This window comes from Cheilinus undulatus, linkage group 4, assembly GCF_018320785.1.
Source record: "Cheilinus undulatus linkage group 4, ASM1832078v1, whole genome shotgun sequence".
NCBI lineage: Eukaryota > Metazoa > Chordata > Actinopteri > Labriformes > Labridae > Cheilinus > Cheilinus undulatus.
The window spans coordinates 16,661,132-16,733,220 of NC_054868.1; the positions used below are offsets into that span (position 1 = coordinate 16,661,132).

At 39.5% G+C, this 72,089-nt stretch overlaps 2 protein-coding genes across 2 annotated transcripts; one reads left to right on the top strand and one right to left on the bottom strand.

Annotated features, from left to right (window-relative positions):
- Positions 1 to 1,239: 1,239 nt before the first annotated feature.
- Positions 1,240 to 12,121, bottom strand: sec23b (SEC23 homolog B, coat complex II component). Its single transcript, XM_041786093.1, has 19 exons — positions 11,965 to 12,121; positions 9,850 to 10,077; positions 9,337 to 9,394; positions 9,111 to 9,197; positions 8,265 to 8,501; positions 8,093 to 8,175; positions 7,808 to 7,952; positions 6,362 to 6,520; positions 6,097 to 6,212; positions 5,412 to 5,535; positions 5,205 to 5,285; positions 5,008 to 5,097; positions 4,682 to 4,788; positions 4,169 to 4,322; positions 3,897 to 3,974; positions 3,566 to 3,727; positions 3,354 to 3,440; positions 2,972 to 3,193; positions 1,240 to 2,263 (listed from the first exon to the last, which is right to left on the bottom strand). Exons 2-19 carry the CDS (start codon positions 10,068 to 10,070, stop codon positions 2,174 to 2,176), a joined length of 2,301 nt encoding a protein of 766 aa, XP_041642027.1. The 5' UTR covers positions 10,071 to 10,077; positions 11,965 to 12,121; the 3' UTR covers positions 1,240 to 2,173.
- A 1,592-nt stretch (positions 12,122 to 13,713) lies between these two features.
- Positions 13,714 to 54,735, top strand: ccdc85al (coiled-coil domain containing 85A, like). The gene is made up of 4 exons (XM_041785866.1): positions 13,714 to 14,351; positions 15,611 to 16,691; positions 51,032 to 51,089; positions 53,911 to 54,735. The coding sequence occupies exons 1-4, from the start codon at positions 14,106 to 14,108 to the stop codon at positions 53,927 to 53,929; spliced, it is 1,404 nt and encodes a 467-aa protein (XP_041641800.1). The 5' UTR covers positions 13,714 to 14,105; the 3' UTR covers positions 53,930 to 54,735.
- Positions 54,736 to 72,089: the final 17,354 nt, after the last annotated feature.

Below are 72,089 nucleotides of genomic sequence, written 5' to 3' on the forward strand. Positions count from 1 at the left end.
CAAATAACAGATGTAAAATTTTAAATCATTTATATAGGCATCTTACTGCTGTAGTGTTTCATGTATAGTTATATAATCATGCAATGACATATTTTACATAGAATTCTTACATAAGTTATCTGGAATAGAGGCTTGAATGGATTTCTCTTGCTGCTGGAAGAACTGATCCGTTGGGATTTGATGAGTGATAATAAGATGACACATTTCCTTCCAGCTTTTCCCTAAGCTTGGAAATTACATGGCTGCAAGCATCATTAATGGTCAGTGGGGAAAAAACGTAGGCAGAGAGAAAGGTTAATGTTCTTTTGTTCCTTTGAACTTCTGTGATCATGCACAGCTGCAGCCTTTGTATGCGTGATGACGGAAGCATATAGAAACACAGATTAACATGAATGCATGATTACTTTCTCTTTACGAGATCAGCTCATACCCATGTACAGTATGGCTTCAAATGACACGCAGCTGGGCTGCTCTATAATGACAATTGCATGGAATGAAAATGGAGCATTTTACACTCCGCAGGACAAGCTATATCAGAAAAGATTAAGGGTTATGTGTTGCATCTCTCATTTGGACTTGAATACCTTTCGAGCATATGTGGCTTCAGAGTGAAACATTCCAGCTTCTAAGCTGTTGATAGACACAGACTTCATTTGTATTTCAGTGGGAACTTCCGCTTAAAGCTGCTAAGAGTAGAATTTGCCTCCAAACAGATAGCCCCTAAGGATTAGTCCGCATAATCTGCCGTTCACTGATCCTCGAAATCATACTGTCTGGGTGCTCTGAAATCAGCTTACAGTAGTTCAGACAGTAGATGGTGTGAGAGTGGTTTTATGATTGGGATTGCATGATGTGCAGGCTTTATGTACAGCTGCAATGAATGAGAAAAAGACAATTGTTTAGGGAGTGTCACTTTCAATCTGTACTGAGGATATGTCAGCTAATGTTGCAGCATGTTACACCAACTTTACTTGCATGCCATAGTTCCAGAGCATGGATGTAAGCATTAGGCCCTCCTCCTGCTGACCTTAACCAACAGATGCCTTCTGTGTGAACTGAGCAGCTGTGCAACCTCCAAGACCTCAATGCAAAATCCAGAGGTCTCACAAGTCCAACCCATGATTTCATCTGCTTAGCTCACTTCTGTTTCACTTGCGAAAAATTGACTTGTTTTGCATGAAGATGAAAAATGGGATGTGCATATTGTTGTAAGGAAAGATAACACAAAGCCCATTTCTGTTGACAGGCCTTTATATGGATAGAATCAAGATCCAGACAAGATCCAAAAAAACCCAACTGTCCTGTAAATACAGCATTACAGTATATTAAAGTTTGATTACAAAGATACTTGGGCAGTTGTCGGGAGCAAATTACCAGATGGTGAATGAGACAAGATGAGAGGACTAAACCATTGGGAGTGACCTATAAAGTCCAAATAGGAAATAAATCAAAACGTTCGTCATTGAAAACAGAGTCACTTGAGTTGATGGGATTGACTCCCATTCATCAGAACATTAATCCTTAGTATGTAGAAGGAATTTTCTTGGAAAACACTTCAAGTTTAATCCACATTTATCTCAATAAATTCCTGTCAAATGAATTCTGATTACAGAGCAATTGGTGTGAGGCTCAACTGGCCCTGTGAACATTTGGTAACCCCACATTACAGATACCATCTTAATTTATTGGTGCGAATGTTCTAGACATGTCAGTTCAAGCTATAGACAAAGCAAACACATATAAGCGGCATATTTAACAGCATTCTCAAAAAAAGACTGACATACTTCTAGACAAACAAATGAACGTACACAAAAAATTAAATTAATTTTCTAATCATTCTTCATGTCAGAGGCTATATCAAATATAAAAGAGCTTTAGTTAATCTGAAATTGCTTACATAAGGACAGTTTGGCTGTGGAGCATTTTCCATAAATAAGTTATTGAAAAGGACTACAAATGTCATTTGTTTTCTTGTTAGGAATGCACAGTTTTCTCTTTTCATTTAGCAGTATGGAATATGTCACATAAAACTCCAGGAAGGGAAAAGTAGAATCAAACAAGCAAATACAATAGAATCTCTGGGTTTAGCTCCTTTACAATGACAAGGAAATGTTAATGGATCCCAGTATAGGGATGGGAATGTCAAATCACTCCTCCCTTTATGGTAGACCATTTATGCAGAGCTGGAAACAGCCAGTTTCTTCAAGTGGTCCATGAAGACCTGCAGGCTGACGTCATCAGTGAGGATGGGTGCTCCTGTCTCCTACAAAAGGCAAGATGACACAAACAGTGGTTAAGTCTTGTACTCTCTTTATGTACGGATCATTTGATGACGTAACCTGATCACATGATCCCTTCAATAAAGCAAACGCTTCCCTCGATAATCTTGTTCTTTGATAGCCATAGATGTATGCACAGTGTTTATACAATGCAGGTTAGGGTTCATTTCCTTCTTGACAAGGGAAAAAGGAGATTAATGGCATTTTAAGCTTCCAATCTTTTTCACTTTGAACTAGGGTTAGCTAATCCTAGACCTGGTAGCCCTGATAGTTTGACTTTGTATCTTCAGGGTTGCCAGCACAGATGTTTTTTTTCCCCACCAGAATATAGACAGTCTATGTGTTTGGAATTTGGCTATGAAAATGAGATTTTTTTAAGCCTAAGGCTGTACATAACCTTGGCCAGCTGAGGCGGCATGAGGAGGAACTACATGAATGAAACTCCTCTGGATTTTACAATCTTTTGTTTTTATAGTCTTGGTTAATGAAGCTGTAATTACAAATTAAACTCTCATTTCCTTTAGTACATCAACAAAGAACAAACATCCAGGAAAAAAACACACACAATATGTCCAGTTTCTGAAGGCAAAGTCCATTTCTACTTCGTGTGATTAGACACCTTCATTTTCGTTAACAAACAAACAAACAAACAAACAAACAGAACACAGCAGGTTAAAGACTTGAAAAATTACCTGTCCCCATGTGTAGAGGTTGTTGTGGGTCTGTGATGGGTTAACTTTTGAGAGCAGGAAGCGAGCCTGAGAGCCTCCATGCTCTGTGTCAATGTAGCGTGGCATGGGAAAACGTGTCTGTAGGATCTCCTGAGCATCATCCAGAGGAGCCTGCAGCAGTTGTTTGAAGTTCTCATACTCTGCCATTTCCTGGTAGCCTGCCTTTCGCCACTGTGCTATGGTCTGGAAATGCAGACATTAATTAAATTAAGATGCCTGCTCTCTCACCAGCATGACAAGAACATGACAGACAGATGGAGACTCATACTGCAGGTTGATGAAAAGGTGACCTGCTAAAAACCTAAATGAAAAGCTAATAATCGTCAGCCACTGCCTTTCTCACCTCTCCATGGTAAATAACCAGCTGGAAGAACGTGTCCATCAGAAGGATTCGGTCTGGCAGGATGCTACTACTGTCCAGGAGAACAGGCTGAGAAGAAAGGAAACAGCTAGGTTAACAGTGTATCTGTCTGTATCTAATAAGCGCAGCCACTAGTTCCAAAGCTCACACGCCTCTCTAGCTGTGATAACAAGTGTTCAGGGTGTGAGGCTGACCTCTGGTGGTCCATAGAAGGAGTATGAGTAGAGGATGGGCTGGATCATGATCAGAGACTGGGTCAGGTCCTGCCTGACAAAGTGGTGCCTATAATATGACGACTCATCAGGGCTGTTATTGAAGACCTGCAGGAAGGGTGACCGCCGCAGATGGAACATAAACTGAAAAACAAACAAAGAAAATATTTTCAAATTCAAGAAAGAAATATGTTATGCAAACAAAAGTGTGCACAGAGCAGTTTCAGTAACAATTTAATTAAATGACAAAGATTTTAAATTTAACTTCCTGTTTTCTTTACATTTCTATATCAATACAAGCTGACATGTTTACCTGTGGGTAGAGGGACAGAGACTCTGACAGCCTGAATGATGTAGGGTCTTCTTTATTGAACTGGCCAAACTTCTGACACTGGAATCCAGTGAGACAAAGCATTTTTAGACACTGTACATAATATGGAACAACCTTGTGTAATGCACAATCCATTTATGATGCAGAATGACGTCTGACCGTTCATCATACCAAACGAGCCTAAAAATGCTAACTATGCATTGTTCCTCTATCCAAAAGCAAAGGAAGGGTGTGACTGTGGGTGTGCCACTTACCAGGCGGATGAGCTGTCTGTCAAGCCAACGGAGGACATCAGGTCCCTCCTCTGACTCTGCTCTGAAGACCCCCAGACGAGCCATGAGCACAGCAGCTGCTTCTTGGTCAAATGATGACTCAATGTGCTGGATTTGGGACTGTGCATCTGCCCAGCTGTGGTAGGGACCGAGAGAAGAGGGAAAGAAAGAGGGAGGGAAACACGTATATGTAGGTGAGCATGGGTGGGGTGTGAATGACACAAACACAACTAGCTCTCAAAGGGTGTCACCAAAAGTTGCAGGTATGTAAACATCCTTTCTCACTGAACTAATATTGAATCCAATGGTCATGTTCTTAGCAACTACCAGGTTTTCATACAACTGGATTGCATAGAGTTGAAATTGGTTTTGAATGTCTTTTCTTGATACTCTTGTTCCTTTAGACTATTAATATTCCAGGGAGATAAGGATAACAGGTTAACATGCATGTGTGCATATAATGTGTCTATAATAACACTGTCTGAACCAACATACTTTCTGGCAACGGTAGTGACCCGTATCCTCCTCTGTGTGTTGGAGTGCTGGTACTGGGTTACAAACTGGATCACCCCTCGACCTCCCTGGGGGACTGGAGCATTGTGCTATACAAACCACACAAAACAAACAAGACAGTGAGGCCAAGATCAATCTCATTTCTCTAAGAATGGCCTTCTGTTACTAAATGAAAATAATTTATATATTAATTAAGCTAATTTTTTAATGTATGTGTTGGGTGTGATTACTAACAATTTGTGAAATCAACCCTTATTAATCTTGTCAGGACTCCATCTTAAACTAATGTTTCTGTAAGTGATACTCACCTGATTAACTACTTCAAAATACATTCCCAGGGTGGTGGATGGGTTGAGACTGCACATTTTCCACTGGCTTGTGCCACCAACACCCATCTCCTACAAAGAACAGAGAACACATTGTGAGGAATGCTCATAAATAACTAGCTGTCAGATTACAATTGATTGTAAGAAGAGAGGAATCTCAGTGTGGCACATTGACTTACATTCTCTGAAACGCAGGAACCCTTGGAGTTGAGTGAGACACACGGTCCAATGGCACCGCAAACCTTCACTTCCCTTGATGTCTATACAAACGAAAGAGTAATATAAATTCAACAACAGCTAATGTTAACAATAACAATAAAGAAGCATTTGTTTTAAATCAAATAAGCAATGAGCAACAATCCTGGCTGAAAAAGCATATTTCTTACCTTAACTTCTAAGATGCCACCAAAGGCCATGCGGAAGTCTCCATTGTAATCTTTGCTAAAGACCCTCTGGAAGGTCTGTTTGAACAAGGATGTATTGAAGGAGTCTCCCATCACAATGTGCCCTCTGTGAACACAATGAACAAATTATTTAGAATCTTAAATATTCCTATGAAAGTTACTTGTTTGGAATTGATAAGAGCAATTCAACATCACTTCCTGCTCTCAAAGTGACTACGACCCCATTTGGGTGAAAATACGCCCTAAATCTCAATGGCAATCGATTAGAAAACAATGGTGGCAACGCGATTTAACACTATTGCATTGCATTTTGTCTGTCAAATGATAAAACTGCCACAACTCACAACATGGTTTTATCTACAACTGACAGAGGAGTATAAAAGAAGATCTCTGTGTCTTTTGACTGAAACTAGAGAGGATTATAGCGGTCAGATGTTGGACAGGTATCTTGTTTCTATCGACTCTAAGCTAGCGTTCTATCTGTAACAGCAGAAGCTTTCGTCTGGCTGCCTGTTAAAAAATTGCTCACGTTCAAGCTTTTAAATAGCAAATGAGGGGGCTGGTTCCCAGATGGGTTTCTCTTATCATGAAAATATCTCCACATCTTAAATAGTCTGACAAATACATTCTTTCATCTTGATCAATAAAGAAGTAAATGCTGACATACCCAGTGAGATTAGACAGGCACTTCATCTCCAGCAGTCCAGTTTGGTCCAGAGCACAAGCATAGATATCAATACTGTGGCCATTTGCTGCTGAGCGGTTTGCCATGGCTTCATAGTACTGTGAGACACACACGCATAAAAAAAAACCCATGCAAAATATTATGAAACAATCAGTTTACAATTGTAGGCTTGCCATTAGGTAAGGTTGTGGGAAAAGTGTCTTTGACTTGCGAAAAAAATGCCAAAATCTGCAGATAATTCACACACCTTGGTGGCTTTCTTCAAATGGCGAGCATTGTCTTTCTGGATGTCATGCCATGAGCGGATGGGGGTTTTCAGCTCATCTCCAACCACCATGCCTGGGCCCTGAGTAGGAGGTCCTCCAATAAACAGCATCACACGGGCCCCTGTGTTGGGGTATGTGCCCTGATTACAAAAATGGAGAAATTAGCCCTTAGTTTATGTCACTTAATAGTACATCTACTTAACTGACAATACCAAAAGCTTGTTATCTGACTACATGCAATCTAATGCTTGAGGTCATTTATGTCCTCATTTATATCTGCTCCATGTGTGCTGAATCCTTGTTTCTGGCTTAAATACGGATAATGAGCACTCTTGGGTGAGTGATTTTGTTCTATTACGTGCAATCTAAGAGGATTAAAAGGAAATATAGATCACCATTACTAGCACAGAACAAAACAGATATTTTTTTAGATTTCAACAACTGTAATATTATTTGACAGCACTGAGCCAAGCAGTCATCATTTTAATATAACTCCAGCACAGAAAGACATTTCCCATTAATTTCATGTGCTCATTTGAAATAATTTAGTATTTTATCAACTGTGTTTTTAAAATCCCATGAACTGCAGAGGTCAAACGTAAATGAGGGTTTTAAAGGAAACCAGTGCCAGCAAAGGACAGGACTCTGAGGGACTGCTCATAACAAAGTTCATAGTCCAGGAGTCATAGAAACAGCTGAGATACATGGAAATGGGCCAAATAGCCATTGTAGGGAGGGAACGTTTAATTCACTCAGAGTATTTGATAATGAGTTCCACGTAAACGGTGACTCATTTTTTAAAAGGAAAGATATGTCCCCATTCAAAGGCAGCAATTATATTAATACACTTGTGTACACCTGGTGTACACAAGTGTACACCTTTTTTCAGCTGTGCCATGTATGTAAAAGAGCCATTTGTCAAGTCAAATGTCTCTTCACAAATGAGTGAATCAGGAGACACTGAAAGAGCCAACTTATTCTAATCAGGCTTCATCTCCTATCTGCTGACAGAGAATACAGGGGAGTAATGATCTGTTGCATCAGTTATATAACCACGCAGATTAGCAGTAGGAGCAGAGAGGATAATGATGGTGGAAGGAAAAGACAGAAGGCAAACAAGGGACCAGCCTTTGAACTGATCATATGTACTGTTCCTGCAGAAGACAGTTTATCAGGCACTGTGTGGATTTCTGAACAGTTACACGTGGCACAAATGCTTTAAGCTATCTAAAGTCCTGGTTACTGGTTGAATACACATTTTTGTGTTGATGTGTGTGTCTAAGAATTGTAGTTTCCATTTGGTCCACATTTGGATTTAACTTGTAATTAACAACACATGTAAGGCACAATATATTTACAGGCCAAAAGTATGTTACTGCACATAATGTACAGCAATATTCATGTGCATATGAGCATTAGTACTGTACCTCCAGCAGACCAACAGCAACAGACAGTGCAACACCAGTGGAGCGAAGCGGTCTTTTGCCCTGAGGAACAGGCCATGGGTCTCTCTGCAGCTCACCGAGCAAGTCTGTCAGATTCATGTCCACTCTGTGCACAGGCTGAAGAAACCTGGATTGAAACACAAAAAACAGCCCTTAGACAAGAGATACTTACTACCATATGATCACAACTATTGTGTTTTTTTTTTTTATTTTACCACAAGCACTAACAGACAAAGAAAGGTGTGAGATGTTAATGCTCCACCATACTTGCAAGAGGGTCCAGCATCCTGAGGTACAGGTGGGCGCCCTTGTTGTCCTGCTGCTCCTGGCTTTGTTAGACCCAGCATCTCCTGAAAAACACAATAAATAAAATGAAAACAATCTTAGCACACCATTTGAAGGATTTTCTGTCCTTTCTCCCCAATTTTCCCTTACCCACCTGAATCTGTTTGGAGGAGAGGTCCTTGGTACCCCTGAACACATAACTCTTTGCAATCCCCTCACAGCTGAGCTCGTGGACCTGGACCATGCGCCCAAATGTGATGAGGCCCACCAGGGCGTTGGGTGGCAGAAGACTGAGGGACATCTGCAAGGACTCTTTCAAAGCCTGGAGGTCTTCCTCTTCCAAGCATGTGTCTACCACATAAAGGAAAATCAGAGGGGCTGGGGGTCCACGCTGTGGAGAGATTAGAAAGAAGGTTTACACTTGAAACATCAGGTTTCAGACAATGAGGAAAAAAGTATTTTTATTATATACATTGGCTGTCACACTTTGTAAGATGCCATCATCAGCTCATGCTACTTTTGAAAACAAAATGCATGTTTTTGAGGGTTAATTTGTTACACCCACTGGTAGGTAAGTCGACCTAGTATAGATTGCAATTCCAAAGATGTTACCGTAAAATATTAACAACAAATATTTATAAAAGCCCCCTGTGTGACCAGAGAAACTATGTGAAATTTTTAATCTAAAGTATTAGATTTGGCTGCACTTAAGTGAAGTGTTGTCTGCAATTTAGTAGATAGCCTTTTTTCATAAAGGGAAATATCCTTAATCTCAAAAAAAGTACAGAGAAATTCATTTTCTGAAGTGTTTAAGCTGGAGGATGAGATTCACTAACAAAAATTATTTAGACAAACAATTAAATAAATAAATAAATAAAACAGTAAATGCCCAATGTTGGAGGCCATTATCAGAAATCACTGTTATTCACCTTCGCTCAGTACATGCAATCTTCATGTATAGGGGCTGAGGTCAGAGTGCAAGCATATGTGTGGTATTTACCTGCACTATGTACTCAATGGTAGAAAACTGTGGCATGAGTTCAGCTGGCTGGTTCACTTCTGAAATGCCTGCGTAAGAGGGAGGAAACTGCAGAGACACACAGAGAACTAGATTAACCAGGCTGTTAGAAGGAATGTAGATGGACAACATTAAGATATGCAGGATTATATAAATAATTGCAACTATTAACATACAATTATCTAATATTGATGACATCAGTACTTACTGGGTTTCTCTGGAAGCAGAAGTTGCAAGCCCATATTTTTGCCCTGAAGTCAACTTGACTGTAAAGAGGGATCAAAATAATACAGGGTTCAGGCATCAAATTGGAGGGAGTGTAGCTGTGACTAATAGCCATTAATGTGAGGTGTGTTTGCAAAATACATTTTGTACCAAACCTTGTGCTTATCACACCTCAGCATTTGGAAAGTGTTTAAAGTGCAATTAAAAAATATGCAATGTAGCAACAAATTCTAATTCATGCAACCCATTTTCTTCTTCTGGTTATTTATTTAATACCACAGTGAAGAAATGTTAAGAACAAAGTAGGCACTCGACAGAAACACTTGTCATTAAATATATGTAACAAAGATAGACATTTTTTGTTATTCTAAACAACTGTTAAATATTAAAGAAAATAATGGCATAATTTACACTTTTATCCTTGTTGATGAAACATTTAGCTAATAAAACCAAAAACGGGCACATTTATGCATTTATAAGTAATGCTTTCACTCACCATAGTGGATTGAGCACTGCCTTGCAGTTGGCTCGGCTGCAAAGGACTGGTTCGTACTGAACTGGAGGTAGGTCAGGCCTCTCCTTGAGAGGTGTGAAGAGACAGGAGACGGGGACCACTAGCCTGGTAGCTTCCAAACGGCTAGAAGGCCAGAGGTTCCAGCTGAATCTCACTCCATCCCTGTCTTCGTTTTGTTGGATGAACTCCTGGTAGGTCGCCATCACTGTGCTGCAGGAATAAAACAACCCAATAGACGACAGTGATGTTGTCAGTCCAGTAGCGGTACTTGTTAAACTCAGTATACGCTGTTCGTCTAAACTGCTTTCACTAGCTGTAATGAACTGCTCTTTATACAGGTACTCCTTTCACTCCCATGCAACATAAAAGACGTGTATTCAAAGTATGACGCAGATATGTGACATCAAAAACCTGTCCAGCTTGTTTCAGCAAGGACAAGAATAGTGCAGTGGAATCCTAGTGGTATTTTTTTATAGGCTCTACCTTTGTTGGGCTGTCAGTGAACCATCAATGATGCCTTTACAAAAGTTCAAACAAACATCCTGTTGTGGTAACAACATACAGTCCCTCTCTCATACAGCTGTCTGAGGAACTCCATATTCCCTAAGCAGAAAATTCTTTCTCAGAAAGTAGGATTGTCATGTTTACTATGTTTTGGGACCAAAATACTGCCAGTGTATTTCTCCAATCAGAACAGTGTGTTGCATATTTGTCGCAATAATTGTTATAGATTTATTCAACTCCAAAGTACCTATCTTAAGAAACATGTGCAGTCTGTTTAAAGTTATCTGGACTGTTTTATTGCTTTACACGCTCCATTATTTTAATGAGTATCATTTAAAACACTTGGTATTGATGTACCAAAGAACTGAACATTTTGACAACCTTATAAGATTGTTAAATGAATGGCTTTAAATAGGATGAAAACTAAATTTACAATCTCTGTTGTTGGCTGGGCAGACTGTTTCAGACAGTACAATATGATCTCTGGCCTATATTGTGAAAAAAGGTAAACAATTTTGAAAAATGTGCTACCACAACTATTTCCTCTTAAATAATTAAACTAATTTAGATAAACTATAACGAGCCAGAAAATAGTAAAACATTGATCATATTTCCCAGCAGTTCCTAGAATATCATCCCACGTCACCCCTTTTGCCTTGCAAACAGTCCAAAGAACAAAAATATTTATTTAATTGCAACACATGACAAAGAGCAGTTAAGTATCTTCGGTTTCAAAACTGTGTTAAGTGTCCAATGTTTACATTTGTTCAGTGAAGTACATACAAGTTGAATTAGTATTTAATTACTTTAAATTGAATTTCATCTTGTCTGAGATACAACAGTTTCTCAGTAGCCAAAAACATCTTGACAAAACAATACATCAGTGCTTATACTGCATGATGAGTGAGTCTAGAACTGAACTTTTTTAATTCATTCTTGATCCACTGACAGTGAAAGTAACATTTAAATCATTAATGCAGGACGAAACTATCTGATCGTCATCTTAGACTGGTTTTGTTCGTTACATTTTTTTATTATGTTATTGGTATTTAAACATCTTATTGCAACCTGAGCACATCAACTCAAGCAGAATAATCTAGAATAATACTTTTTAAAATCTCAAGTTTTCACAGTTTGGTGTTCCTACTTTAAGAAACTTAAAAGAAACCTTATATATGTGAGTTTTTGTGGTGAGGGATAACATGACAATTAGGTTTATAACAGGCAAAAGGACACGTACTATCACTGGTAAAAACGTCGAATGAAGCTTTGGGTCGTGTCTTTTCGTTTCTTCTATTCAGAAATCCTTCAAATAATGTCGGTACGGGTGTCTACGCTTTCTCCCACAATAGGGTACGATAAGCTCGGGGTAAAAACCATATTAGTGTTAGAAAACTAACAAACATAACAATAGACTTCCCCTAAACACTCGTGCTAAACGTCTATGCTGCTTTGACACTCGCATCTTGAAGCTAAAGCTACGCTGGGCTAGCTAACGGAATGTAGCATTAGCGCTGACCCACTTCCTGTCTCTTCTTGAATGAAAGCAGTCACAGATCGTTTACTCTGAGGTAAAAAATGTGGAATACTCACCTTTATATCTGGTTGTCCTTTGTTCTACAAAACACTAGAGAATCTGTGGGGTTCAATTGAGTCACAGCATTTGGAGATTCGTACACACAAGGATGTACAGGACGGTTAGACGACGGTGAGGAGGATCACTCCCTTTCGACCGGCTTCTGCACTTCACTAGACTGACGTGTTACTCTAAGTTTAGCCTTCTCCTATTGGCTCATCCTGCAATGACGTGGACAGCGCCGTAGAGACGTTCACTGCCTACGCTTTGAAAGAAGGTTGTGGGAAATGAAGTTTGTGGAATTAACATAGGAGAACGACGGTATGTGTTCCCCCTCGTGGTTAGTTAAGGAGTTATAGTGAGCCAACTTGAAGTTGAGCACAATTATACAGTATGACAGAGTACATTTTTGCGACGTTACCCGTATAATCTAGTCATTGTACGCCCAATGGCCAATATCAAGTGTTCTGCTATTTATTCTGGGCTACAGTTTCGATTATTTTAGGTAAATAGCCAACTTTTTTCTATTCTACAAACTTCTTGTACTCCGCTATGTTCTATAAACGGACTTTATTCTGAAATTATTTATTTAGGGTATCACATGTTGTGTTTCCTAAGCCTTTTTTAACATTATCTTAGTGCTAATCTGTTACCATCTCTAGGTCACATAGGCTCTATTCCTCCTTGCAGCTGTGGTAGGCTACTGGATTGAAAAAGCCAAACTGCGTTCAGGACGCTATGAAAACACTGTTACAAAGCTGGAAATTAATTAACATCAAACAAAATATTTTTTTTACATTTCATAAACCACTTAACAGATTTATAAAAGTCCAATACAAAATTACAAAGTCTGAAACACTCATTAAAACTACAAACAGATGTAAAACAAATCTGATAAAAAAGAGTACAAGCCTCAAATGCATTAGCAAAAAAATGAAGCAAACTGACGAAATCTGATACAAAACAAAGTCTGAGACACTTTGAGTAAAACACATTTTCACATTTAATGAAACAAATTTTTAAAATGACATTTTACAAACATTGAACACCTTTCATGCCAAGTTGTAGAACACTTTTACAACTAGCCTATTGAAAAAATATACAATCTGACTGAAAGGGAATGCACAAAATGCCAGAAATGACCCAAGTTTCAAGTTTAATAGGGTGAGGTTAACATCAGGAATGCTTTGCCACAAACTGCAACTGCAGGAACTACACTAACTATGGTGATGCAGATCTTCTGGATCATGGTATTTGACTTTGCTAAATTATTTTAATTTTTGTGCATGTGTTTTAGACGTTATTTTGTAGGACTTTGTCAATTTGTTTCAATTTTTGTAAAAGTGTTTCAGACTGTTATTTTGTAGGTTATTGCACTTCCTGGCCACCGTGGCATGCAGCCTACACGTTAGACTTTATATTTGTCTGGGCTGAGATTTTAAATAAACATTCAATGCTGCTGAAAGGTGAGCTAGTCCACTGTTTTCTAATATTCAATTCTGTCCAATTTTTGCACGTCAGAACATATTTTTAACAGGTCAGAGAAAGTGTAAAAACCTGCAGGATAGCATGTTTCAAGCAATCCACACACCTTGTTATGACTCTCTCTAAACTGTGAGTGGCGCTGTAACCATGCTGTATTTTTAGCTGCTTAACCCCTGGAGGGAGCAGAGAGAGAGTGAGTGAGAGAGTAGTAGAGAGAGAGGGGAGGGAGCTGCTCCCTCTCCCTCCGTCTCTCGGTTTCCTCCGTTTCCAGCGGACGCTTTCTCTCCTGTGAACCTACAGACGGCAGGTGTGTACTCTGATAGTCCGCCGAAGCTTTCCTACACTCTGACCACATTTGGAACCGGTTTTGGATACTAAACCAAGCGCAGCAAGGAGGCTGACTGCATTCGGCTACACCCTGGCAGTGAGGATGTTGCAGTGGTAGACGGTGGAGCATCTTCCTCACTGTATCGCACTGAGCCGGCACCGTCAGCTGTTGCTCTAGCAGAGAGTGAGAGAGTCTGGAGCAACAAAAAAGGCCAAACTATGCGACTGACTTTCTGCCGGTAACCGTTTTCCTGCTGAAGTCGACTGTGGAGCGGATGCGAGCAGAGGTTGTCAGCGAGCCTCTGGTTATTTTCTGCCGTTTGTGGGTGCCGGAGGAGCTGTGCCAATGGAGAAAGCGACTCCGCCGCCCCAGCCCCAGCTCCAGCTGTCGATAGCGAAGACTGAAAGTCCCGCGGAGGACATCTCCGGTCTGACCGACGAGGAGCTGCTCAAGTGGACTAAGGAGGACCTGGTACGACGGCTTAGACGGTCTGAGGCCGACAAGATGAGCGTGATTCTGGACCACGGGAATCTTATCCGGGAGGTCAATCGCAGCCTCCAGCTGCACTTGAACGAGATCAGGGGGCTGAAGGTGAGGGGGCGCGCATGTTGAAGGATGAGATCATAGGTTTGGAGCGCACCTGAGAACGCGCATAGCAGGAAGGATGTTCTGATTTGATATTGGCTCTGCAACATGTAATAATGATAAAGAGATGGTATCATTGAAGTTCTTGGGCTACTGTTCAGGCCTATATCAGAATCTCACATAGACACAGTCTGTATGTGCATGCCCAGCCTCAATGGGCTTCTGTCTGTCATCTAACTTTCCGATGGTTTACTTTTATTCCAGTGTTAAAATCAAGAGAAGTTCAATGAGAAGGGTAATAGATGTGTCCGGCATAAATAAACATTTTATCCTAACAATTTAGATTATTACACATAAGTAGAACTAATGCACATGGTCATACCGCTACAAATTATCATCCTTATACTGAAAAGGTGGGCACATTGCTTTGTAAATCCACAGTATGGCCATGAATGAAATCTGGCAACCAGATCTCTCCCTACCTTAGCTACACAAACTTTACATTCCTATAAATCTCTTCCCATAAATCCACTGTATGTGCAGAATGTGCCTGTGTACAACGTGGCTTCTGCTTTAGAAGTATATGGACCCATTCTCCTTTTCAGTAACCTTGACTGCTTTTGTTCCTGCTCCCCCATCAAGAGGAATTTGGCACGGTGTCCAAAATGTTTACAATTAAAGCAAAGACCCAGCCTGAGGTGGCCTCAGATGGAGCACATGGGGATCATTTGCCTTTCTTGGAGCTCCTGTCACCTCTCCACCCATCCAAACTGCCTAATTACACAGGAAAGAGCTGGAGGGTAAGAAAGAGAGCAAGGGGGAGAAAGTACAGTGGAGAAACAAAGAAGAAGCTCTTGGGGAGGTGAAAAGGGATGTTTAAGTACACTTTGCTGGTGTGTAAAATGTTCAGAATATGTAATTTAATTTCCCTTACCCATTCATATTGCTTCGTGTGGCTTCACCATTTCCTACAGGAGATTCTACATGTTTATGCAACACAGCGAGCCAATTCTTTCCTGGGAAATACAAAGAAGGATTATGATTTCATTTTATTATGATTGCATACAGCGTCTGATTGTTATCTAAAACAGCACAGAAATGGATTAAATCATAAAATGTAATTAAAAAACAATTCTGCTTTGTACCAAATAAAAACAACATTTGATCTTACTGGAATGATCAGCATTTATGATGCTTTCTAATGGTCAGTTAAACTCATCTCTCCTTTTTCTTCCTCTTTTTTAATCCTTCTCTCTTCCTCTCAGGACATTAATCAGAAGCTGCAGGAGGACAACCGGGAGCTGCGGGACTTGTGCTGCTTTCTGGACGATGACAGGCAGAAAGGAAAGCGTGTGTCCAGGGAGTGGCAGCGTTTGGGACGCTACAGTGCCAGCATCATGCGCAAAGAGGTGACCCTGTACCTTCAAAAACTTAAGGAGTTGGAGCTTCGGCAGGAGGAGGTAATCAGGGAAAACATAGAACTGAAGGAGCTCTGCCTGCTGCTGGATGAGGAGAGGGGAGTGGTTGGGGGAGGAGGGGGAGGGAGTGGAGGGGGTGTAGGGATGGGAGGGTGCCGCAACTCTATAGACAGCCAGAATAGTTTGCTGCTGGTGCCTGGACATGGGCTCCTGATGAGAGATGTAGGAGATGGGAGCAGCACCTCCAGTGCAGGGAGCGCTGACAGCTCCGATCACCCACACCACAAGCAACCTCATCTGGCTCCAGGGGTGGGCGGAGTCAATAGTAGTGGTGGGGATAAAGGGAGCCCAGAGCTGGTACACAAACCAAGGTGTAGCAGTATTAGTGGATTAGCAGGTGGAGGTTTAGGGGACAGGGAGGTGTCCAGTCCTGAACTACCTCCAGGGCGCCATCGGAGTACAAGCCTGGAGTACCCATACACTCTGCCGCAGATCTGCCGGCCCCGCTGTGGCTCCATATCAGTGCCTGACCACAGTCGAGTCATGAGGGGCCTCAGCCCGGAGAAATACGGAAGGAACATAGGTGGACGGAGTCCTGAGCAACACCCTAAGCACCACAGCTCTGATCTGCTCCTGGGCCAGAGGCAACACTTCCTGGGTCAAGGAGGCAGTGGGGACCTCTATCAGAGACACAACAGGAGCAGCATCAGCAGTACTGGCTGTGGGAGCCCCGAGCCCAGGCTGGCACATTTAGGGACCACAGATCACCTTGAAAAGGTCAAGGGAGGCAGCCCTGAAACTCAAAGGCACCAGTACGGTATGAGCCCTGACCACGTGAAGTTTGGCAGCCCTGCGAGGGAGGGGCAGAGAAGGGCGGCTGGAGATGAGCTGTCACCACATCATCGGAGCATCTACAATGGCATGAATGGTAGGTTTGAGTGTATTCACAGCATTTTCTCCTAATGGGTAGTTTAGTGGTACTCTATTGGGTGGACTCATTATTTAGAAGTGGGTATAGTTTACACTAAAAATTAAGTACATATACTTTGGTTTTCTTATTCAACCATCTCCATAAACAGATACCATGGTGCAAAATCTTTTAATGCACTAGAGCAACAGAAGTTATCACAAAAGCCCTAAAGTTTGGCTTTTTCCAGTTTTCTCTGTGCACACGAAAATATAAGGTTGGATGCATTTTCCCTGAACTCTAATAATTCTATAAAGTAGAACTGATTGAAGATATTATTGGAAGACACTTGTTTGATTAAGAAAAACTCTCCTTCTACTGACTGCTGCAAAATATACATCATTATTGATTTTTTACTGTCTCGTGAGGAATGTGGGTTAGCTCAGAGGATGAGAGAGAAAATCAAGACTTTAGAAATATTTATTTTACATGCCGAGTATCTAAGTTGAACAGATTCCCTGTCCAAAAATCCATGATCAGATTTCAGTGCAGTGTTTTAACTCTTGGCACACTAAACGGCACCCACATGCTTCCCTTGGATGATGATAAAAAAAGAAAAACAAATCTTTGCTGAGATGATGCCGATCCCAGAAATCTGAGTGTGTGTTGAGGGTGTCTGAGAAAAGGAGGAATATCAAAGTAGCAACTTGGCTGCTGTTTACATACCCCACAGTGGCTGATAATGATTTCTGGAGTCCTGGGAAAAAAGTGCTGAGTGGGACAGAGCTGGCAGAAGCTAAAGGACAAATTCCTCAAGGTGAAATATCTGCCTGACTTTGAGGATAAAATTACAAGAGAAAAAGAAACAATCCAAACAAAGCAGAGTGATAAACACACCACAGGAAGGATTTCTGTTTCTTCCTCTTAAGTTATGTCAACAGTTATGTGATATCATGTGCTGAAGTCACTGAATGTTGAGTCATTTATTGATTACACAGACTGACATGCTTTGTTGGCCGTAATAATAACAAGGCTTAGACACAAATTACTGTTTACAGAGTGTGTTATATTTGTTAGCATGGGCATTCTACACATGGAGACCAGGTTACTCGATGAGAGGAGTGTTCAGCCTATGAAACAGTTGTATAATGTCATCTGTGGCATTGATGATGTAATCTTGATGTCATCAGGGTAATCTCTGGTTTTGAGACAGAAACATTTTAACAGGAAGTGTCTGTTACAAAATGGGATAGTGGATGTAATAATAAGTGAAATTGTTTTTTTTTTCACACAGAGACTATAGGTGTTATATCTCTCCTGTTTGGCTTTAATTTAGGCTATTCTTTCTGTGCAGTCCTCTGTGGGTGATCACACTGAACTGCTGAAATGGCCCTTTAAGAATTACAAAACCACCACTGTAGCAGAAATGACAGCCCTGTAGTAAACATGCTCTCTATGGCTATTTTACAATCTCCTCGGATTGTGGCAGATTACTACAGAGACACAAATAACTATGGTTTGGACCATAATACTGTTTCTATTTTTGCTCTCTGTGCTTTCCGTAGCTCAATAAGAGATTTCAACCTTGATGTAACCTGAGACCCATAGGATGTCTGCAAAAGGCAATGCTGCATTAATGCCTTACAAATCCTTAATTGGAAAATGTTGTGAGTGCACAGGGCACTCACTGGCCCTGAAGCCTGGTGCTTTGCCAACTGTGGCATAACGGTTGTGAACTTAGCTCTGAGTGGGATGAATGCACCAAACAGCCTTTAACCAGGTTCACAGACTCTTCATTACGCCTGTGTCTGAGAGAAACATGAGTGTGTGCCTGTTGCTTTAGAGCCACATTGGTATATCATGACTAGTTGTCAGAAATGCTGTTTGTCTCTAACTGGAAAAAATGTCCCCACAGGCTTTGACATGCCTCCACTGACCTGACAAGGACACTTACGTCAATTCTCACAACTCTGTGTTTACAGTGTGATGAATGCATGCAATCAACATTTAAAAGCAGGTTGAATATTTTTCTCTTGTGCTGAAGCTACTGAGTAATGGCTTAGGAATTTGCTGACAGATTAAATGCTCAAAGACAGCTCTGTAGGAAATGAAAAACAGGAGGGTAAATTATAACAACAAGAAAATAGAAGCAAAAAGGTCAGCTTTTATAGCTGTGCCCATGTCTGTTACGACCCATCCTTACTGCCATGTCCTTTTTTTGGACAGAGAGGGAATGTAATTCCTGTGACGATGTAGTACACTCTACTCGCTTGGATTATTCCCTAAGCCCTTTGCACAGCATTATTTCATTTTTTATGTACTTGTGTATGTCCCTGTGTGTGTGTCTGTGTCTGTGCCACAGTCACCATCCAGGGTCACTGTAGCAGTGTAGGCCTTTATTCAGACAAATGAAAATCTCATGTTAACGTGCCACTAGACAGGACTGAAGCTCAGGCACTTCCAATTCCTGACAAAATCTAAAATGAAAGTAGAGCAACATTTTGACCTCTGCAGCCTTTTAATGAAATCTAGTTTTGGCATTTTCAGGGGCCTTTATCACATATTCTGTTATGTTTAAAGCCAGGAGAAAGGCGTGGCCCCAAATGACTGAAATCTCCTTTCAATTGCTAGATCAAATGAAAATGATATTGAATTTGAGAAAAAAATCCCAAGTCACAACAAGTGACTTTAAAAAAGTTTTCGTAAGTGGTATAACAAAAAGCTATTGAGCTAATTCTGAAGTTACTATTGACTTTTTACATGGTGCCCCATAAAGCTTGGGTAGAATGTATGACACAGTAGCGGGGTTTTAAACTTTGATATGATGCTAGTAAAAGTCGGATTATATCAATACCTCTTTGGTAGGCAAGGCAACAAAAACAAAAGTCCCACAGGCACCAAAATGAAGAAAACATTTATTTTCAATGATTGAAAATTGCAGACAAACACAAATACCATGGTGAGGCTCAGTACCAACATGTTGCCAACTTTATTGTGCAGTTAAGACAGAGTATAGGATTTACTTGTAGTTTTTAATAGATTCATTCAACAAACTGTCCTTTGAGATAAAAGTAGTTTTTTAAGCACTTTGACACAACTGATCCTTAAAAATAGGAGAATGCATGTTTTTTCAAGAGATATGGTGTTGAAAATTGTTGCGGTAACAAAACACGTTGTGCTGTATTGACATATAATATAGATACAGCACAAATAAACAACGAAAGCTTCTGTTCAGTTTTGACCTAGACTTAAATTCATCCTTCTTTCTATGAGATAGATTCACTGTTAGTGAAGATAATCAGCTGAACACACTGTCTCCTGACCCAGACTTAAGGGGTGAATGTTTGCTAAGCCTAACAGATCTCTGCACTGTAGAGGGTCTTTTTCAAAAAGATGAGGGACTTAATCATGTTTTCTGCTTTAGCAATCACAAGTTCTGCATATTAGCTTAAGCTGCTCAGATGATCTAGGGGAGAAAAAAAGGGCGCATGGGAAAAGAAGACGTTATAGTGTGTGAAAAAGAATCTGTCCTTGGAGTTTCAATAAACACTATATACTCGCATACTGTGTCAAATTTACCCGACAATTAATTGTCTTCAAATCCCTGCACTAGCTGATTACTGTTGTTATGTGTCAAGTGTTCTTTTTCTACTTGAATAAAAGTACCAGCCTTAGACCTGTAGATATTTTCAAGCATACCAGATTGTAAACAGAGGTCACAAAGGCGCCTCAATAGCAGTAAAGACTAGTATTGATTGTCATGTGACAAGACCACCTAGTGTGTTAGGTAGACTTTGTCTTTTTTCACACGTAACAGGTTTAGCTGGAGTAGCCTTAGTGAAAACTTCTAATAGCGGATGAGAGGGACTTATGCTAGTCTGAATTCTGATACGACAGCTAACTTCCAAACAAGGGGAAGAACCTATGACTATTAAGTCATAAGTGTTTTTTTAAACACAACCTGGGACATGAAAAAATATGTGAACTTGACTAATGATGCAACTCTTTATAGTAATTGGCCTTGTATTGTTTTAACATTGAATATGTATTTGTTCAGATATCAGTTGTAAGATGTAAATAACACACATACTGTATCACTGCATTGTTTTCAAACTCTTAATTGCAATGGCCATCTAGGAAAGGGCATTGCAATGCATTAAAAAATTAAAGATTAACACACATATTTAATTTGGGCTGAACAATTTGTGAAAATAATGTAATCGTGTTTTTTCCCCCAATATTGCAATTTATTTCTACAATTTTTTTATGTTTCTCATCTTATATATTTTTCAGTAAATACAAGTAATAAACCATTCTATACTACAACCTGCACAATATAAGATAGTATATACTAGGGCAAAACAATTTTAAACAAACAACTAATTGTGATTTTTTAGCTCATATTGCAAATTTGATATTAATTGCTGTATTGAAGGATGATCATTTTTGTGTTATCTCGTTTTAAATAAGAAAAACTTATACATAAGTAAAGCAGGAATTGTTATCCTCAAAAAACTTGAATGTTTGCATTATGTGCATAAAATATCTGCTGCAAAAAAATATTAAACTGGTATTTTGACATATTTCAAGTTTGGAAAATATAGCAACTTTTGCGATTTGTAAATTGCAGAAGGCCATATTGCAGTTCAATCTAATTTGTGATTAATTGCCCAGCTCTATTTTTGACACAAAGCAAAATGCAGACTTAATGGCACATGGAACTTAAATACAATACCACAAATAAAACAGCAGTTACCAGATAATTCATGACAACATAAACAAACATCCACCGCATCAGTTTCACACACACAACCACTTAACACTTGTTCTTATTTATAGATGGGTTTAAGATTCTGATTTGGTTTGACATAAAAATTGGTTGTTTGAGATTGTGTTGTGATCAGGAGAAACATGATAAAATAAAAGAAACATGAACCGCACAAACAATTTACCTCATATATAAGCAAATATAAGTGTCCAATAATGGCCTTTGCTACCATGTTTATCACCTTTAAATACCTAATTTGAGATGGGGTTCTATTATTAAGCCAAGTTATATGACTGAAAACCTGACCTTCACCATAATTTTTTTTTTTACGTAAAACCTTATCCAGATGTGATTTTCTGAAGTCATTTATATACAACCTGAAAAAAGAGGACTTAAAGCAGTACCCCGTTTTGATCTTAAGAGAAAAGAATTTTCGACTGTTATTTATAAAGCTTATGGTGTGAAGATCTAAGTATTAAGTTTTTACTGAGAAATGACATTTGGAAATTTTATAATTTATATCACAAAAGTCCCAAGTGTCAAATTATTTCCTGAGAATCGGGGAGCTTATAAATTCAAAAATTTTAGTAAGGCTGTTTGAAGTAAAATATTATAACAGTCCACATAAGGCTGAAATATATGGATGTACATAATTAATGATTTCAAATATAGGTGAACTACAACACAAAACAGGAAATACATGCATACTAAAGTAAAGAGTTGCATTGCTCATAATTAGGGAAGCACAATAATATAGTATAATATCAGTATTGACAGATATTAACTTAGAAAGTGATTTATTGGTAACCTGACATGCCAGATAGACTGTATCTTATATCCATAGCATGAGTAAATTTCACATTCATCTGGGAAACCTCCCATAGAAAGCATTTTGGAAGGGCAGGACTTTTTAAAAAATCTCTGAAAAGTGATTGGAATAATGTTATGTCTGTCAGATTCATGATGGGCCAATCAGAGCGACAAGACAAAATGAGGTTGTAGGCATGCACTTCTCCTGAGCTGATAGGCTACTGCTGCCGTAGTCTGAACAGCGCAGCTTCTTGACAAGTAAAATTCACGCCAAGGCCAGTTGAGAGAAGTGCAAAAACATTGTCTCTGCATAGAGAAGCTTTTGGTGTGGCTCTTTGATCTTGTTTTTAAAAACATATGTGACCCAGTTCCAATTAAACTTTCCTGTGGCTACATCCAAGCAAATAGGTACCGTGGCAGCTGCCAATGGATACACTGACAAACCCTACCTGTAATGATTGTAAACACTTCCAAAGTAGGCGGGGAGAAGGGCGAACATACATTTGCTGTTATAAAAAGCTTTCATAGTGGCTCTATGCTCTTGTTTTAATAATGAAATATCCAGATAAAACGGTAGTTGTGCTAATTACTCCACAACAGCCATTCCATATACCCGCTACAACTAACCCCTCCCCCCGTAACTCTCACAAACTCATGCCGAAGCAGGAAGAGCAACAAAATCTTCTCCATCATGAAAAGCTTTTAGTGTTGTTTTTACTTGTTATTTCATACAGAAAAATGGTCCAGTTCTGGTTAAATTGCTGCTGTGCTAGAGCTATACTGCTAAGCATTGCACCGGCAGCAGCCATTTCAAACAACAGTACAACTAAACCCCAACCATAGCCACTGCATCGTTCTCCTCTATTGACGCTGATTGGTCTGAACAGAGTTCGGTTTGGCACAAACGTCGTGGATTGGAGCTTTTCAAGATAGATTTTCCTGATGACAGACATGGAGTCAGGCAAATCCATCTGCAACGCAAGTTTAAATCCCATATTTAAATCATATTTCTACTCTTTAAACAGTGCTATGTAGCTGTAACTTTTTGCACAGGTTTTCTTCTTATACAGGCCAAAACATATTTTTGCTTTAAATTGTATATGACTCATTTGTGTTCATCTGCAAAGATGTGTAATATATTTGTCTTTAATTTTATTTTCAAGTTATAGCACAATTGGTAATTTTAGATACGCTACATTGGGAGTCTCACTCTTTAGTCATGATGTTTAGATAATGTTGTAATTAAAAGACCTGCCACGACATAATAAGCCATTACTATCTGCCCTTTTCTGTTAAAATCTGAAATAATGTGTCTTTAGTTTTGATTTCTGCTTGTCATACCCTGTCGTATTTGCTGAGCTAAGATTGAGTGAACACTATTCATGGGAAGGGTTATGTGAAAGTGGTCTGAAAACATTTTCCTTACAGAAATGGAATTTTACATGTCATGTCTAGTGAACCTTTACAGATGCATTTTATGTTTTAATCCATTTGGATTTAAAGTGACAAACACTGATTGTAAGGCTCTCCATTCTAAGCACTGAATCTGTGATAGAATTAGCAAAGATCACCCCTATATCTCATTGATTCCTATAATCTGTGTAACAGTGGCATCAGTTCAGACAGCCCAGCTCCTCTGGCTGTTGTTCTGAAGTGCTGCTGCCTGTTAGTGCAACAGGAAATCATCACTGTAGCGTTGGCTTCAGATAATGTTCTCCCTCTCCACCATCACTGAGAAAGCAAGGCTATCTCTCTTTCTTCTGCTCTGTCTTTCTTGCTCCTTCCATCCTAATTGGCTGCCGAAGTGAGCAACCAGCTGTCGGACAGAGAGCAAACTCTGATTATAGAGCCTTCTTTCCGGAGGAAGATGTACAGTTTGCCAGGCTGAGCTGGGGATGAAGGGGTTGAGGAAGTATTTGAGTGGATTACTGGCTGTTTTCCTTTCCTTCTTCTCTCTTTTTCGCCCTTCCTCTCTGTATCACGTTTTCTCCTCTTCCTCTGACTCCACTCTGTGGTCTTCTTCCTCTCGCTCGTTTGCCAAGTCCATGGATAGAGAGCATCCCCTTGACAAATTATGAAGTCTCAGCCTAAGCAGCCTGAAGATACTCAAATGTTTGTCACAGCTGCTCTGCATGAAAGGATTCTGGGGAGTATTAGGCTGCTCTAACTCCAGTGGATTATTATTATTAGCAGATAGCCTCTCTTACACTGGGAGCATCCTGAATTTACCTTTTTCAACCTGCTTAAACAACAGCATGGAGACTGAGAAATTTGAGTAATCATTTTATCTCATAAGAGGAGAGTTTCCTGTTGATTAGTGTTTTCCCAATTAAGAATTGAGTTGTTGCACCTTGTCTGACTACCATTTTAAACAAAAGAAGAGAAAGATAAGGTCGAAGAATCCAGAGATGGTTCAGGCTGAGACCACATAGACGTGTGATGCTGAGGTGGATGTCTTTATCACACTCCTGCACAGGGGAAAATGTTACCTTTAAATTCTGTCATTGGATTTGTAATTACACCTGAGACCAATTATCCCAAACACCCTTGTCTTTAGGCCATCAGAGCAGCCATCATCGAAGCAGCGCATGATTAAGCATTTTGTTTATCTACCTCATGTGCATATCATTGTCATTATTAATCAGGCTGCTGCCAGCTTTGACTCTGAAAGCATCTCCTAGATGGAGCAATGAGCCATACTGTTTCTGTGTAATACTCAAAGAATGCACATTACTCTTTTTGTCTGTTACCCTTATTTCCTGACAAAACTCATGACACTGGTAATGTCAATGGGAAATGATGTGAAAGAAGACAACAATTAATTTCAGCAAGCTAAATTATAAACAGGAGAAGCCAGGAGATTGATAATGTACTACAGACATAGTCTGGAAGGTCCAGTCACTGGCTAATCCGTAGTCCTGGCTACCATTACCCCATGAAGACAAAAGAACACTCCAAGCAACTCAGATAAAAGGTTATTTAAAAGTAGAAGTAAATCCATCAGCAATAAAATGGAAAGAATATAGCACGTGTAAATCTGCCTCGATGAGGCCGTCCTCGCTAGAGACTAGTGAGAGAGGCCACTATGGGGTTGGTGGAGTTCATCAAGAGGCATATGGGACACTCCATGGTCAAGTGGAGAAATTTATTTGGTCTGATGAGAACAAGTTGATGCTTTATAATAGACAAGATGCTATGTTTGGCACCAAACACATCACCACACCACAAAAACACTATCCCCACTGTGAAGCATGGTGGTGGCAGCATCGTGCTGCGGGGATGCTTCTCTGCAGTTGACCCTGGGAGTCTTGTAAAGGTAGGGAGTAAAATAAAATCAGCAAAGTATCTAAAAATCCTGGAGGGCAATCTTATTCAGTCTGCAAGAGAACTACATCTTGGGAGAAGATTTATTTTCCAGCAAGACAGTGACCTGAAGTATTCAGCGAAAACTACACAAATAGATTTAGGATAACAAGATGGATGTTTTGGAGTGGCTGAGTCAAAGCCAAGACCTCAATTCAATAGTGAATTTGTGGCTGGACATGAAAAGGTTTGTTCACACCAGATCCTTGTGCAACCTGACCAAGCTTGAGCAGTTTTTTGAAGATTAATGGAGTAAAATTGCAGTGTCCAGATGTCCACGCCTGATTGACACCTATCTACACAGACTCAGTGCTGTGATTGTAGCCAAAGGTGCATCTACAAATACTGACTTGAGGATTCACCCCTTTATAAATTCTAATATTAACTCAATTTGCATGACATTTTTTGTTTGACATTCATTTGTAGAAATCTGTTTTCACTTTGACATTTTGGCATTAAAGTCAAATTATATTGACCATGATATATTTAAAAAATCAATAGAGGGTAAAACATACAAGGGGGTCAAATTTTTCTTATAGGCACCGTAAAAGGCTTAAAAAGATGGCATATGGGCATGTTTGGAAGTTAGCCACATTGCATACTCCCTTACATTTTCACACACCAGTAGCTCCTAACAAGCTGCGTGAGTTATGAAGTAGGCTTGCTTTAGCAGCTTGCTTTAGCAGCATGCTTTAGCATCGCTCAAGTCCAACCCCCAGAGATATGTGACAAATGTTCCAACGTAGCCCCAGTCATTTGGTAGACATGCAAACCCAGCAGAATAGAGAATGGTCTTTGTCCTCTTACGCTGTGCCAGTAGGGAACCATCCACCAAGCTGAGAGGAAATTAGCTCGCTAGGCCAGGTAATTAACTGGAAGTTTAGTGGCTGCGTGTATGAGGGCAGCACTGTGCCTGAGGGGACTTCTGTCAGTCCCAGAGCCACCAGCAGTAACCACATTTAGCTGCCTTATATATACTTTGGCTGTGGCTATATGCTGGGAGCTGGCAGTCTGAGGTTGTCAGGTGATCAAGTGGGAGTAAAGGCAGTAAAGTAAGCTGGACAGGTGGAGCTGAGTTTGTCATGTACTGTCTGCAGGCCCTACCAGAGCTGTTTGTTTGGAAACTTTCAGCTGTCAAACTGGCTTAAAGGATGATGTTTGTTTTTAACTTTAATATTGACTGATCTTCATCATTCTATGAGAAACAACCTGCCTGAGTTTCATAAGTTAGAATTATTATTAATACAGCAGCATACACCATTTGCCGCATTACTCTGCATAACAACGCACGGAACATTTCCTTGATTTTCTGTCACGTGTCTGTTTCTTTTAACATAAAAGTGTTAGATGTCATTTTTTACTGGGAGAAGCTGAAATTCATAGGGCAGGAAATTAATTTTTTGATGGATCCAGCGTGGACAGTAAGTGTGTCATGATGTGCTATATGATGTCTAATACTTGCATGCTGTTAGGACATAAAGTCAGGTTTCTTCATCTTGGTACCTTTATGCCACAGGGCAAATCTAAATTATGTTAACAGTCTGTACAGGTGGCATGTTTGGAATAAGTGTCATCCCAGATGTTAAAACACTTGTTGAAACCCAGCACACTAAAGATATCAAGTGTGAGACCACTTATTGATGATGACTCTTTTTAAAGTTAAAGGTGTTTTGCCAAAAAACAGTTCTACTCTGTTTTTAATTTTCAACAATGTCAATGTCAAGAAAAACAAAACATTGCATGTCAGCAAATACTTTTTCAAAGGGAATTACAAATGAATGTTTTGAATAATTAACCACTGCCTAAACATGAAAAATAAGGACCAGAGTGTGATAAAATAAAGAGAGAATTTGTCCTAGGATACACAACAAGAGGGTTCCTTTAGTTCACCGTTGCCCTTAATAAATTCAATAGCAGTGTACTTTTGAAGATCAATCACTGATGAGAGATATTGAGATTGCTGACACAACTGTCAGTTAGATAGCTCCCTGGTGCATACAGGGTGCCAAGTGCATTACAACAATTCATGTCCTGAAAGTCTAATATCTTAGGGGCAAATCCACAAAGAATAAATTGTGTGTGTTAATAGCAATAGGATAAATGAAGATTTGGTGTATATTATTTGCCCAATTTATGTACCATGTGCACAAAGAATTTTTATCACATACCACAGCCACAATGTTTGGTAACTGAGTGCAGCTTGCATGTGTGCAGTGCCTATAAAAAGTATCCACTCCCTTACATGTTTTACTCTTTTATTGATTTTATAAATCAATCATGGTCAATATAATTTGGCTATTTTTTACAAAGAACAAAAAACAGTAAAAAAAAAAAAAAAAAAAAAAAAAATCATAAAGTCAAACTGAAAACAGATTTCTACAAAGTAATGTCCAAAATAATCACTGAATCACTGTCGCACTGTTGCACAGGGATCTGGCATGAACAGCCCTTTTCAAGTCCAGCCACAAATTCTCTGTTGGTTTGAGGTTTGGGCTTAGCTACTCTAGAACATTCACCTTGTTGTCTTTTAAGCATTTCTGTGAAGTTTTCATTGTAGGCTCAGGGTATTTGTCTCCTCCCAAGTTTTAGTTCTCTTGCAGACTGAATAAGATAAGACTCAGTGCTGTGATTGCAGCCAAAGGTGCATCTAAATATGGACTTGAAAGGGGTGAATATTTATGCAGTCACTTACTTTACATATTGTTATTTATTTAACTTAGTAAAAATCTGTTTTCACTTTGAAATTAAAGAGTTTTTCATGATTGACTTTTAAAATCCAGAGAAAGGTAAAACATCTAAGGTTGTGAATATTTTTATGAGCACTTTATTGCTATAAGCCATGGGCCACATCAATGACTTTGGGCTTAGATCGCACACACTGCAATGTCAGAGTGAGACGGATGAAAGAAAACTACAATTTTTCAACCAAAATATCAAAGTTTGTTTATGCATGTGAAATGCATGTGTTTTGGCCCAATGAGTGACTCAGAGGGTGAAAGACATTGCTGAGTTTAATGCACATAGAGAAATGTCGATTTAAGTACATAAAATACACAAATTCCAGAGAAACATCTGCGTATGTATCTCTGTCTGAGAGCGTGATCCAACATCTTGAACTACTTTAGTGCTGAAAACCAAATCATGTCAGTGTTCCAAACACCTCAGTGTGTGTATGTGTGTGTGCACCCTGTACAACTATGGAGTTACTTCACTCTGCAGAAAGCATTAAAAATCTACAAATAGTTACAGTAAATGGACAAAAAAAAAAATACTCCATATATAAAATTCCTTGACCTTTAAAGTAAAAAGAAGGGTAAATATCTATAAATGCTTAAAAGAGCTGATGTCCAGTGTTAAGGCATGCTGCACCAAAGTTTGATTGGATTTTGTAACATCTAAGATGACATTTCAAACTTACCACTGCTCCTCAATCAGTGTGTTTATCTAGAAGAAGTAACAGAAATAGATGTGTGACCATGCACCAATCTCCAGTGTTGAAAAATGAAAACAATGCAATCCACGTGCAAAAACACTGCAGTTCCTTAAATGTCCACTTGGGGCTGGCTGCAAAAAGCTCTGGAAGACACACTCACATCCCATGTTAAAAATGCCTGTAATTACAGTGGAAATGGGGGTGCGCGGTATATGTGGTAGATGGTAAAAATGATATAAATTTGGCCTACGGTAGAGATTTGGACTCTACCGACCTACCGCGATAACGCTTGGTAATAATGTCATCGTATCTGCCTAAGTGTGAGTTAGCAGGCAAAAAAGTGTGTTTTTTCATCTTTAAGTCTGACGGCTGTACCGCAGCTAAGTCAGTGTGTTGTCGCAGAGGCCAGCGCTGCAACTCTTCCTCTTACAACGGCATAAACAACCGTTTAAAAGTCTGTTTTAACTTATGACTTTCTTTCCTCAGTCCACAGTGAGTCAAAAATCCAGGCTGCGATGTTAAATGAGATCAGAAAAGCTGCTGTAAACTAGCCGTATTCCCTGGTATGGCAGCCAAAGCTAAGCTAACTCAATGCTAAACTCAATACTTTCGTCAAGCTCTTCAAAATAAAAGTCTGCGGCTGTTATTTTTCTGAAACGCTTTTATCGTGAACGCCTTCACTAGGAAACATGTTCAAGTCATTAGCAGCTCATCAGGTTAGAGACGAAATACGAAACTTGGAGTGCAGTTAGACAGCAGTAAACCTAGAGAGACTTCAAAAATAAAACATGTTTTCTGTGTTCCTATACAGATAAATTGAGTATGCCATCAAAGGTTTGTTTTAAGGGGTGAAGGGGGTTAATAACACTTGAATTTGAATTAAAAAGCATTATCTCTTTTTAATTTTCTAATACCGTGATTAGTGATGCACGATAACTATTTTTTTGAACCGATACCGATAACCGATAATTTCCTACTCCTGATGACTGATAACCGATAATAACTGATATATTTTTTTCAGTAGTTGATTTAGCAAAAGAAGTTTATTTGATGTTTATGTCTGGGGGTAGGAAGGGGTTAATATGTAGTGAGCAAAGATATTTATAACTAATTTTAACTAATATCACTTGTGTTTTTCAAAAAACAAAGAACTATTCTGACTTTATAACTGTTATTATAGTTAATTTTTTTTAGTTAAACATTTGTGTACCAAGTACAACATACACAAACAACTGACATAGGTTTTCCCCCATAAACCAAATGATAACAGGCTGCTATGCTTAACAAATGGAGATATTTAGGGGTCTGTTTTTTTTTTTTTTTTTTGGCTTAAGCCCGAATTAAAGCAAGCTGATATTTTACGTAAAGATTAAAAATATGCACTGATATAAGTCATATCAGAGATAGGTTAAGAATGTAAAGTACACTGTGGTCTGTGGCTAACTTCTGTTCATAACGTCGATCAGACTGAATGAAACCACATCTAACAGAGCAGGCAGGTATACGTCTATGAAAGTAGCGATTGATCAGGAGACTGTCAGACTGATTTTGTTATTATAACGTTGCGCCTTTTGGCTCTGGCAAGCTTCTGCAGTTTTCAATACCTGCTTATGCCCGCGGCTGAGGCTAGTGGCTGCTGCCACTTTGTTTGAACGTCGTTAGGATGATGACTCTTAAGTGACTTATAAGATCCGTTGAGGACTTCTTTCTACTCTTTGCGACCTTTGCAGGGCAAATTCTACACACACGGTTGTGTTATCCTCCCCGTAAATACTGAATAACGTCACCATGTTGTTAGCATTTTAGCACAGGGGATGCTACTTTCTCTTCTTCTCTGGTGCTTTAATAGCAGGTTGTGTACTGCGGCGCCACCTGCTGTTTCGGAATGTGTAGTCTCATGAGAAAGAAAACAAATGCTAGCACTGCCGTGCTGACAAAAATATATATGTTATCGGGGCTCGTCGTAATGATATCGGACCGATAAGAATGACATAATAAATTTCCTGTTAACGGCCAGATAACTATCGGCCCGATAGTTATCGTGCACCCCTAACCGTGATATAATACCGTTATCGTCAAAGGCAAGAAAAATACTGTGATGTTATTTGTAGGCCATATCGCCCAGGCCTCAGTGGAAATTAACCTGTTTAAAGCCTAGTTGAAATACAAGAACATGGTGGCCATGCACTGCAGAGAGGTGTGAACTTGAAGGATAAGTCAACTGTTTAGAATTTACGGATTCTAGTTATGGGGCATGGCTGATGTGACTGCAAGCTAGCATCCGTCAGGAGGCATATGTCCAACTCAGCTCCCCTGTTTTATCTGTTCCTAAGTTGACTGGAAGTTATTTGAGACTGTTTTCAATATGGTGACAACCAGGAATGATGGTATTGTAACCAAATGGCTGATGTCACCCAGACTTTTTAGAATAATTTCTAGTCTTGTAATGGATGTGTAAAAATGTAAAATCTCATGCTGGAGCACCTGTGCATTACAGCAGGATGATAGAATTTTTGTATGGAAAGAGCTTGAGACTGAACCTAAAAGAAAAACAAGCACTTTAAAAACAAACAATAAAGGAAAGTTTGATATTCCATGTCCAACAAAGGTGACAGTTCTGCCACAACAGACTACTGATCATAGGTGAATGGTGCTGGTAAACTCCCCAACTGATCTGAAACCATTGTGTAATAAATAGGAGTTCATCTTTAAACAATTTAGGGAACGAATGTGTTATTTTCCTTTATGGAAATGCTCACTATTGCTTTTCTGCTTGGTTAACTTGTGTGATCTGTGTTTCTATAACTGATCAGGCAGCAGTGCTGAGCTGTTTATAGCTGCCATCAGTGTGATGGTTCTGACAGCCACACCATCTGTTCAACAAGGGTAGAGAGTGAACCAACTTATTGGAAACAAAACATGTCAGAACTGCTTCAGCTGACAACATTATTATCCCTCCATTACACAACACCTAGGATATAATATCAATCCCGTGTGGCGTAAATCTACCCCTTGTCATATGTAAAGATTTCCATGATGAGAATCACAACCACATGGGTTTGGCTTCCATTGTTGCAGATAGGTGGGCTGATTCTAGCAGTGTGAAATGATTGACACTGCTATCATTGTTTTTATATCTTTTCTTTCTAATGCAAGTTCTCTTACAGATGCCTTTCAGTCTTTTAGATTTTCTCCCACCAACTGAGCTGAAATCAATGGCCCATTTCCTTTAAGAGAGGTTTCACAGGTCAAATCGTCACTGAGGATAAATTCTTGAACTGCAGATTATGATCATTTTCTTCACTGATATACCTTTCAATGGTTTCTTTAAATTTCTGATAAAGCACAGTGACATAGCCCTGCAGATATTGGCTGCCTCCACTGTGGTAAATAGCTCACATAGCTTTAGCATTGCGCTCATTTTACTAGAACTGGACCACGCTTCTGTATGAAATAAAGAATATAAACAACTCTAAAAGCTGTTCAAGTTGGGAAAAGATGTTTTCTTTCTACTGCCGACCTGCTTCAGCATGAGTATGTGATGGGGGAAAGGGTTACTTGCGTCAATGCTTGGATGTAACGGCTGCTAGTGGACTGATTAGCTTGGAATAAGCCACAGCTGCACTTTTGTTAAAAACTAGACAACATTTCAATACTAAAACAAATGCAGAGAGCAACACTGAGAGCTTCCTGTGACAGAAAAGGTGTTTTTGCTCTTCTGCTGACCTGCTTTGGCATGAGTATGTGATAGTTATGGGGGAAGGGTTACTTGTGAGTGGTTGTATACAAAGCCTGCTAGTGGAGCGATTTGCTCAGACTTAGCCACAGTGGCGGTTTTGTCTGAACGGGACAACGTCTCTTTATTCAAACAAGGAAAGAGAGCAATACTGACAGCTTTTCATGACAAGAAAGATGTTTTTGCTCTACTCCCGGCATGGGTCTGCACTCTGCATTACGGTCATTACGGTGGGCTTGTCGTGTATATCCAGGGCATGCTGCTGCAGTAGCTGTTAGCATGGATTTTGTTGTAAAAACGTGGCGATTTAATTGTAACTGGATCACTTTTCTTTTGAAAACCAGAGCAGAGAGCCAAACTGAAAGCTTGTCTTGGCAGAGAAGGTGTCTTTCCACATCTCCTGTAGTGATGTGCCCCCTCCCTGCACATGAGAGAATAAAGGGAGGTTATTTTCTCCTCACTGTTTTGCCTCTGCCAGACTCAACGTTTATGTGTGTAGGACTTTTAACCAATCAGATGCGATACATGAAAGGCTGGAGGGGGTGGGGGTGTTGCTCAGTGCTCCATCTCTGAGCTCTGTTCCGATTGGCCAGTCATGAATGTGACAGACAGAACATTCCTCCAATCACCTTCTGAAGATTTTCTGAAAAGTCCTGCCCTTCCCAAACGCTTTCTGTGGGAGTTTTTCCAGATAAATGTCAACTGTATTCATGGATATGAGTCGATCGTGTCAGGTTAGCTGTTTCCTGCCAACAGGGCTTTATGTTTTAAACTTAAGGATCCTTAACTTACATCTAGATTTTGTAGTGTTTTTATAAAGAACACTGGCTCAGTTGTTTTAAACATCTGATGCAATGCATTAGAAGTCATTAAATGCAGATCATTAACCCTTACCAGAAACGATCAAATCTGTGGATTCTTGGTCACTTGAATTGTTCGAATAATTCCCAGCTTGTGAAATTTCCATCATGGCATCTCAACCCTGGCATCTCATTTCCTTCTTCTCACAGTGAAACTCCACAATCTTGGACAAACTGCTTTCCCATCCTGTTTCATTATTCAACAGCATTGAGGATTGATGGGCAATGGCATGTTAAAATAGAACAACAGCAGTTTATCTTTCAAATGTGTGCTTAAATATTTAATTTACCTTTGAGAGTCACTGAAGACTGCATGCTATGACAATGGGATTGACAAGACAGGCCCTTGCAGAATATGGAGTGATGATGTGGGGGTTTAAATATGGCCGACAAAAGCACAAAAAGATGAGTTAAAGTCTGATGCTGGGACCGTGTTTGGGTCTATAAATCTTGCTGACAGTTTTTGCCCCACTCTTTTGTTGAATTATGGGTCATAAAGAAATTTATATTTCAAAACAAAAGGTTTAAAAATATTATGTACCCACCCTTCTTAATTTGAATGATTATTAAAGCATAAAAGTGTTTGGTCATGTTGTAAATGTGATGTCTAAACTCTGTGCATTATTTTACACACGGTTGCATACATGTGTGGGTCTTTCTGTGTGTCTGAGATCAACAACACACAGTACTCGTAGGTCTGATCAGCCTACAGGGCACCAATTATCCAGCTCTACTTCAGTGAGTTTCATGCTCTCATCTCTCCACAGTCTCCTTCAGCCTCACAGCGAGTCAAACTGCACAAACCATGGCTTTAAGTTATTTGCTGTTTCTTCCTGCTGTCATCACTCACTGCATTTTAAGACACTCACAGCTTTAATTACATTTTACCATAATTATAGCTCTTAAAGTAGACAACGTTTACTCCCTTTTTCATGACATTGTCGTTTACTGTACATGGCATTTTGACAACATATGCAAGCTAGGGAAGCGTATCGAAATCCAGTACCAACTTGGTCCCAGTATGAACACGTCCAGTATCCACCAGACAAATTACAACACCGGTTTTGATGCTTCACGTTGATACCCTGTCATCCTGATGCACCCCCTGCCTCTCTAAATGAAAGGCACAAAATACAAAAGAAATTCAAGTGATTTACACTTGTTTTATTTCAGCAGAGCATGAATGTCTTTTATTGTGTGTTCCTACTAAGGACACAGTCATACTGACACAATCTTGTCTGAGCCTCTTAAATAAAAGGATACACTTGTTTCATTTAGTTATCTTATGTTTACTGGCATATTTTGAAGATATTTATCTATCATCTAAGCTACAGGGAAATAAAAAGTATTAATCTAGTGCAAGCATTGAAAAAAAAAAAAAACAATACCCAAGCCTAATGTGAGGGTAGGTTTTTGTCAAATTAACTCAAGAAATGTCTTCAAGGGGACATGCATTTTAAATGCAAAACATACAGCGCATCTAGAAAGTATTCAGACCCTGCCACTTTTTTATTACTTTCTTATGTTGCAGCCTGATGCTACAAATTCATCAACCAGGACCATCTCTTGGATGAGTCCTGGTTGTGGCAAACTTCCTCAATTTGAGAATTATAAAGGCCACTGTTTAATGATTTTTTTAATAGATTTGCAAAAAAAAAAAAATCTGTTGTGACTTTTTCATGATGAGGTACTGAGCGAAGATGAATGAGAATAAAAATTAAATTTTCGGCCACAGCATCAGGTTGTAACATAGAAAAAAAAAAAAAAAAAAAAAAAAGTAAAGGGGGTCTGTATACTTTCTGAATGCACTGTAAAAGAGGAAATTATAGAAAAAATTAACTGCAAAACAATTTTTTTCCCTCCCAAATTTGGGTCATTTCTTTCAGGAAAATGGGCTGATAAGCCAACTAACTATTCAAATTGACTTTGTGCAGTACCTCTACTTATGATGAATCATTCCACAGATGGGAACTGGTGTTGATGACTTATCTTATTATAATACATCCATGTGCATTAAACTTAAGCTTCTGAAAGGCATTTATCTTGGCTTAAGTTTTTCTTTTCTTTTCTTTTCTTTTTTTTTTTTTTAAATGAGATTCATCTAGATGCTTCCCCTTGTCTCTGGTCTTTATGCTAAGCTAGGCTTAGCATTGCAAAATATTGCCACCATCTTTGTATTTAGTGTAATTAAGTGTTATGGTATGACTAAGTTTTAAGACTTATAGTGTTACAAGCATTTGGAGCCACACAAAGTAAAACAATACTTTACGTCACATTGCATTTAAGAAGTGGCATAAATATGTACAGTTAAAACTGATTTAGTATCATGATTCTGTTGTATCTTGAGTTTAATGTATATTTACATCTCCTACTAAAGAAGCTTGAACCTCTAAAATAAACAAACCAAATTTTAGCATCATGCTGTAAGCATGGCAGTCATTGTAGAGGAGTTTAAAGATAGCTTATTACTTTTGCTTTTATAACATCTTATTTATGCTTTGTGCTATTTTATTGATTTGAACAAAAAAGATGAGACAAGAGGGTCCCTACAACACTGACTGATAGCTAGCACACTCATGTCTGGTAAACAGCGTGGTCACTAAGCATCAGTCAAACACTGAAGAGATGTATTTGTGCAGACCTGAAGGGGCATCAACTTCAAGCCTTGCCTCTCAAGTCTTTGCTCTTTCTGTAAGACAGTGCAAGTAACACACCAAACACTGACTTGACTCCATAAATATCCTGCATTGTGTTTCCTCTTGCTCTATGTGCTGTGGGCACTCATAATCTTTGCAATATGCATTCAGATCTTGCCCTCGTGCTCCAGAGTTGCACATAACAGCACTGCAGCTGCCCAAGGGACATCAAGACAAGTAGCCCTCCTGCCAGGCTGCCGCACTGACTGACTGACTGGCTCTCTGATTGTCTGACTGACTGCTAACTAAACGGAAGGTCACTGATCTACCATGCATCTCCACAGGCTCTCCTGCCAGCCAGTCTGAATAATTTATGTGGCAGATTTTTAGGAGATCTGAGGGAACAGCCATGTGAAATTACCTTTCATTGATCTTGAAAGTTGAGAGAAGGAGAGGAGTGAAGTGGGGTGACAGATCAAACAGGATTGAGAGATCAGTCGCACTGAGGAGCAGCTTCATGAGTTTACCGGCTTGATTCAGACATCAATAACAACTTCATTACTGGTACAGGTGATATAGAGATTCCACATATTTATGCTCAGAGCTTTGTCTTGTGTATTTCTTGGATTTGGGACAGATTAGATAACATTTCAAACATAGTTGCCAAAACTTTATGAAGCCAAAGCAATCTTATTTTGCCTAAAGCATCTCCGAACAGCACTGCATCTCTTCTATGAACCGTAGGATTATGAATAGAGTGAATAATTGGTGTCTGGCTGAGAAGAGAGAGGAGTCCCCTATCTAGAACAGTGATTTATTCATTGTGGGAGCAGTATCTCCCAAGCCAATCTTACACATCTCTTAGTGGGCAAATTTAGCGCTATCACTAGACCCCTGGTGTACAGAGGTGGAATTTAAGGGAGCTTAGGCCCCACATTATTCCAGAGTAATCATATTATCTTTATACTTGTGCTCTGACCCTCACAGAAACCCCTTCCCCCCCACACATCGCTCACATCCTGTTAAATCCAATTTTGGTTTTAACACCCTGCCCATAACTAAATCAACAAACATCATCCAAGTGTGCTGTATGTTTTCACACTTTTTAACTCCCCTTGAAGAGGTCACAGCTGCTGGGTAGCATTCACAGAGGGGTTTTATTTGACATTTATGAAGTCCACTTTGAAGGGATTCTCTGGATTTTGGAATGCTCTAGTTGTGTGCTAACAGGATTGCTCATCACATGACAGCTGTTTGCAATCTTGTGACCTGTGTTAGTGCATGTGTGTGTGCCTTGTGCTCTAATAGTCGAGACCTGGAGTTCCCTAGAAAAAACATCCTTCATGCCGTCTCTTCCTTACTGAAGCAGATTTATATTCACATTTTCCTTTTTTTTTTGGGTTGTCTGTGCTCTGAATCATAATTACCTGTGCTGTGATTTATAGAACTGCTAAACTGGCAGGAAAAAAATGCAGTGAGACAAAAATTATCAGGAATAATTGAAACTGATGTGGATGTTTAAGAGGTCCCAAGGCAATTAGACCAGGAACAGAGAGGCCCCACCCTACATACAGCAGGGTGGTGACAGGGCTATGTCGACATGTGTTTATTATGAAAATATAATCTAAGACACATCTGGAACTGGTCAAGTTGAAGTTATTTCACATCGTAGACCTGTTTTTGATTTTCTGTTTATTAAAGTCAGAAGTGAGAGCTCCCACTATAACACTTCAAAACTGTTGAGACGTCGGACTGTTGAAAGTCACTTAAAAAATGCATCATGAACACAACTTCAAAGCTTCTTTTGACCTTTTAGGCCTGCTTCAAGTTGGTGTGTTTGTGGTGATGTCTGGTCTTGTCTGATGGCCAAAAATCTCCATTTTGGTCACATCAGACCAAGGAACTTTGTTCCACTTAACCATGGAGTCTCCCACATGTTTTTGGTGAACTCCAGTCAACATTTAAAATGAGTTTTCTTAATTCTTTCTCTTCACCACTCTCCCATAAAGCTTTGACTGGTAAAGAACCTCGGCAACAGATGTTGTATGCAGAGTCTCTCCTATCTTAACTGCTGAAGCTTGGTATTCCTTCAGAGTACTCGTAGATGTTTTGGTGTCTCCTTCCTGCACGGTCACTCAGTTTGTGAGGACGGCCTGATCTAGGCAGATTCACACATGTGCTATATTCCTTCCATTTCTTGATGATGGATTTAACTGAAATCCTAGGGATGTTTAGTGCCTTGTAATTTTTTTGTATCCATCCCCTGACTCATACTTTTGTCTCCATGGTGTAATGGTAGCTAGGAATACTGACTGGACCTTCTAAACACATTCACTTCACTCAGATGATCCTCATTTCACCAAATGTGAGACTACTAGCATCAACTGGTTGGACCTCTGTTGAATTTTGTCAGTCACTTTAAAGGGGGTGAATAATTATGCGAAGTACTTAATCAGTTTTTTTAAATATATATTTTCACTCAATTGACATTACTTTGTAGAAATCTGTTCTCACTTCAGCATTAATGAGGGGTTTTCTTGTCAAAAAAGCCAAATTATGTTGACAATGATTCATTTATAAAATCGATAAAAGGGTCAAACATTCAACCTAGTGAGTTAAGTCAGTCTTCTGTCAAGTCATGGTGTGAATTTCTCTGTGATCACTTCATCTGACGTAGGGGCCATCATAACACAGAATAACTGTGTAGTCTGACCTTTGTTATTTGTTTGAACACTAAGTGGACAAAAATGGTCAGAAGACTATAAACTAAGTACTAAAGGTTTCTTTGACATGTTTTAATAGGATGTTACCAACTGCATGCTAGGACTAAATAAATGCTCTTGCCCACAGATTCCCCCGGTAATGTGTGTAGTGCATAGGGGGGTGACAAGACACTTATCTCATGAGACGAGACGAGAATTAGGCCCACGAGACATGAGACGAGACAAGATTTTACACTTTTTTTTTTTTTTTTAATTTGGAAAAAAAAAATACATGGGTGGAAAATATGTCCTTTAAACAACTGAAAGTCATAATTGCAACGCATTCAGGTCTATTCAAAAATGTTTGAACTAAGTACTGAGTAGGCTATCGATGCTTCCAGACAGTTTATCTTGTCTAACTCTGACTCAAACTGTACATTTTCATGCCCTTCAAATCAAACCTTTCATTTTAACAGCCTACAAAATTGTTAATTTACTACACTATGCTCTCGTCACTACAATTACAATAACTATTTTTAATATAATATTTAATTATACATGACAAAAGCTTTTAGATTATTTTGAAAGCATTTTAAGCACTATTTTTAACAGGCCTAAATCTAAAGAGCTGCATTAGTGAAATCAAACTATTTCTCATCCTCTTTAAGGACATCCATATTTAAAACAATCAAAAGAAATATTTCTGTCAATAACACATTTGCCGTTATTAAGAGAAATAGATTATTTTATAGTTTTGTGGTCTTTTGTCTCATATGAGCTTTAACAGTGTTGGACACCACGCACAGATGAGTGTGTGTGTTAATGTGTGTGTGTTGGTGAGTAAGTGTGTGTGTCTCTGCTCTGTCTGCTGTCTGACAGCAAGCACGGCCCGTTTAACTGGGGCTAAAACTTCGTTTTTTGGAGCTAACAGTGGACTCTGTGGCGCTCAAACAGAGTTTGTTTTGCAAAGTTTACCACTGCAGTCACTCTATAAGCTTCTGATTAATGATACGCACAGCCAACAGCTGATGGATGTGTGACTGACAGACGGTGAGACGAGAAGGAGACATGAGGAAGCAGTGACTGTTTCAAAGTTACAAAGTCACAAATAGCGACACTAAAAGTGAGTCTGTGCGCATATACGAGCTAAATAAACGCATTATTCTCCTCATGGAGACTGCACATTACCAGCAGCAGTATCTCATCAACTCGGACCGGTATGATCATGTGTGGCTCCACGAAGCGCACGTGGAGGGGGTGGGGGTTGGAGCAGTTATCTTAATGGGTCACGGATCAGCTTCGTTTCTTCATTAGCTCACTCACGAACAGTTTTAAAGTCTCCATGGCATCTTTGTGATCTCTTATAAATTTCAGTTTGGTATTTGTTTCTGTAAGGAGAGCTGCTGCTTCTTCTGTCCACACAATATTGATCTTGCAAGTGATTTTCCCGTGATGAGAAATCTTGTGGCATTTTGATCTCGTCACACCCCTAGTAGTGCACATTTTGTAGACGGAAAGTTAAGAAAGCTTTAAATGTCAGTGTTAGATACCTGCAAATGATTCTCATCTCATTTACAGCAGAGACACTGGAAGGTCAAGTCATTGTTTAATCAGGATGCCTGGCTACCTGCAAGCAAGTTTTTTTCTTGTTTTTTTTTTTCTTGTTTTTTTTTTTCTTTTTTTTTCCTTTTTTTTTTTCTTGTTTTTTTTTTTAAGCTTTAACCATCATGTAATTAGGCATGTCATTTAACTTAAGCATGTATGCAGAGCTATGAAGTCTGGATTGAGAAATCCCCCCTGTGAAGCAGGCTGTAGAGGCTTTGACCAATGATTTTCTGCTCCATGACTCAGGATTGGATGACCTGTGTTTATAGTTGTTTGTAGCTCTTTTGTGTTGTGTGTCTTGCAATGATGTTGCTGCACACTTTGGCCATACAGATCTTGTTAACAAGATTCTTAATTTTAACCTTTTCACCTGATTTCACTGTTAGTCAGCATTAGCTGTAGATCAACACTCAGTATTAATATGTTCAGAACTACTGAGTGACATAGTGACATCACACTGATTAGAAAAGAATTTGGTTGATGCAAATAAACTGCAATGGAAACATAAATTTATTCGTTTGAATTGAACTTTTATTTACAAAACTGGCAGTAAAATACAGAAAAGTTCTCAGTCCTCTTTTGCAGACTTAAAGCAGCAGAGGACTGACTTTTCAAACCACCTGTAGATTCGATAGATTACAGCCTCAGAGTCCTCCTGCCTTGGAGCAGGGGGATCTGAAGAGCTGCTCTACTGCTGGGCAGCTGATCCTTCACCTCACCCTGCACTGCACCATTGGAGACCAGAAGAGGTGGTATTCTCTGAAACCACGAGTGATGGTTCAGCAGGTGGGCTTAAAGGTGGTGTTGAAGTTTGAACCTCTACAAAGACAGCTATAGGTTCTTCCTCTGCAGCCTGAATGATCACAGAGGTTTCCTCCAATTGCATTGCATTAACAGAGTTTAGAGTTTCTTTAGGTTCTTTGCTGATAGCCTGAATGATGCCAGAAGGGATTCCCCCTGGAAGGGGTGCAGAACACTCCATTACCTGGTCTGGTCCTCTGATGGGCTGCTGGAACAAAACATCACTCCCCAGGGCTGAATCCACTGATGGAAGTTCAGCTGGTGCGATATAACTAGGTTGTGGCGACAGCGTCACAGCAGCTGATTCTGTCTGTTGGCCTGTTAGAGGCTCTTCATGAACATCCTGACAGTGAGATGGATGTTTACAGCTGATGGTGATGCTGGAGATGGAACCATGTCTGGTTCTAGGTCTTTGGCTGGCTGCTCTTCCACAGCCTCATCCCCCAAGGACTGAACCAGAGAGAAGAGGTTCAGCTGGGAGGGGATCTTAAGGCTGTGGGAACGGCGTCCAAGCAGCATTGTCTGTTAGTTGGCCAGATTGCTCCTCCACAACCCCTGCCCCGAGGACTGAATCCATGGGGGTGTGAGGGGGTTGTGGTAACAGCGTCTGAGCAGTAGGGATCTGTCTGTTGGCCTGTTAGAGGCTCTTCATCAGCAGTGAAGGCTGGAGGGTGAGCAGTGGCTGTGTTTGAGGGAGTTTTTGGCTCAAACAAATCACAGATATGCTCCACTGTTATATCTGAGATTCTTTTCAGCACCCCTACCTCAATGCTGTTGAGCTTCCTCCTCAGAGTGTCAGCAGGGTATGTGTTCCTCACCTTCTCCTCGATGGAGTGGGTCATGGCGTCTCTAGTGGGTCAAGAGAAGGTGGCCTGATGGAGCATGGAGGTCAGTGAAGAGGAGACTCCAGCCAGGATGGCTTTGGTCATGCTCACAGCTATCGTTGAGAGCTTCTAAAAGGGCATGCGACTTGAGTTAGCCATTTTGGCACCCAAAGCGCTTGCAGGACTTTGGGCACCACACCCAGGACAACCTCCCGTGGGCTCATCTCTTTTGTCTTTGGAGTCTCCTTTAGGTCCTTCATCAGGATCCTGGCATGTTGAAGGGCCTGCTTGGAAATCTTCCAACTCTGGAGGTCGAGATATAGTCTGGGGAGTCAAGCAGTTTGGTAGCCAGGAATACAGATTAACCAGTGACACAGGTGTCTTTATACTACAGCGACTTTTAGGGTGCATTCACACCAAAGCTGTTTGGTCTGCTTTAAACAAACTCTGGTCCGTTTTCCCAGATAGTCTATTTCGTTTAGAGTGGTGTGAAAGCTCACACAAACTCTGGTGCAGACCAAACAAGGTGGTCTCTGGTCTGTTTAAACATAGGCGTTCTTGGTCTGCTTCCAAATGAACCCTGGTGCGGTTCGTTTGAAGTGTGAAAGCAAAGGGGACCAACTTGTGAACCAAAGGCAGGAAGTGGAATAAAGCTTAATGATATACAGATTTATATGTGATTTAACACCAGGCCCACACCTGCCTATACGCAGTGGGGCCTCATACCAAAATCTGCTCAGGGCCTCACTTTGTCCAGGGGCGGACCTGAATATCACGCCTGAAAATGATCTCTGCTAATGCAACATTTGTGCATATACTACAGTTTAAGACCTGATGAAATGTCAGCACATTTTGATCAGTGTTAAAGTACACATGCAGGAGGCAGATGGGAAAGTGAATAATTTTGGTTTAAGTTTCCACATGAAACAGTTGATCAAAGAAAAAGTTTTTAAAGTTTTAGCAGTGACAGATGATGGCTGGGGAGCAACATAGCAGGCTGACAACAGCAGGACTTTTATTTTAGACATTAAGAACAACAGTGACTTTAATGCATCCTAGATTATGATGATACTGTGGACCTGCTAGCCAAGGTTCAGAAAGCCAGGAGTTTTGTTTCTTTTCATCTGCTGACAAGGCTGAGAAATAGAGATTTTTGTAAATTCTGTGCAGTTTTTCAGAAAACTTTCTGGTTTATAGAGGCAGTTTAAAAAAAATAGTATGGTTTATTATTATTATTATTATTTTTTTTTGGTGGTCTTGGGTCTAAATGGGTTTATGATCAATAGTATCAGAAACCCAGCAAAGCCATTTCTACTATCCTCTTTTCACTGACTCTCTAATAGGTATACAAAGCATTGAGGATCTTTGCCAATAAACTAGTGTCCTGGGCAAGGCTGATGAATGCTGGTCCTGCCACTCTCAATGACCCTCATCCTACGCCTGGTCTGAACTTGTGTACGCAAGTTTCAAGTCTGTGTGGACTTGGTGTGCAGCTTAAATCTGGTGTGTTCCATCAGATATGAACTAAACTTCTGACAATCCCTGTGAGCAGTGTTGCCTTTGAAATGATGTTGAGCACTGTGAGCTTTCAGCTGATTTCCTTCTTGTTTGTTCTCTTTGCTGAGCAAGTGCTTCTTAGGGCTTTTAATTTATTTTTTTCAAATAGAATAGACAGACTGCCTTCAATAATTATTGAAGTTCAGTTGTACACTGTATGACCACTTGGAAAATATCATAGGAGATTTAACCAGAACAAAACTACTGTTATTTGAGATAGAGAAAAAGAGGAAACAAAATATTTAGCTGCATTAATAGGGAATATATTTAGAATGCTGTGATCAGGCTAAGGGTTTAACAGGAGGAAGAGTAATTATCTCCTAACTATTCAAGTGTATAAACCTGGCGTGTGTGTTAAAGAACTGACCATAAACGAACAAAAAAATAACTCTATACTGGATCAAAATCAATCAGCATATCTGGTGACTTTTATGATTAATCTAATCCACTACTGCACATGTGAAATATAAGAATTACAACTGAAATGCCTGGAAAGAAAACTAGTCAGATCAGAAATTTTTTGAACGTTTTATATTCTTCTGAACATTTCCAACTTTCTTTAATCTCTTTTTAAGTTTCATGAGTAGTTAAAGAAAGAAGTTTGTTTCTGCCGTAAACTGACATATCACTGATAATCATAGCATTAATATTCATACCTGAAACTAAGGCGATGCAGCCACTCTCTTCAGTCTGGAGCAGTTTTAGTCTGACCTCCTTTTGTGTGCTTCTCTTTGGAGCAAAAACACCGTTTAAACCCAACTAAAGAATATTGATTATATTATAATCCAAACATAAAGAAGTAAGATAATATATAAATACAAGTTATATTTCACAGATGTATAGATAAAATATTCTAATAATAGAAGGAGGCATCACTATTGAGGCTGAAAAACAACTACTGATCAACTTTCCCTTACTTCTGTGACCTGGAGATTGAAACCATGACAGTAGGAGAAGGTATTTTTGCTGGATTACTCATCTCCATGTCGTGAACTCAAGGGGTGAGACCAGCTGAAATACACTATTTTGCCAAAAGTATTCACTCACCGATCCAAATAATTGAAATCAGGTGTTTCAAGACTGTTTCTACAAACATTTGTGAAAGAATGGGTCGCTCTCAGGAGCTCAGTGAATTCCAGCGTGGTACTGTGATAGGATGCCACCTGTGCAACAAGTCCAGTCATGAAATTTCCTCACTCCTATATATTCCATAGAGCAGTGGAGATGCGTTCTCTGGAGTGACGAATCTCCATCTGGCAATCTGATGGACGAGTCTGAGTTTGCCGGTTGCCAGGAGAACAGTACTTGTCTGACTGCATTGTCCCAAGTGTAAAGTTTTGTGGAGGGGGGATTATGGTGTGGGGTTGTTTTTCAGGAGCTGGGCTTGGCCCCTTAGTTCCAGTGAAAGGAACTCTGAATGCTTCAGCATACCAAGAGATTTTGGACAATTCCATGCTCCCAACTCTGTGGGAACAGTTTGGGGATGGCCCCTTCCTGTTCCAACATGTCTGTGCACCAGTGCACAAAGCAAGGTCCATAAAGACATGGATGAGAGAGTTGGATGGTGTGGATGAACTTGACTGGCCTGCACAGAGTCCTGACCTCAACCTGATAGAACACCTTTTGGGATGAATTAGAGCGGAGACTGAGAGCCAGGCCTTCTTGTCCAACATCAGTGTGTGACCTCACTAATGCACTTCTGGAAGAATGGTCAAAAATTCCCATAAACACACTCCTAAACCTTGTGGAAAGCCTTGCCAGAAGAGATGAAGCTGGTATAGCTGCAAAGGGTGGACTGACGTCATATTTAACCCTATGGGTTAAGAATGGGATGTCACTTAACTTCATATGCGAGTCAAGGCAGGTGAGCGGATACTTTTGGCGATATAGTGTATCTAGCAGTGTGTTATTAAAGTTGTGACTGTTTTCAGCTTCTACATTTATCAACAGCTTCTAATCTATACACTGTTACTGGCTGGATACGCACATTGTCTAAATCAGACTTGAACCTAGACTATAGACGATTTCTACACCCAAATCTGCACTGGTTCACCACAAGTTTGATAAATGAGGGCCAGTGAGTCTGTTTTGAAAGTTTCACTGAGTATATGAGCTGATTTGAATTTCAACCAGTGGATAATTTTACACTAGCATGTCCAGATGAATTTTTAGCAAGGATTGTGCCTATAAATCTTAATATTTATAAATGCCTCCATTCAAAATGAAATCCAGAAACTGCAGGGATATCATTACTAGAGCATTTTTGTATTGATCTGTCAGAGCAAGCAAATCTTACTTTAAAAAGCATAATCTAGACCGCTAACATCTCCTCTTCCTGTACTCTCTCTCTGTTTGTTTGTGTTGGTGTGTAAGGAGAGTGGAAGATGTGATCATGTGTTTTCCACTCTCTAACCGGTCTATAAGCTTTACGTTAGCCGTGAAATCAATTCCACTCCACACACCCTGACCTCCAAATGAAAATCCCCTCTGCCCACTGCATCCCCCCGACTCTTTAAAGGGTTTTACATCTGTGCCCTTCTTTCTCATATGAAGATAAACAGAGTGAGGGAAGGGGCGGGGAACTTAGTGAAGGTGGCTACTGGAATCTTTAACAGAACTCTGCGGTCACAAGAGCGTTATGAATCTTTAATGAGAGATGTTAGCGCGCCAAGGAGAGGAAATGTGCTGAAAACATGATTATGGGCTCATGGGGAGGAGACCATTGGTGGAGAGAGAAAAGGAGACAGCAGACTCAGGAGCAAGGATAAAAGAATCGTTCTGAAGGACATGGGAGGTAAAGAGGGATAACAGTGTTCAAAGATTGAGGCGAAGGTAGTTTTTTCAGCTCTGTGCCCAACCAAGCTTTATCCACATGTGCTCAAGGAGGCAGAGAGTGTAGGTGTGGACTTCAATACAGTTGTAGATAAACTGCATTTGATTTAACATTGATACTCTGCAACGAGAATCAGCACAGGAGTCTTGGGTCAAGGATGGAGCAAACACCCTACTTGTAAACATAATTTTGAATGTGACAGTGTGATGTTTTACACTTATCAGTGTGAGGATAACTGAATTATAAATGGACAGGGCTTTTGAATTAGTTATGCCAAAGCAAAATAAATCTTTCCTTTCATACAGCTTGCTGTCTGATCATCTTTATCTTTTGCTTATGTTCTATGTGATCCCATGATCTTAGATTTGAGATACTCTAAGATCACAGTCAATAGAAAAACTCAAGTATGGCGCCCACATTTAGGCCAAGAGAGGGAAAGGGCCAGTTTTATAGACTTTTGGTGCCAGTAGTAGATACTAGCAAAACTCTTAAGGGATATTGAAATGATTTTTCATGCCTCAGGTCATTTTTAAATGTAACATTTTGGCTCTTTACGGAGCAAAATTCAAATACATAAAATGCAAATTCATTACCGATAATGACTTTCTATAAAAGAAAATCACCCTGCTTTTGTTTACCGCTTCATGTTCACATGAGCAGGACACCACTTTATTTAGTTTGTTTTGCTCAGGGGCTCATAGATGTTTCATAATGTGTATTTCTGTCTCCATTACCGCTGCCACCACAAGATGCAATGAAGACAGCCTCACCAGTTCAGAGACACTGAGACATGGGGCATTAAAACAATGTCTTCCCAAGTGAGGGGAACCAAAAAATTTCCCAAACCACAGAAAAGATTTTCTTTGACTTAAAGAGGCAATTATATTATCTGTGCTCCCATTGGAAATTCTCAAGTTTTGGTGGGTTGGGGTTTAAGCAAATAACAACCAAAAGAAAAACAATTCGAAATACACTTAATGTGCATTTAAATGTACAGCATGAACAAAAAGATATTGCTTTCTACTGAGCACATGTTCGCAGTTTTTACTTTTTTTATGGTAAAGCAAAAGAAATTTTGCCATATGTTAGCTCCAGGTAATTTAAGTCAGCTGTTGGCTTTCCACTGATTGACGGAAAAATGTATAAATGCTACAATGTCATCTAACTTCGGTTATCACCATAGGCTAGAAGCATTGTGTGCATTCCATTTATAATAAAAGTAGAACAAAGAGTTTATATGTGTTGTTAGTGTTTATACCATTTAACACAGCGGTTCTCAACTGGTGGGTTGGGACCCAAAAGTGGGTCGCAGGGCAGTTTTTCCTGAGTTGCAAAAAAACACTGCGATCCTGTGTCTAGAAAAAAATGGTGGCAAAGAACATGCATTCATACCTTTTATTTTACTCTGTTTTATTGTGATAATGGGTAAATGTAAATGTTTCATTAACATTTACATTCATTTACCTTACTGTTTATTTTTAAGTTTTTTTTAAGCAGTTTAAGCAGTTATAAGTGGAGTCTAGGGAGTGTCAGGGGTCAATAAAGGACTTGTAGCACCAAGCTCAAAGCAAAATTTGTGTCCCTTATTTAGCACTGAAAAAGTCAGCAACCCTAACAACCGCTCATGCTATAGTGAAGTCGGGACAAAAGTCAGGGGAGTTTCCTTTGAAAAATCTCACACACAGATGTTGAAATCAGATCTATTGTCATCAAAAAGCTACAAACAGCAAAAAAAAAAAAAAAAAAAAAAAAAATAATAAGCTCTCACCATCTCTCTTCCACTCAGACATAATCAGCAACACCAGCAAGCACAACTAGCAGCTAAATAATAACAAATATCAGCTGGAGGTTTTCTGCTTGTTTTAAGGAAGACAGATTAAAGAGGCATTAAAACTGTTTTTATGATGATTTAAGATGCTATCCATCAGTTTACAAAGGGGAAAAAAAGCCTCAAAGTTGGAGAATCTGTTCTAGCTCAGCTCTCACTTTCCAAGTGTGTGCGGTCATAGAGCCAAAATTTTCAAACATGCTAGTAATCAGTCCAAATTGGCATGAGTAGCTTGATGGGCCATGGTTGGCCATTGTGTCCCCCTGTACACTGCACGACAAATGATGCATGGTCAGACCCAAATCTGCTCTAATGTCTAGTTAAGTTGTGATACAGATTTTGTGTCTGATTCTGCTGAAAATCACACACTGTATGCCCGTCTTAAGAGGACAATAGTCCAGTAACACAGCCCAATCAACTTCTAACTGTTGCTCCACTTAACTGTGCACGGAGACATTCTGACTGACTTTCATGTAGGCATTTAGACTTGTCTGCAGCCTGTTGCAAAGGTCTGCTTTGATTTACACGTATAGTGAAAGGTTAGGTGTTGAAAATGGCAAAGTTGGCCTGCTTTAGGCCAGAAGAAGCCTGCAATATTTGCAACAAAGACCAACTTTGTTGACTAATTTAACAACAGAGACAGACAACAGGTGATGGACTGCACAATGATATACTGAAGCACAAGATGCTGTTGTTGGATGTCATGTAGAGATGCTGGGGATTTTAATCTGTTTGTTTGTTTTTTTTACAACAGTTAAAGCAGAGGGCATGTGTTGTTAATTTGGATCTCCCTCCAAATTAATAATCTATCTGTCTGTCTGTCCATCCATCTAACCTCCTAACCCAAACTTTTCTTTGTAATACTTTTTAAGTTTCAGTAGGTCCAGGGAAATTGAAAAGTTCAGCCTTGTCCATGAACAGGAAGTAGTTTTGACCCAAAATGATGTCCGCAAATCTCCTGAAGGTCCTGTTTCTGCAGAAAATCAGTTTAAGAACAGATGTAGACTGAGTGTTGTTGGGAGTTAGTCAGTCAGAAATGGTCAGTCACTAAGTGAGGGATGAGGGAGTCATTTTGATGACTACAAAATTTAAAATAATCTGAATGTATTGTAAATTTTCCTTTAAAACACATGCAAGTTCACAAAAATTTCAACGAAACTACCTAGAATTTCTGTGAAACTTTTAAAAAATATACCAAGTACTCCAAAACTTTTAAAGCACATTCCCCCAAAATTTCTTATCATATTCCCCAAATTTTGTAGATTAATTCCCCCAAATGCCATAAATATGATAGGAAATTCCCCAGAACATCACAACAAATTTCCTGAAATATCCACTAAATTCTTGAACACTGCAGCATCACCCTAAAATTCCCAATTAAATTTCCAAAAATGTACAAATAAGTTCCCCAAATTTCCATGACATTACCCAAAATTTTCAATGCATCCTCGCCCCCTAACAAAAAAGAAAAAAATCTAATCAAATTTTCATGAAAATGTCTGAAAATTCCCTCAACAGCTAAACAACTTACCCAAATTTCCATGAAAGGACCAAAAACTTTAAAACCAAATTTACCTCAAACCTCCCAATGAAACTCTCCAAAATATATGAACATGTTGCCCAAATTTCCATGAACGCACTGGAAAATTTCTGAAAACAAATTCCAAGAAATTTCCATGAAAATTCCCGAGAATGTCATAGCAAATTGCCCCATCATTTTTAGTAAATAGCTCTAACTTGAATGTAAATGCTGGAGACTTACTTCAAAACTTCGTATTGCAGGAATTGTGTTGTAGGGAAACCAAGATACAATGTCCTTATATGTACATGAAGGCAGCCGCCTTAACTGTAAAAGCACTGTGAAAAACACTGCAGATAAACACACAATCAGCGTAGTGGAAGGTGTGGTGGAAGGAGGGGATGGGGTAGCTGAGGGATGAAGGAGGTGTGTCTGAAGTTAGCATTTGTTTTGATCAGAAAATCAGCACATAGAGTTGCATGGTAAGCCTTTAAAGACCATTAAACAAGTTGAGTAAGAGTTAGATTAAAGCAAAGACTACTGATTGTTTGCTGCATTCATATTCAGGTGGACCACTGCAGCTAAAATTGAAAGGGGGAAAGTGGGAGAGTTATGAATGCTCCTTTAAACACCACAACATAAATTGGGGCCATGGACCTGATCTTCCTTGTGAGTGTATATGTTGTTCAGTTAAAAGTAAATATGGTGAGAATAAACAGATTTGTGCCTTTTTTTGCCAGCAGCGAGATGATCATATTTGTACTGGTCATGTTTAAAGACACACGAGAGTCAAAGACAACAGCCATCTTTCCTCTTTCCAAAATGTAAAGCTCTGCCAACAAATATTCCTAAATCACTCAAACTATCTTGTTATTGAAGCTATGTCAGATTGTTTTCCCTGTCAGTGTTTTTGTTAGACTATGCTTATTGCCTCCTAGCAACGGCTACAAACTTGATGTACGCCATGGCCAAGTCTTTTTGTCATTTCTTTGTTTTGACAGTCTAAAAACACAGACATCAGCTCTAATTCTCCTGTCCAGACACTATTAAAGCCATCTTTTCCTCTGTCTCTCTTTTTTGTCACAGCTTTAATATCAGCCGGCTGCTGCACCAACAACTGTAGAAATGTCAAGCTATGGGACAGGTAAGAACCCTTGTCTGCCCTTTTTCTTTTTTATTCATATATTTTGTGCTAATTTGAATCTTTGAAGGAAGAACAGCCAATGAAGGTCAGTTTTATTCTTTCCACTAGGGTCCATAATCCTGTAATGAGCTCTCATTATTCTACTTCACCTTACAGTGTACCCATTTAACTGAGCCTCAGAATCTATTATCATTTACAACAGTTTGGTTTGAGGGTATTTGTTAAATTATAAAAGTACAAAATGGTCAGTAATTTATTTAGGCTCTGACTATTTTCAGCACATTATCTCTGACTTGTATCCTGCTATGATCCTGTATCATTGCAGGGTCGGTTCTTGATTTAGTCTAGTGTACCCGCTCCAGATGAGTAATGTGTTTGCATGCTTGGTCTGGCCCAGGTGTAATCACAGTGGGCTTACAGTGGGACTACATAGTTAGAGGTGACCCTATGCTGTCCCTGTGTGTATCCTACGTCTTCAATCAGGCCCAGAGGGAGGTCGAGATGACTCTGTTAATATTTAATGACTGCAAGACAAGACTATATCTGCCCTGAAGAATAGCCGCACCCCCAACACTCCTGTCACACACACTCACAAGTGACAAATAGTCACACATGTTGTGGCACACATGTGGTAGTAGTTCTCTAGCACTCTCTTGAATGTATCCACCCAGATTCTGGCTCAGACGAACTGTGATATTTACTTTCTTTTGATCTTCACCTCATAGTTCAACACTAATGGGCCCTTTCTAAGCCCTACTCCACGTCTCATACATAGAAATCAATGCCTAAGGTGAGGTGAGGGAGAAAAAAGTATGCTTTATGTTGGTTGAATATTTACAAGCAAGCGAATTTATTTGTGGCGGTGGGTTGTGCGGGGGGAGGTATATTTTTGCTATATCCTGATACACGATATATATCGTGATATTTTGAAATGGCCTCTCAGCAGCTGTATATAATTCAGCCCAAATGGCACGAGTTTGGTGATAAAAATAGACTGTTGTATTGGATTTTTAATAAAATTGTATGCAGAAAGTAAAAATCAATATAAAGTCAAATTTAGCCATTTTATTTTGAAAAGGTCTTCATTTAGTCTTTTACTAATAAATAAAAAGTACATAAATGATGAAATACTCAATCTGTTACAGTGTATGGAAAGTCCTGAAATATTTTCTGTGTTATGTTTACTATTGCTGACTATAAAATGATCATTTCCCTCATTAAGGGTGAGGCAAACCTGCACAAAACTCACCAATCCTACATGCAGCCAGAGGCCAAAACTCTGCAGTCTAGTCCACCATTCAGGCTCACAGCTGTGATTATATTAGTCCATTATCTGTGCTGATGAACGCTGGACCAGTTTCTAACAAGTTCATAACATGAGAGTGTCTTTAGACCTTATTCAAGAAACTGTCCTGTGTGATCATGGGGGAAAAAGCTTGTCTGGAGGCAGGAACATTTTAGCCCCTCGTTGTCATTGTTTTGAACTGTTAGGCTGAGATAACTCTCCATTGTTGTGGAGATGCGGATCACATTAGTCCGCTGCTGGACTGTCTTCTCTCTGACACGTACGACTCTGGCAGGGAGTTTTCAGCAAAAATTAACCCAGGCAAATCTCGTATTCTGGGTTAAGTGTCTTTATGAGATTTTTAAAACCTGGCTTTTCAACAACACTGGACTCATGTCTTAAGTGACGTGTTGTGTTGCTGCCACCGTTATCTCAGCGTCATCTTGCGGCGTATTTTAACGAATACCACGAGTTAGACCTCCTCCTTTTCAAAGTTGAACGACTGCTCAACGATGCAGATCTAGCGCTGTTTCTTGCTGTCTCAAAAGTCAGCTAGCTCCCCACTAACTAGCCACGCTGCTGTGTTTACCTTCCTCTCCCTTGCTTCTCGCTGCTGATGCGTATGTGCAGAGGAGTTTTCTGGATGGGCGCAGGAGAGAGAGTGAGCTCTCTACTGTGAGAGATGCATTCAGGGACAATAGGAGAAGCGAAACTCCGGCGAGAAATGCACGCTGGCGGCTCAAAACTGCCACATAATTTATACTCGAAAATTTGCGATAGTCATTTTAACGACATGCTACATTCACAGAGCGAGGGCGAACAGGTAGCACCAGAATTTATTTGTGGCAGGCCTAATTTATTTGTGGCGGTCCACCACAAATAAATGAATGTATGGGAAACACGGATCTATCATAGTCCATCGATCCAGCCATCCATCCATTCTTTTTTATTTCATCCATTCAACCGTCTTGTATCTTTTCATACATATAACATCAGTTTTTTCCATCCATCCATCCATCCATCCATCCATCCACTCAGCCTTAAACCAGAAGACTGGTGACTGTGGCGTTATTTCTCACACTAAACATGTTTGACTTCCCTGTTAACAGCAATGCTGCTTTTACTTGAGTTGGGTGCTCTTATATTATTGGTTAATACATACACGAACTGTTAAAGTTGTACACTCATCAGAGATAAAAACTCCCCTTTTTGCTGTTTTATTTATTTATACCAATTCAAATTCTGAATTTTCACTAAACATTTTACTTTCATTTTTGCTGTAAGTAATTTTCAGTTTCAAATATCATGAGCAACTAATAAACCGGTATCAGTCACAAAAAACAATACCGGTTGGTCCCTGGTTTTAACCATTTCTTTATAGTTACAATATTATTAAGTTGTAGGGATGTCGAATAAAGGTTACTCTGAGGCTCAAATGCTTTTTATCTGTGTGTTTTCTACAAGATATGCATCTGAATCGCAATCTTCTCAAACTGAATCTAAAAAATTCTTTTTACTTCTGTTATTCCTGTACAGCTTTGACGCCTCCTCTTGACCCCAACTCGACGAGCTGATCTCCTCACACAGAAGGGGGGTTGCAGTTGCACTGTCTGGCCTTGAGTGTCACGAAGGGCCCTGGACTTCACCCCATGGCTCCAGATCGGCCCATCGCTGTGGGATCATCTGTGTCCAAAGCCCTTAAACAGCTTGCCTCCATGTTTTTATTTCTACATATCGAGAGCTTGATAGGTAATATGGAATACGGTATGTGTAAGTATGATTTGAAAACTCGTGCAGACTGCTGCAGCTAAAAGGACCAGAGTGAAAATCTCTTCCTGCCAAATATAACATGGCTACCTTCTGGAGAGCACCCAGAGACAGGGAGGTACGCTTTGAGAAGATGAAAGAAGAGGACTCTGCACTATCCGTGCCACCGCCCTCTGTTTACAAATGTACATCACTGGTGGAGAAGCACACAAATTGAACTTTTTACACACTGCTGTTAAAAACTTCCTTTCCCTTTCAACTTTTCCCTTCCCAGGTTTCAGTATCTCTCCTCTCACTCAGCTCCAGATATCCGTCATCTTCAAAGTGTGTACTGAGACTGTTGTAATGTAATGTTCTGTCTTGCAATTCCAGCCAATCAGGATTGCAACTGTCTTCAACATCTTCAGTCATTTCAAGTAAATTAACTAAACAAAAACATTTTTGTCAAAGATGTTCTAGCAAAGGTAAAAAAAAAAAAACCTCTTCCTGTGTCTTAAACCAAGATGGTCGACATAACTAGCTGCTGACAGATGTTCTAGTTCTGTAAGATGCAATGTTCAGGTGTCCTTTTTCTGTTTTATCTTCTTCGTTCCCTTAAAGCGCCTATACTGAAGCCGGGGATAAGATGATATGTTTCTCCATATTCTTTTTTACAGTCTAAGTAAATAAGTAGATTATTGGATTAGTTTTCTATATATCTATATATATGATTATTATATAATTATTATTTTTGACTTACTGGTATTAGAACTATTATATGAAGATGCATATGATATATATCAAATAATAAACAGACTTCTTTATGTAAAAGTGCATCTCTTGTTTGTATGTTTTTTGTTTTCTGCAGATAAAGATATGTTTGTTCCTGCTGCCCCTGGTTCAAGTGAAAAAAGGCAAGCACAGCAGTCTGGGGTTAAATGTGCTTTGTTTTCTGTCACATTTCACACTTTTGTAACCTGGCACACCAGATGGATTTGTTTCACACATCCATCTGGGAAAGCTTCAAGAGGAAAGTTTTGGGAAAAGGTAGAGGCTTTGAAAAAAAACTCAATGTGTGATTGGATGAACGTTCTGTCTGTCACATCTCTACAGGCCAATCAGAACAACAAAACACGTGATGTAGTCACTATCAAGCTGCACATGCGCAGCTACCGAGGACTAATGCAAAACATGGCAACTACAGACATGTAAGTACTTGACTTTTGTCGTTATTGAAAAGAAAACAACTCACTGCTGTTCTTTGTTTTAATGAAGAAGTGTTGTCAAGTTCTGATAAAACTGGCACTTTAGCAGCATCCATGCTAATGTCAAGCTTCTGCTTGTTTATGTCATGACTCTGCTGCGCCCTAAAGTACTGCCCCTCGTCCCTGATTGGTGCTGTCACTTTCTAACTGGACCCAAACGGTTCAGATGGGACCTTTGCAAGATGGATTCGCCAGTGAAAAACAAGGAAACGGGCGTATCCATCTGCTGTGCAAGGTTACGCCAGATGGATTTGTTCCACACACCCATCTGGAAAACCACCCATAGACAGCGTTTGGGAAAGGGCAGAGCACTTGAAAAAAAACTCAGAGGATGATTGGATGAACAGTCTGTCTGTCACATCTTTATGGGCCAATCAGAGCAACAAAAAGCGTAACGTCGTAGGTGTGTGCCACTACCGAGGAGTAAACTCCATAGAGAAGTGCTAACGCGAACCATAGCGACTATAGACATGTCAGTACACGACTTTTGTTGTTTTTGAAAAGAAAACAACAATGCTATAGCAACATCTTTATAGCTAATCTCTTCCACCATAATTGCACTGGCTGCTTGCTTACGTCACGACTCTGCCGCGCCTGAACTGCCTTACTCCTGATTGGCCCTGTCACTTTCTTACAGGGTCCAAACGGTTCAGACTGAAGCTTTGCAAGATTGATTCACCAGTGAGAAACTGGCAAACAGGCGGATCCATCTGCTTTGCAAGGTTACCAGTATCTATAAAAGGGGCAAAATATCTCCTGAGACTTGAGCACTGTTCTTAAAGGTAACTCAATCAGGAGGGAATCTGGTATTCATTGGAGTCTGTTTCAGTGGTGGAAAGTGCTTTGAATATTTTCAGGTTAGCTTGTTATTTGTCAACTAACCCCATTATGGGATTTGCTTTCTCACACTTTTTGCTGCACAGGAAAAACTTGTTAACAGTATCAGTTGATAGCTTGATTTAATTTTTTTTTTTTTTTTTTTTTTTTTTGGCGTTGTTGGATTTGTTGACCACATCTAAAAATATAATCACATTGCCCTTTATTGTAAGTATAAGACTTATTTTCTTGAAGGTTTAGATACACCATAGGGAAAAAACAGTAAGTACAAAGTCATCATTAACAGCCCTGTATATTAGGGCCTCTGCTGGGTCTTAGTATCATACCTTCATATTAAAAATTGAAAGCAAAGACAGCGTTATCTGGTTTTATCTGATTGCTCAGAGTGATTAAAGTTTATTCATTTGCCACAGAAAATCTCTTCAGTGCATAGCTATTATATATATATCTAAAGACTTGGCACTGCTCCCATATATAGTCTCCTAAAGGACGCCCTGCTGGGCCATCTGGGGGATCTGTAGTGGTAGACTGAACTGAGTGATGGCCTTATCTGTAAAGCTGACAAGTTACTGTTGTTGCAGTGCAAAATGGTCGAAAAAAAAAGCATTGAAGACTATTTATGTGTATGGGATGAAGATACCTTGTTTGTATTCAGACAGAGAAACATTTTGAGGGGTTTTAAACTTGATGCACAGCTGTATGCCAAGGAAACAATGAAGATATTTCATCCAATGCATTTATTTCAATTTGTGTTTTGTGCTTTACATTTTAGTGGAGTTAGGTGTTTCTTTCGACTACTTACCTGTTAAATAAGTGTGTGTACATTTTTAATTGTCAGGATTTTTCAGCCTGCACCTTTTCATGTTCATAGGTTGGTGTTACTTTCTCATCCAAATGTCTGCACACATCTCCTCCTGAAGAGTGTGACCATGTGCACATTTACGTGCTGTTCAATATGCAGAGTCATGTGGTTGATGTGTGCAGCCAGCCAGCCAGCCAGCAGGTTGATTAAGACACACCCTCGCCTGTTTATGCAGGAAGACGAAGAGAGAGAGAGAGTAAGTGTGTGTGTTTATATTGAGTTATGGACATCTGTGCACGTTTCACATCGTTCTTTTTTTTACAGTAAGTGTGTTTGTGTGGAGAATGAATCTGTGCACTGCAGTTTATATGTTTGTGTGTGTGGGTGTGTGTGAAAGCATGCAGAGCCACTGATCTGCTCTGCTGCATTGCAGCATGTCCTGCCCATCCTGAGGTCACCGTTGTCCTCCGCCTTCCAAGGTCACAGCAGGTCAAACCTGCCCATCTGCATACCCAGCTCATACATGAATGAATATATAAACACCAAACCAGGTCTGATGGGGCAGCAAGACACCAGGAAGAACAAGAGCCAGATAACCATACTCAGGCCGCTGGCTGGTGTAATCTATCAACACAGCGATCAGACATGAAATCCACCCAGATGACTGGTCGATCAAAACCTATCCACACAGGATGAACTGCTACAGCACACAGTCTACATTAAATGCATGCTGCTCAAGTCATGCAGTGACATTATGACGAGTGCCATTAATCTGCTACAATTTACAGTCAATCAGTGGAAGATGAGGACTTTTATGGGAGCAAACTAGCATGTGAATTACAATTAAAACTGTCTTTCTCTGGATTTTAAAATGCTAAGTTGAAAACATGCATACTACTAAAATACTGCAAAACAACACGAGAACGTATAATTGCATGTACACAGTAAACTCAGACACATTCCTTTTTAGGAACTGGAATACCCTTTGATGAGAACAAATCAAAGTTCAAGATCAGAGAGAATTAAACAATGTCCTCTGCTACAATGGATTCAGACCAAACACTGAGAGCCTGGGAGATTCTTCTTTTAGAAGAACCCATCAAAAGGTGTCTCTAAGAGTTAAATGTAATAGTGTAAAAATTGAATGACTGGCATAAGTCTGATTAAAGCACTGGCCAGTTCAGGTCAGGTCAGATATCGGTGCATTTGCAGATTTGACACTTTGCTGTGTCAACTTTGGCCCTGTGCTGCTCTGGCCTTCTGATGTCCATCACTGAGGCCTATGCCACAGATATGCTAGAATCTTCCTGAAGAGAAGTCCACTCCAGGCATTCAGCCTACATTTGGTGCACAGGGATTTTCTCCCAGTCCAGAGACAAGAGTCTGAGGGTTCTGCCCTCATATTGCACACAAATCATCTTTTGGCTGCAGCGTCAGGAGTACTCCCCTTTGTAGGTCTTTCAGTCATAGATGTCTGTGTGAAATGCCATTTAAGGTGCAAACTCCATGCCCTGGGGGTCTGTAGGCAAGGGACCCAACCCCACTTCTCCTGCGATAGCAACTAAATGGTAAATGGACTTGAGCTTGTATAGCACTTTTCTAGTCCTCTGACTACTCACTACTTCAGACCCATTCACTCCACATTCACACAGTGATAGCAAAGGTTGCCATGGAGAATTGACCATTAGTACTAATCCCATTGAAATGCATCCATACCCATTTAATGCCACTGATGAGGCAGTGGGAGCAATTTGGGGTTAAGTGTCTTGTCCAAGAACACATCCACATGTGACTGCTGGAGCTGGAGATTAAACCCATGACTTTCTGATTGCATCACAACTCTACCTACTTGGCCACAGTTGCCACAACTGACATAACTTGCCAATTAGTCTTCAGTCATTTCTGTGTAAGATTTATGGGCATTCATTCAACATGAACATCAGCATTCCAACCAGAAATATGCATCACAAGTCACTAAGACTAAAGTGGCAAGATTAGCAAAAGAGCTATAATAAATATAACCGAAAATGTATCAAACTGCATTGTAAATTGAAATGCCAATGTGAAAGGGGTCTTTTTAAGTTATGACACCAGATTGAATTCTTGTAAGAATTAGTTAAGTGTGAGGAATTTTTCAAACTGTATTTTTTGTTTAAAATTTTACTTTTTGGTGTTGAATCTAACCTAGATTTTTGATGCGTGTGTGAGAAAAAACAAAAAAAAAAACTAATTCAGGAACTTGAATTCTATTAATAATAATATATATATGGGGCAGTATAAAATTAAATCCATTTCATTTTCACTTGGTTGAAAGTCTCCATGGATTCTTTCTTCTCCAGACACATGTCTATCTGCCTGTTTCACCTGCAGTGTTAATACATAATATCTCAAACAGCAGTTCAGTTTTGTTTCACAGATACAGTAGATTTGTTTACATGACAGTTACATTACATCTTTAATTTATTGGACCCTTTTAAAAGCTGTTGTATTTACAGACATATAAATGTGAACAGTGATTAGACTGTGTTTATTGCAGGAATGATAAATGGTTAATAAACCTGAGATTGAATGGCACTTTGCTAGTTGTCTGATTACTCAGAATCAGAACCAGAATAAGCTTTATTGGCCAAATATTCATATGCAACAAGGAATCTAGCTTTGCTTTAGTGTACAGGAATTAAATCTTTAATACAAAAGTGACACGACAGCAAGTTGAGAGACAATTGACTCGACCTACCGAGTCACAGTTGCCCCATAAGAAAACAAGGACATTACAACCTTATTTAGGTTGAAATAAATGTATTGGTACAAGCAGTCCTTGGCACACGAGTTGCAGGATCTAATCATGTTTCTGGCACTGTTTGGTGCTTGTCAATGGGTTCGCAATTCTTGAAATACTTTTTTGAAAAATAAATAAATTGTAAACATTTTCTTCAAACATGTTTTGGCTCCTCTATCTCGTCATTAGCATGAATAAAGGAGATTCCAGGGAAATGTAGTCTGTGATGGCATGCTGACTACCTTCTGATTCTGTTCTGCCCGCTGTCTTCAGGGAGCTGTTTGACAAGGAGTGGCTTGTTGTACTCAGCCTCAGCTCATCTGCCAGGATGTTCAGGGTTTTATTACATTCTCTCAGCAGGAGGATTTCAATGGAGCTATCAATGATTTATCATCTAGATACAATGGGGGGGGGGGGACAACAAATAGATCCCTTGCCCCCTGTAATCTTCTGAGGCAAAGATACTTATCAAATTTCTATCATATGAGATAAATTTGTTTGTTCATGTACGTGGTTGGCACCCCAGGGGGCTTCCTGCTACAAAATGACAACCACCTCATGCAGGTCAGTGCAAAATAAGGAAAAATACCTAATGAGTTTTTCTCTCTCTGCAACACTGGCCTAAATAGATGCGTAATTGTATCCTATATCTCATAATAGAGTCACTTTTGCTTGTCCAAACGCTTTTGTGAAGTGATAAATGTCTTCATAATGCATCTTCTGCAAACAGGATGAAAACACAATATGCACCCTCTGCCTTCTGGAAGCATTCATGAAAGAAAATAACCCCATTGTGATCCCAGCTAAATACAATAAAAACAACATCAGGGCCATTTAGTAGCACAACAAAGTGTTTCACCTCTCAACCCCATGTAGGTCACCATCCTGAGCAGGCAAATGGCGTTGATGCTACATGCGTCTTAGACTAGTTTGATAATGACCCTTCTCTAGCACAATAGGAGTTAATTACATCCTCTAATGACTTCACACAGCAGGCTAATGGCCAACACAGATAACACATCTCTCATTAACATTCCTCCTTTATCTTGGCTGGAGTGGAGGATTTATTCAACAAACAGGGTTCAGTTCAGAGTGTGGACACTTGCCACATTTGTATGAATCCATTTTTAAAGGGACACTAATGTATTTTAATCTGTTATGTAGGGCTAGTGCCATGAAAATCCATTTCTGATAGTGTGACCAGAATTGCAATAGGGGTTACAAACTAAGAGAGCCAAGAGAAGTCACATTCATATTCTTGATCTGTTATCTTATTATACAAACAAATGCATTTTTAAAGAAGATAAATCTGTGTAGATTCATGTATTTATAATACCTGAAAGAACTCTATGACTGTCTAAGCACATAGCTTTAAAATATCAATTTTATTAAAGAGAAATGGATTGACTGCAGGAAGGCTTTTTGAAAAATAACTGAAACCTCACGTATTTTACACAGATAATGTAAAAGATAAATTTGCTCAGTGTCAACTTGAGTTGTATTATGACCACTGCTGCACTTTTATTTATGACATCACTGTATCTTCAGCTACAGCATAAGGTTGACATGTTTTGCATGATTGCATGGACACGAAGCGCTGTTGGTTGATCTGGGGTCGCTAAATGAACACAGTCATTACATTTTTCATCAAACAAAGTACAATTTGATGACAGGAATCAGACATGTGTGAATGACCTCTGACTTCTTTGATTTTTGATTACACTATTTATGAAGTAGTTTTGAGACATCACTTTGACTTAAACATGACCAACCACTGAAATTGACTTAATGTGCACAATGTGAAGACAGCATAAACAAAACTCCCACATCCAGCCTGCATTATTTCTAAACTCTGTTGCTTTCTTACAAAAACAGCAACCAACACGGCTCCTGCCTACCTGAAGTCCCTCTGCCAGGTGCACACTTCCTGCTGCCCACTAAGCTCTGCCAAATAAAGCCACCTGGTCCTTCCTTTAAAACAGGCAAAAGGCAGACTTTACCAGTAGGCAAAGGTAGGCAATCGCCTGGGGCCTGGTACAGCTAGGAGCCCCATGAAAACATACAGGGCTTAGCCCACTCTTAAAAGTGTGAAATATGAAGTAAACTTGGTTATGTTACAGACTGTTAGAAAGAGGACAATCTGAAGATTCTAATTAAGTCCAGCAGTAACTGTTTACAGATACAGAGAGCTTTAGAGTCTCCAAATAATTTTTAAAACATACAGTATTAAGACTGATTAAAAGGAGAAGTTACAAGTATCTAAGCTAAGTAACTAAGGGTTCTTACACATTAGGTGTGACACGGTTTCAGTCAGTGCTATTGCGTTCACACTATATTGATCTGTGCCTGGGCCCACTTGCATAATATATATTCCATCTGATAAAGCAGGGGCCAGTATGCATGTTTACAACACACCGAGGAGAAGAAAGCCATGGCAAATCCATGCAGTGTATGCACATTAAAATGTAAACGATGATGTCGTGTAGTGGAAGCTTCAATGATGACAAAAACGGGTATCTTTCATGCTGCAACATTTACTGCTTTGAAGGTGGCACTTAGAACAAAGGAAAAGGATTACACACGTGGGCTCTGCACTGCTGATTCATAATATTGTCAAGCTAACAACATCCACACATGATGTGTTTCCTTCTGACTTCAAAATAAAAGCACTTCAAAATAAAAGCTCTTCCTTTTTAGTGTTAAATGTATGATTCTAACCACAGAACTTAGTAGGCTCTTTACTTATCAGTGTAAACAATAAAATAGTTACTTTTAACACCTGTAATGCCTTCTTTTACTAAGTGAATATGAAACATTGTATCTTGTAACCTTAAACAGGAAATAATTCACAACAGATGGAAAATTAATACATAGAGTCTAGTGAGTATTTACTTGCACATTAACAGGTTATCTAAATACAAAATATTCATTTTACAAGACATGGTGAGGTTGCCTTTACTTTCTGACCTCTTTTAGAGGCAAGACATGACTTCAGAACACTGTATAAGTAATGAAGGTACCATCAGTTTTATGATTTATCTGATAAATCCAACAGGAAACCTCTAATAATAATGGTAATTTATCAGTTACCTATATTTTAGAAGGTATGATGCTCAGCATAAAAATGTAAACTGATTTTTGCAATTTAAGTAGAATAAAACATTCTTACTCTTGTAAAACTGACAATAGTCACATATATTTCACTATTTAAACCACTTATATTCTGTGTTTTCCACTTGGAAACATACGAAACATCACTAATATTAAATGTATGACTTAATTTAGGCAAAAATAAGGCCCACAGTAAAAATAACTTGTACAAACCACACAAGTATAATAGAACAGTTGTAAAGTTATAAAACTGACCAAAAATCCCACTGCTGTGTGTGATGTGTATGGATACTTGCAAATGGGACTGGTTTATACTTTACAGATCAGCTTTTGTCATCAGGTGTGAATGTGGTGTAAGTGAGTAAGTGTGTATGAAAGATGACTAGAGATGACAATCTGAGTGTAACAGCATTTTTATTTGTATTTGTCATGGTTCAGGTGCTCTGTGCATGTGGTGACAAGGGGTTGGACATGGTAAAATACACCTGAATGGAGAAAAAGAGTGTTTACATTACAGTATTTGCATGCCATTCCAAGTGGCAGTAAATCTTGTGTTTGCTTACCGTTATTAGACAACCAACAAAGAAAGTTGTCTCCTGTAACAAGACGAGCAGAGCTATAAGATCCACTGGCTTCTTATCCCTGTCCTCTGCATCTCCAAACTGTATTTAAAAAGCCTCTGGGCATCAAAGCAGTGGAGGTCAAAGACAGTACTGATGCTGATACATCTTAAAGGCTTTGCATGGACATATAGTAGTCGAGAACACTGGCTACAAATGTGTATTCTGTGTATTGTGTATATCTAAGTGCTCTGCTCAAGATCTATGTCCCATCCTGTGTTTACAACATCTAGTCTGAGGTTCTTTACTGATGTACACAAGTCGTGTACATGAGTAACCATGGCACTGACATTTACCAACAACTATCTGACAATGTTGCAGCATATTTTATAAATCATAGATATGATACATTTCAATCAAAATACATTTATATCATTTTGCATTTTTAAGGTTATGAGATATTAGGCAAGTTAAGTTTGTTGCTTTTAATTTAGCATGTTTTTTTGTTTTCCATATTTTGTCTTGTGTTTAATTCACCAAAGGATTACAAACTATCCCAGGTAGTTTTAAATAACACTAGGATGAAAAATCAACCCTGCACTGTTGGCAGTTCCTGGTTCTTCTGGTCTAGCTATAGGGGAGACCGAGGATAGTTGTAACAGTTTTGACATTTCTGTCTGTATCTTGGAGCTCTTTTAAGTCAGTGTGTTCAAAATGTGACACAAACTAGTTACAAGTGTCTGCTATAAAATGGCATAGGTGTTACCTCTGCAATACAGACAGAAAATGCATGCTTTAGTCTCAAACACAAGGAGTGAAAGGTTACAATCCACCCCATATCGGGTTAGTTGTAACACACTCAGGGGTGAGATGTAACATTATTGAATAAGTATTATGACAAAAACTTGATTTTGAAAGCTTTTTATTGAACACTTACATTCCTGTTTAAGATAACTGGTGTGGGTGGGTGTGTGTGTGTGTGTGTGTGTGTCAAAAATCTGTATAGAGTGACATGCCCCCCCCCCGGTCAGTCTTTCGCTTCCAACTCCTAGGCATACTGAAATTCAAAGAAAACATACACATGCACATTTAAAATGTTGGTTGGGGTAGGTTATAACATTTTTCATTGTTGTTACAACTAACCCAGACCCCTGTAGTCATGAACTAGCTTACCTTACAGCTAACAGCTAAAACATTAGCACTGACAACTTGCATGAATAAACATAAACATGATTTAAGTTTGATGAATTTAATTATAAACCAGGTGATGCTACAACAAAAATAAATTAAGTAGAAAAAAAAATACTTTCTTACCTAAAAATTTGTTTTTCCCTCTAAAAATCTTTGTGTGTGACACAGGATGCTACCTTTTCACATGTGGAAGGACTAAACTGAGCATGTGTAGAGTGTGTCAGGTGATTTGTAACTTGTTCCTGATTGGAGAAATTGAGAGTGTTACAACTGACCCATGTTAAAACTAACCCCGGTCTCCCGTACTCTTGCAAGGCCTGGACGCTAACCGATGACTTGAGAGACTAGCTGAACTCCGTTGTGATGACTTTTCTTTGGCGCACTTTTTTGTAACACAAGCAAAACCATATGTCTGCAGCTGACATGCTCAATAGAGCAGGGATAGAAAAAGAGTCAGCTGCTGGATACAGAATCAGCTACTGTGCTTCCACAGGCACCTGGCCTGATCCAGATCCCAGCATACTGGATGCCCAGGACCTGGTGGGTTGGACCAGGACTCAGGGTCAGGAACCGTTTCACCCCATTATACAATGTCAAGTCCAGTGACCAGAACAGAGAAAGCTCAAAACCAGCTTTTTGATTCTCAGTATCACTAACTGAAGCTCAAGGCTTTGTCAAACCAGTTCACTCAAAGGAAGCCTGGGTATGATGAACTCACTTCACTCTGATGATGGGGTGAATCATCAGTGCCTTACCACCTTTAGAAAAAAGCTGTAGATGCTGCTGTTACTTTTTGATCACCTGTGCACCTACAAATTGATGCTGCTTATAATGAGATGGAGATAATATTGATGAAAACTATATTGGGGAGGCTGATTAGAATATGCATGAGGAAGATTATATGAAGAGGCAGTTGCTGATGTTGTTGATGATTAAAGAACCTACCTCTATACACACTGCACATTGCACCTGTGTGAGCTGGTTGTCGGCACTAACTGCCTTTGTTTCCTCCTGTCTAGCTCCTTATTAATGTTGTGGCCTTATTAAATGATAGCAGAAATACAGTTGCAAGGAAAAGTATGTGAACCCTTTGGGATTTCTTGGATTTCTGCATAAATTGGTCACAAAATGTGTTCTAAACTTCATCTAAGTCACACCAATAGACAAACACAGTCTGCTTAAACTAATACCGCACAAAAAATGATATGTTTTCATGTTTTTATTGAACAAAACAGAACAAAAAAGTATGTGAACCCCTAGGCTAATGACTTTTGCAAGAGCTAATTGGAGCCAGGAGTCAGCCAACCTGGAGTCCAATCAATATGATGAGATTGGATGTGTTGGTTAAAGCTGCCCTGCCCTGTAAAAACACACACCAGCTTTAAGTTTGCTGTACTCAAGAAGCATTGCCTGATGTGAACCATGCCTCACACAAAAGAGCTCTCAGAAGACCTACGATCAAGAATTGTTGACTTGCATGAGGCTGAAAAAGGTTGCAAAAATATCTCTAAAAGCCTTGTTGTTCATGTGTCCACGGTAAGACAGACTGTCTACAAATGGAGAAAGTTTAGCACTGTTGCTACTCTACCTAGGTGTGGTCGTCCTGTAAAGATGACTGCAAGAGTACAGCACAGAATGCTCAATGAGGTGAAGAAAAATCCTAGAGTGTCAGCTAAAGACTTAAAGAAATCTCTGGCACATGCTAACATTTGTGTTGACAAATCTACAATAAGTAAAATATTAAACAAGAATGGAGTTCATGGGAGGACACCACAGAGGAAGCCACTGCTGTCCAAAAAAAAACCATTGTTGCACGTTTGAAGTTTGCAAAAGAGCACCTGGATGTTCCACAGCACTACTGGCAAAATACTCTGTGGACAGATGAAACCAAAATTGAGTTGTTTGGAAGGAACACAACACTAAAAGGCACAGCACACCAACATCAAAACCTCATCCCAGCTGTGAAATATGGTGGAGGGGCCATCATGGTTTGGGGCTCCTTTGCTGCCTCAGGACCTGGACGGATTGCTGTCATTGACAGAAAAATTAATTCCCTAGTTTATCAAGACATTTCGCAGGAAAACTTAAGACCATCTGTCCGCCAGCTGAAGCTCAACAGAGGATGGGTGATGCAACAGGACAACGACCCAAAGCATAGAAGTAAATCAACAACAGAATGGCTTCAACAGAAGAAAATACGCCTTCTGGAGTGGCCCAGTCAGAGTCCTGACCTAAAACCGACTGGGATGCTGTGGCATGACCTCAAGAGAGCGATGCACACCAGACATCCCAAGAATATTGCTGAACTGAAACAGTTTTGTAAAGAGGAATGGTCCACAATTCCTCCTTACTGTTGTGCAGGTCTGATCTGCAACTACAGGACAGATTTGGTTGAGGTTATTGCTGCCAAAGGAGGGTCAACCAGTCATTAGCCTAGGGGTTCACATACTTTTTCCACCCTGCACTGTGAATGTTTACATGTTTTGTTCAATAAAAACATGAGAACATATCATTTTTTGTGCCGTATTAGTTTAAGCAGACTGTGTTTGTCTATTGGTGTGACTTAGATGAAGATTAGAACACATTTGATGAACAATTTATGCAGAAATCCAAGAAATCCCAAAGGGTTCACATACTTTTCCTTGCAACTGTATGTTGCAGATTTTTTTTCTAACAAGGATGACATTTAGATCTATCAAACTGTTTTTAACATTTTTTTTTTAACTTGGAATTAGAATGAAAATGTAGTCTTTACCTATTCCAAAATTATTTGGCATTTGATTCTAAAACTGGTGAATGTTTCTGTACTGGTTGTATGGCATGACAGTTTGTCCCAGAAGAAAAGCGTCCTATTTATTTGACGTACAGAATTTTCCAGTTAGATAAAACATGAGGTTACAAATTTGGGATTGTATTTTTGATATTTTTAAGCAGTTTGGGTTTACTTTTTGATACATTTTAAATGCATGTTTGGTATAGTTTCATTACAATTTTGCATTTAGACTGAGAGGGGTCTGGCTGCTGGCCGTACATGTCTGATGGCCACTCTTACAGACTGTTCATCTGAGACACAGTGGTCTAAATATTGATGGTGCAACCAGTGCAGTTGCACTGGGGCCAAGACACCGTCAGGGGCCCATGAAGGAAGAAAAAAAAAGTTGACGAGAAAAGGTAGCATCATCATGTTTAGGAAGCCCAAACAAAAAAAGAGGCGCACAAAAGAGGAAGGAAAGAGACATCATCAGGCTGTCGTAGTTTGAGTCCAGGTCAGGGCAGGCTGTTAGAGAAGTGTGGATATGGAGCTTCGGCCGCTGTCCGTGGTGCTGAAAGGCTGGTTTGCAGGATGAGTGTGTGGGCAGTTACCTGTAACGTTAGCCTACATAATGACAATTGCAGTTCTCTCAAGTGGCTGTGCGTGTGTGTGTCCAAGCGTGTGTGTGCGTGCGCTTGTGTCTAGGGCGGAGGTGGGGGCACAAAAAAATATTTGCACCAGGGCCTATCACCATGATGTTACACTACTGCTGAGACACCATACTTCTCAGAAAGAGAATATTTTGCTGTAATTTGCTGGTTCAACATATTTCCAGTTTTAGATTTTTTTTTTCAATTCAACTTTATTCATAAACAACATCTAGCACTTACATTTATTAAATAACTATATTGCAACATTCCAGACTAAGAACCTTTGCCCAAATAAAACAGAAAAAAAGGTCTGAGGTCTAATCTGAGATGAAACTGTGCAAACATCATTTTGGTTATTGCTACCCGAATGGTTGCTCACTTTAGCTTGTTTATTTTAGCTAAAGCTAGCAAAGCTACGCTAGCTAAGTAATTAATGTTACTACTTCATTTAATGTAGCTAAGTTAGCTTTAGAAATGTGAGTTTTAACAAACTTAGCTAAAGCAAGCCTAGCTATGTAGATAGCATACCTATGTAGCTTGAATACCTGATTTGTGAGTTTACTCTTAGCTATGTTAGCTATGTAGCTTGTTAGCTACCTAGTTCCATTATCTACAGCTAAGTTAGCTTTAGCAAACATAGCTAAAGATGACATAACTATACAGCTAATGTAGAAATGTAGCTTACATAACAGCTTTGTGAGCTTAGCTTTGTTCCTTTGGCTACATAGTTCTTTTACCTATGCAGCTTACGTAGCTAACAGAGCTATGCCAGCTATGTTGGCTGCATTAGAATGTTTTCACAGAGGACAGACCATTTTCCTGTCAGCAGACTGTTTACTCAGCTATATTACATTTTTTGTGTTCAGATTTTTTTCAGGTGAGGTTTATAACTTTAAAATTTAAAATAAATCTGTGCCCTAACCTTAAACCAAGGCCAAGTTTAATTTGTTTCAAAAGTTTAGCATGTATTTCTGTTCTGAGATATACAGCATCTTGGATTAACAGTTGTAAAACCGGCCTTTAGAACTGAATGGCTGCAGCCAGACTTTCTAGAATCATTTTGGTTTCCACTGTTTTTATATACGTTTAATGCATGCTAGTTATAGTTTTTATGACAGTTTAGCATTGTGATTTGTAGCTATGGGTAGGATCTGATAAAAAGAAAATTTCAATAGTTCTGATTTAAATTCGAAAAAATTCTGCTATTCTGTAGTTTGGCTGTTTACTGGCTTACAGTGTATATATAAAACATTTCTACAGCTGTTTTGATGCTCTGCTTCAGGGTGTTAGGCACATCTACATAAGATCACTTTCTGACTTATTGGCATACATGTCCAACCTCCCATTTTTTTAAGCAAAGTTTAAACTGCTGCCTGCCAGGCAAGAAAACTTTAGTATTTGTCTTTAATTTGAACTATTCAATCAGTAAGTCAGATAGGAGCAATGAAACAGTACACTTTAATCACGTCTGGCTTTCATGACTCGATTTAACAAACCGATTAACAAATGGGTAGATTGATGGATGGGCAACGACTCAGTGCCAGTAAATATCTTATTTACTGTCGGGGTCTGTGTGTGATTAGCACTTGATTTACAACAGAAGAAAAACGAATCATGCAATCAGTGACTGGAACTGCCTACTCCCTGCAAGGGAAGAAGAGCTTTAAAGGTGCAGATAAGGATTTCATGTGAAACCTGTCCTCCCAGATCCCTATGGATTTTCACACGTTCTAGGGTAGATAAAAAATGTATAAAATCTTCTCTCTCACAACAAAAAATCCTACTTAGTCTCTATCTGCTTTTGAAAGGTTAGAAAGTTGCCCACTGATGTTTATTTCTTTTTGCAAATACAAAAGGTTCTTAACAATGTATTTTCTTTAATCTGATATTTGTGATGCCTTATCTTTCAATGTCTTATCTGTTGTTGTTTTGTTGCCATCTTTCTCCCTTTGTTTCTTGTTGCGTTCTCTCTTTTTCTCAGTCTCCTAGCTGAGTGGGTGAGCAGAGTCAGGAGTGGTGGAGTGAGATGTTAGCATTAACACAATGCTGACGTGCCATGACAGCAACGAGGCAGGCAGAGGTAGGAGCTGAGCTCAGACAAAGAACAGGGACTGACTCACTGAGACAGGGGTGAGTAAAAGAGACCAGACCCCACGCTCCCACATAAAACCACCTCCACCTCTGTGACCTCTTGTCCACATCATTCACACGGCTGCATCTTCCTCTCATCATCTGTGTGCCTTTTTCAGGGGTATACAGTCTTAAGAGGTGCAACAGTTGGTTTCACATCAGTTAGATAATGTAAACTCTAAAAAATAGGAATTGCAGTCAGCCTGTTAGTTTTTTGTAGCTCTTTTCCTGCTGTCACTGAAATGCCAATTGTGCTTTTGATTTTCTGTTTCAGCCATTATGGAGAAATATTCAGGGGTCAGTATTACAGGTCTCTCGATCAATGATGGCCTGGACATCTTCTTCGGGTGTTTTTAATAATTTGGATGCAGAAGTCATAATACAGTGATAATCTAACTGCATGGAGTGAGGTTACCTGACCCGTACTCACCGTCTCATAAGTGTGTCCAAATAAAGGGCAGGGTAAGAACATAACATGCCTGCGTTACAAGGTGTGGACTTTCACAACAGGACAAATAACTATATAGGAATGTAAAACTGCACTTGTATGGCTGGATTAGTTTTGAATCTTTGTAAACTAATACCTTTGTTAATTATTTAATTGATATTTGTTAGAATGTAAATCAAAATACTCTCTACTTGCTTCTGCTCTTATCAGTGCACAGGTTCTGTGACGTTATCGTGACATCTGCTCCAAACTGGTCTATAGTTAGTTTAGTATAATTAGAAATAAACCGGATAGATTTTCATATTTGCACTTTTAGAAGTGTATTATTTTCTGTATTATCTATTAATGGATTTTTAAAATCCCTCGGTAATTGAATAAAATTACTTTTTGTCAAGAAAGTGTTTAGGATATATTTTAATAACTGCCACAGCTTGGCTCCTAGGCTACAACACAGATGGGAGATTCGCTATTTAGACACAATAAAAGACTAGAAAAATCATCATAACTTGAAGAATCTGTACAGTCAGTTGCTGTGGGTCCTGTTGTGAAACCAAAAGACAAAGAAACCAGAAACAAGGGCCTATGGCCCCACATAGGCAGGTATTGCTGAAAATGAAGGTTTTCCTCACCTGTCTTCAAGAATAATACATTTTCGAAAACATCTTCATTCACATGAAAACGAGTCTCTCGCTGTTTCTCCATAATGCCAGTTTCATTTTCAAAGTGGTCCCATCAACCTGAACCAGATCTTTCTAAACCATCAACACTGGGAGTAGGGGTAGTGTCTTTGCAGTGTTGTATGAATCAACAGTGACCTCTGTAGTCAATTCAGCTATCAACATAGATGGAGAGCAACTGTGTGTATGTGTGCGAACATGTCAAAAGTCCAGTGAGCACAAGTTTGGCCAACCTAACACACCAGATAGACTGTTTGATACTGCATAGATATATTTCACATCTATCTGGGAACCCTCGCATACAAAACACTTAGGAAGGGCAGGACTTTACCAAAAGTTCTCTGAAGGTCATTGGACAGATGTTCTGTCTGTCACATTCATGACCAGCCAATCAGAGCGACCAGACAAAATTAGGTAGTAGACATGTGCAGCTCCAGTGCTAAAATGAGCTACACTGTCTAACACTGATGTTGTGTTTGAATGGCAGAGGTTGTCAGTGGCTAAAATTCATGCTGCAGCCTCTTGGGAAATGTGCAAAAACATCATCTCTGCTTAAAAAAGCCTACAGTGTGGCTCTTTGCTCTTGTTTTAATAAAGACATGTAGTTGAGGTCTGATTGAACAGGTGCTGCTCAACAGCTATATCTGAGCTTATCACTACACCAGAAGCAGCAATTGTACACACTGGCTTCCAGATTCCTGTAACTCCTGTAACTGTGAAAACATATATTCTGTCATGAAAAGCTTTCAGTGCTGTTGTTGGCTCTT

What these genes read in the sequence shown, in the direction of transcription:
- ccdc85al (XM_041785866.1), top strand. Translation starts at nt 14,106, where the DNA reads ATGGAGAAAGCGACTCCGCCGCCCCAGCCCCAGCTCCAGCTGTCGATA. An exon ending in ACGAGATCAGGGGGCTGAAG is followed by an intron (nt 14,352 to 15,610) that starts GTGAGGGGGCGC and finishes TCTTCCTCTCAG; the next exon opens with GACATTAATCAGAAGCTGCA. An exon ending in CATCTACAATGGCATGAATG is followed by an intron (nt 16,692 to 51,031) that starts GTAGGTTTGAGT and finishes TTTTTGTCACAG; the next exon opens with CTTTAATATCAGCCGGCTGC.
- sec23b (XM_041786093.1), bottom strand. Translation starts at nt 10,070, where the DNA reads ATGGCGACCTACCAGGAGTTCATCCAACAAAACGAAGACAGGGATGGA. An exon ending in TGCCTGTCTAATCTCACTGG is followed by an intron (nt 5,536 to 6,096) that starts GTATGTCAGCAT and finishes TTGTGTTCACAG; the next exon opens with AGGGCACATTGTGATGGGAG. An exon ending in CCTTCTATGGACCACCAGAG is followed by an intron (nt 3,441 to 3,565) that starts GTCAGCCTCACA and finishes CTTTCTTCTCAG; the next exon opens with CCTGTTCTCCTGGACAGTAG.